At 46.2% G+C, this 60,948-nt stretch overlaps 1 protein-coding gene across 1 annotated transcript; it reads left to right on the top strand.

Moving 5' to 3' along the window:
* Window positions 1–6,498: 6,498 nt before the first annotated feature.
* On the top strand, window positions 6,499–39,066 carry LOC144143139 (lipase lipl-1-like). The gene is made up of 9 exons (XM_077674945.1): window positions 6,499–6,513; window positions 6,613–6,811; window positions 21,457–21,571; window positions 25,130–25,280; window positions 29,471–29,563; window positions 29,676–29,828; window positions 36,044–36,115; window positions 36,429–36,497; window positions 38,712–39,066. The coding sequence occupies exons 1-9, from the start codon at window positions 6,499–6,501 to the stop codon at window positions 38,985–38,987; spliced, it is 1,143 nt and encodes a 380-aa protein (XP_077531071.1). The 3' UTR covers window positions 38,988–39,066.
* The last annotated feature ends 21,882 nt before the right edge of the window (window positions 39,067–60,948 follow it).

Here is a 60,948-nt window from a genome sequence, read left to right as displayed (position 1 = left end):
GGACCTGGGTCTCTCGTGCTGTGCAGGCCACGTCTATCAGATTTCTCCATTCCGGCATGGTCGAAGCAGTTTCAATTTTGCACGGTGACTATGACTCAGTTTTCATGCGAGAGAGGTTTAAGTTTTAATCAACGTTCTCCTAAGACCGGGGCTTTGGTTATTCAAAAAACTGAAGCTTGTTTTCTAATTCATCATTACTGAGACGACGCTAAAGAAATTAAAAATACCTTTTCGATGGAGCTATGATGCTGCCAGTGTAGGCCTTCAATGCTGTGCCAACTACGAGGTGGAATAAAGACTCCTATACAGTTCACCGTTCTCGAAAGCGTCATACGTGGTGTTTCACCGCCAACATTGCTTGGAATTTCACCGCCACGCAGCGGCCACTGACTTCAATAATTGAGCGTAATTTATCTTTCTGGCAGCTTTACGCGATTGTGAGGTTTGTCGCCGGGGTTGTTGAAGCTGTTAGTGCTAATTTCTGCATGTCAAAACCAATGAGCTCGAGGTGAGCTGTTCTCGCGTTTTTGGTTGTGTATGTGTGACTGGTTGTGACTGGTTGTGACGCTTTTTAAAGCAAAGCTTCACCAACGTAGTCGAGCCAACTTTTGCCGTGGCCAGGAATTTGACCTTTATTTGGCAAAAGCCGCGCCGTCACCTTGGAAACGTATCACGTGAGTCGCCGCGCCGAGCTCCGACGCTGCATGCTCGGCGTATGCGCTTGGCCATGGATGAGAGCGATGCCGGGTCGCTGCTTGCCTGAGGCTTTGAGCCGTCGTCAGCAAGCCTCAGGCAAGTCGTCGGCAAGCCTCAAGTCGTCGGCAAGCCGTCGTTGACCACCCCGCGAATATCGCATACCGAGCTGCTTCACTGGAGAGTGCCGGAATGTCAAGCGTCGAAGCTAGCGCCGCAGTGCGGTGGTGGCACTGGCTTAACCGGTCACACCACATTACACCATCACTCGCGGCCACACCACGCGTCTATTCGGAAATTCAATGTTACCTAATGGTGCTCGAATGCCATGAAATTCAGTGAGCTACATATTTTCACCAGCCAGTATGATTAAGCGTTCCTTCAGTAAACAAAGTGTATTTGAAAGAAGTTGTGCAGCGCCACAAACAAGAAGGAAAGACAAGCCGCGGAAGAAGCGGTCAAGAAAGCAACACGCACAGTCGAGCGCGGGGAAGAGATTTGGGCGAGTTAGCCTGCAAAAATTAATTTCTCAGCACTATCCTTCTGGAACCATCGAATTCGAGGACATTGAAGGACAGTTTAGGCTAGGTACGGCAGGATAAAAACCTGTCCCTATCAAACAACATTGCTTGGCGTGACGAGAGGCGAAAAGAACAAACGGGAGATCCGGTTGAACAGGGTAAGACTGCTGGGCGCCGCCAGGTGCTGTGCACAAAACATAAGCAAGCCAAGTTGGTGGAAATATAAATAAACCATTAATAACTCGCTTTTATGCACTTCGCTTGTATGGTCTCATTGGCAATTCGCTGTTTCTGTTTAGAAAAATCTGACAAGACTGGATGACAGTATTCTGTGAAGCACTGTACCGCGAATAAATTCGTAATTTTATTCTCTTCTCGACCTGCAGTGGGGGAGCGATGCGGTGCAAATTGCTGGGCTTCCGGTTTTGTCGCAATGGGAGCGTAATGGCTTCTCATAAACAACACATTCCAAGGCATGCCACACCGTAAGAGTGTACAAGGTTGGGCTTTCGCATCACTCGGTTCGGTGCATCATCTTTTATCTGTATGGAGGGGTGCAGTTGGGCTTACAGACAATAAATCCCGAAAATAGCCCACACAGCTGATCAGAATGGGGACATCCCTGCTGGTCAGTTGTGTGAGGATTCCCGGGAAACGTTAAAGTAAAACGTCGTGCGTTACATAGGATATTTTGCGTGTGGAGATATATAGAAATTCACTCCGCGAAAACACCTACGCATAATCTGAGCTTACACCTACGTGCGTTACTAAATGTGCCGCGAGTGTTTCGACCCCAAGTTTAGCGGTGTACGAACATACCACACCAGCTTGCAATAGTTTACTTCAAGGCTGTTGAAGCATTCATAGATTGATTCAGGGTTTCAACGCGCCGAAAATACCCCTGGGCTGTGAGGCGCGCCCTAGTAGAGAGCGCCGTATAAGTTTGACCAATGGGGGATCTTTAACGTGCTCCGAAATCTCGACAAACGGACGTATTTTAGATGCGAAGCATCTCATGCTCGGGCCTGTGTCCCTCCCACCCTTGTCGTTGTTGCACACCGTCCGCACACCCATTGCACATGCCTGGCCAGGCACCGCTGATGATGATTGTGGCAGGATGCCCCTAGGGATTGGCCAACCAAGGAATCCATCAGGAGATAGCTTCCGTTCAACCACCGTCGTCATCTTCCCGTAGGGGAACCCTGAGTACCACACCCCCCTGTGCATGCTTGGCCAGGCACCGCTGATGATGATTGTGGCAGGATGCCCTTAGGGATTGGATTAGATGCGAAGCATCTCTTGATCGGGGCTGTGTCCCTCCCTCCCTTGTCGTTGTCGTTGTCCACCGTCCGCACACCCATTGCGCATGCCTGGCCAGGCACCGCTGATGATGATTGTGGCGGGATGCCCCTAGAGATTGGCCAACCGAAGAATCCATCACGAGATAGCTTCGCTTTCAACCACCGCCGTCATCTTCACGTAGGGGAACCCTGAGTATTATGCGAGGAATTCCTCCTCTCCTGTCTTACACTCCTCTACTCTCCGGCATTCCTCCTCTCCTCTCCGAAGCTCCTCTCCTCTTCGGGATTGCGCAATGAATGGCAACACCTGCGGCTCCGCGCGCGATAATACGAAGCAGGTTAGGGTTAGAGACGCGACGGTAGCCGCTGCATACTCCGCTGGGGGCGCCACTGTAGCTGCGTGGTATAAATGACGCGCGCGCGCGCTCCACTTCCCTCATTCTCGTCCAGAAACGCCGCGATCGAACTGAAAACTAATGGGAACTTGACTCTGCTTCATTGCTTCACATACCACTTCGCATACTACTTAGGGTTTCCGTGCGGGAAGATGGCGAAATTTTTATTTTTCCCCTTTTGGCCTCCATTTGAAAAGTAACCAGCGTGGGCGGGAGCGAACCCGCGTCCTTGTGCTCATCACAACAAAGCAATAGCCGCTGTAAAATACTCTAACTTAAATGTTTACGTTTGAATAAATAGCAATGTAGTACGTAGCCTCAACTAAAAGCGTTTTGAAAGGACCTATGGTATTAAAAGTATAATAAAAATAGTGAGCGAGTAACGCGTTGTGTTCTGTTCTATAAATTAGGCATACTTTCGTAATAGAGTACTCTGCGCAAATTACATGAGATAACAACCCTCGCTAGCGCGTACCTAATAAATGTTTCAGGAAATTACCCCGCATAAAAGCAAGTGTAAGCGCAAGTAGTACCGGCGCGTGTGGGGATACATAGCCTAGCTGAGTCTCCGGTGTCAAGGCATGTAGCCTTCACCCAAAGGTGAATTTGTGACATGGTCACATTAGGCGTGGGCCCGTCGTGCTCTCCAGAGACACATGTAAGCTGTACAAATGTGACCAACGCTGGAATGTTAATGCGTCCACGAAATCAGAAAAAATAAGTAGAATGGAACGTCGGAAAATAATGTTATTCTGCTCCTGGTGCGTGGCGCTGTCCTACTTATGTTTGTAATAGAGATACGGTTCTGTTAAATCGCTTTTTTATGGAAATTGAGCCTTATTTCTCGACCTTATAACCGATAGTACGCTGAAGCAAGAAAAAAAGTAGTTTGACGCAGTAGACAGGGAATCACGTAATGCTGAGTTAGTAAAGTGAGTGGTAGCTATCCCGTTTTTAAGCACCTCACAAAGGTGTGTTTTTTAAAGCTCGATACGCAATCTTTTTAGATGCGCCTGCATCTCATTCCCTCGCCTTGTCCCTCCATACGGCGTTGTTGTTGTCCGTCCACACCCCTCCCCCATTCTCCTCGCCGCGCGAGCTGCGCTCTCTACCGCTCACCCCCTCTTCTCTCCGATAGCGAACACTCTCTCGCAAGAAACATTGGATTGGATTCGATTGGGTTGGCTTGGCTTGGCTTGGCTTGGATTTGGGTTGGATTGGATTAAAGTGGATTGTGTTGGATTGTGTTGCGTCATAGCCGCGGTCGTTCCAGCACCGGCCAAAGAAATAAAGAATACATCATACGCGTTCCTCAGACGTTTCACGCAATTAGAGAATCAACCCAACAGAAACACCAAGTGAACCCCCAAGATGCGTCGCATCTCCACAGGCTTCCCCTCGCGGGAAGGTGGGGTATTTGGCACCCAACCAGTTAACAGTATATGTGTAGGTATGTGACGCAGGGTGAAAGTGCAGGTTATAGCTGCTGACGTTCCACCACTCGCCCATGTGTCTCCTTCCCTTTTGCGACACTTCTTTTCCTTGTGCTTAGTTGTAGACACGTGCAATTTTACTGGCATCCGCTGTTCACAAGGGCAGCCTTTTACTTCGCGATGGCGTAATTGTCGTAAATGAATGGACGTATTAAACGTATGAAGGAATGAAAAAACAGAACCAGCATAAAACTATTTGGTGGTGGGAGGTGTTTCTGTTGTTTGTTCGCTACGAAATGGTCACATAAAAAGAAGATTTAGGCGTGCATTTGTAGTACAATTCTTGACTTATAACTGCATTTATTTCACGAAGAATAATTCCGGAGCAACCGTATCATCAGGCAACAATTTATTCTGTGTAATCTATTTTGCTCGCACATTCAACAGTGCATCTAGGTGAGCGTGCCTTATGGAAAGAACAAGGGGGCATCGCGTATGTATTTTTCGGCACAGTAATTGGCACAATACAGCGTTCAGCAATAAAGGAATCGCCATCACAATATAGTTGCTTGTATTATTTTATAAAATGGCTCTTGATAGTTTATTGCAGCTACGAAGCGTGCTGCAGCCGGAGCGTTATAAACAGAGCATCGTCAGTGTAGGCTTCCATTTCGCACAAAGAAGAGTTGCGAAGGAGACATTTTTTCAACACGGTTAAGAGATCTCCCCTCGAGCCCGTGTAAATCTGCGGAACGTAATCTCAGCCCGTATCTACTTAGTCGGCTTCACTGCTACGCTTTAGTTTATTGCTTGGGAGACACGTTCGGGGTGGGTGGGAGGGGTTGCGAATAGGAAATGTGTGTATTCAGGTACGCAGATTCCAGCGACTTTTAAAAGCAGAGCTGTTTAGGCCGACCCAAATCCTTTCGGCGCAGACCAAAAACCCCTAGCGCGCGCGAGCACATGCCTCCTGGCGACAGCCCGGCGTCTCCAGGCTTGCGCGGGGTCTTATGCCAAATGGAGACCTCCTGCCTTCGCCGACGTCGTCGTGTAGCGACCGGCGCGCTTTGTGTTCCCCGCGCCGAAGACGATTACGACGAAGCTGTCAAGCCACCCCTTTACAATCCGTTTGGTGAGACGGCCACCGAAGGAGCTGTCGAAGAAGTGGAGGTCTTTCGAGGTGATGGCGCGCTAAAAACGGATTTAGGTATTTGTCGTACACTTCCGTGCCGTCGGTAGACGACGGCGAAAGAGATGACCCGGCGATTGCTACTGAATGAGACACTGTAAATGCTTTAATGGTACAGTGCCGTCCAAAACGGCTTTGCACTGCTGTGGTCCGTCTGCACCCTCTCTCCTGGAATCCGCTGTGAGTGTAGCTAGAAACTGGATCCACCACCGGGTCTGCTGTTTCTACAGCTTTGCACTGCTGGCGTAAGCTGCGCCACTTCATTTATTAATAGCATTCTTGTATTCGGCGAAAGTTGAACTCACGAAGAATTAAAGTCAGACAGACGAGTGTTCTTATTATGTCCACATATAAGTTTCTTCAACCATTAAAGTTGCGGCTGCAGCCGCTATCAAACCGGCAACCTCTGGCTCAGCGCAACGAGTTAGCCACTGAGCAACCGATGACGATAAAGCCGGCTTTTATACGCCATTTGCAAAAAAACGTGACTTCGACTGAGAGAGGGCGGGAGGGAGGGAGGGAGAAAGCTTTAGTGAGCGCTAAAGAGGTTAGCTCCACGAAGGGCGGGGATCGCTACTTAAGATTAGGTAAATATATTGAGGAAAAAAAGAAAAGAATACCCAAAGAAGTACATATGAAAAATGAATAAGAGGGCGAACAAAATGAAATAAATAAGGAGCGTGGAAAAAACATACATCAAGAGAAAATCAGGGCTTCAAAGGTTATACTAGTTCGGCCAATCCAGAGTCAGCGCTACTACTCCATGAACCAAAAAGATGACAAAGTGCTTGGGCCCTTCCTCGTTGCAGTCGGCACAAGTGCTCGTTTCCTCTTTCACGTTCTCTATAATATTGAGGACGGCAGCACAAGAGATGTCCTGAGCTACTGCTTGCACAAGACATATCTTCTCGGACAGGTTTGCACCCCTGCGGGCGTTTGTTGCCCTTAGTAAAAGTGTTGCACACCATGTGGAAGCAGAAGGTACCTTCCCTCTTAGCCAATCTTTTTGTCTATAACGACGCGAATTTCTGGAAGAGAGGGGAATATAAAAATGACTTGCCCCTTCTTGCACGCGCGCAGGCTGGTCTGATGCACAAGAGGGGATACCCAGTTCAAGTGCATCACGTGATCACCGAAGACGACTATATCCTAGAAATCGACCGGATGCCGTTCGGAGTGGACGGTGACACGCCAACACTAAGGACTCCGGTGCTGCTGGTGCATGGAGTCGTCTCATCGGCCGCCGATTTCGTCCTCAACGAGCCGCACCAGAGCCCAGGTATGGAACAAAACGAGCCTCCAGCATTGAGAGAATACATGCTTTATTTTTCTTTTCTTTGGTGCTGATATCAATATTAAGTGAACTCGAGACGTGGAATTTGCCAATAGGAGTTGGAATAATAATGGTGCTTTGAGTTCGTTTGGCAGTATGGGTTTTAACCCACTGTGTGTACGCTCGTAATTTTTTTTTTGGTGGCGCATTACCAATTAGACGAACGTTTGTGGCGATAACGCGTAAAACGTTTTCTATATGGTCTACTATAATCTACGTCGCCTATTGAATGAGAACACCTTTCAGGGCTAAGGAAGCCGTAGATATTCTGCATTTCGCGAGGCTGCGCTTCCGTTTCGACAATAAGCAAAACGATTTATTCAATTTTTTTCAAGCAATAAATCTATGCATGTCATCAACATCATCATCATCCTGTCTACGCCCACTGCACGGAAAAAGTCTCGGCCATGTATCTCCAATTATCCCGGTCCTGAGCCAACTGCGACCAATTTATCCCCTCCAAACTTAATCTCATCTGCAGATCTAACTTTCTTCCGCCCCCTGCCACGTTTTCCTTCTATAGGGATCCACTCTGTTATCCTTAATGACCAACAGTTATCTTGCCTTTGCAATACATACCCTGCCCACGTCCATTTCTTCTTCCTAATTTCTACTACTATGCCCTTAACACGCATTTGTTCCCTGACCCACTCCGCTCTCTTCTTGTCCCTTAATGTTACACCTGTCATCTTTTGTTGCATGGCTCGCTGAGTCATCCTCAATTTAAGTCGAACCAGAGCTCGGCGGAATCACTCATGAGTCCGCTCACGCAGACTCATTTGAACTAAAACTCACACGTGAGTATGAGTTTGAGTCAGCGCGAGGCTTGTGTGGCATTGTGACTTTGAGCTTGAGTGAGTTTGAGCCCGACTGAGTTTGAGTACTCCTGAGTCCGAGTGAGTTCTGAGGCCATTTTGAGTTCTAGTTCATTTTGAGTTTTGAGTACATTTTGAGTTTTAAGTACATTTTGAGTTTGAGTACATTTTGAGTACTGAGTACATTTTGAGTTTGAGTACATTTTGAGTTTTGAGTACATTTTGAGCTTGAGCATAATATGTGTACTGAGTACATTTTGAGTGTTGAGAACATTTTGAGTTTGAGTATATTTTGAATACTGAGTACGTTTTGAGTTTGAGTACATTTAAAGTTTGACTACATTTTGAGTACTCAGTAAAATCTGAGTTCTAGTACATTTTGAGTTCTGAGTAGATTTTGAGTTTGAGTACATTTTGCGTTCTCAGGACATTTTGTGTTTGAGTACATTTTGAGTTCTCAGTACATATGGGTAGCCTAGGAGGCCGCTATAGTTGGCGGTTAAGTATGATGTGTCGCTTTGGGCTGGCAATTCAGGTTAGCTGCGGTACGGCAGCATTCGCGATGCGCATGATCGGTGGTTGGGGAGGTGGGTGGTGGAGGTGATGGGGCGGGGATTTGATTTAGCGGCTGGGCGTGTGAATAATAATCGACTGGTGAGTTCATAAAAAAGGGTTATCGCACCTTTACCTTATAATGGATCCTCTAAGAAGGTGGGAGAGGGGGATGGGAAAGCACACCGCGGCGCTTTCTTGCTGGTTGTTCGCCTGCTCCTGTTAGCGGTTTGATTTGCTAGGGTGAAAAAGGAAGAGGTGAGAGCCGGGGGGAAGAGGCGGCGGCTGTCCCCTCCGCTGTTTCAAATGAGTGGTCAACTCAACTGTCTGGACGACGCCCATTTAGATAGAATAATGACCGCATTATGAGATCGATTGTGTAAAAATTCAAACAGATGTCGCTAAGGCGTGTAATGTATTAGGTTATTTATTAAGTCATAATTATAAATAAATAAATAAATAAGTTAAAGGTCCCGGTTAACGGAATACCGCAAGGTAAATTAAAAAAATGCTTCCTGCATATAGTCATCAGACAGTCGTAATAAGTCATAGGTTGAGTTGATATTCAGAATGATGGCACGAGAACATGTGGGGTATCATATTCAAGGAGTAGATAAGGGGAATCACGTGGGACCAAAATGCGTTATGGATATATTATGACCTAGTCATGGCTAGTCATACATTGGTTTAACATTCAAATTCATAGCGCGAGGGCGTGTGGCGTATGAAATAAAGGTCTAGATGAGGGAAGCATGTGGCACAAATGCAGAAATGCTTCCTGATTATTACCATGACATAGTCATAATGGGTCGTAAATTGGGTTGGAATTCAAACTGACGCCACTAGTGTGTGCGGGGTATCAAATTGAAGGCTACGATGAGGGAAATCACATGGCTCGGCTTCACCTTCACTTGCTGGGAAATACGAGCGAAGCACTGTCGATGAAGTCTCATTCTTTTTGCGAGTATAAAAAGGAATTAGGTACTTAAAAAAAGACTGCAGCTTTTCCGCTGTTGTGCCCACAATAGGGAACGTGCATCCGACAATTGAACAACAATTGCATCCGCTTCAATTGCCGAAGATCACGCTATCTATAATGCCTTCGACTCTGCGCCCACATCGGTGCGTTATTTATCTCCATTTACGATGCGTTCGCAAAGCGGATTTGAAGATGTTCTGCTATGTACGGGGACTCGCAGTGAATAAAAGCTCAATTCACTAGCTTTTTTAACGGGAATGGTACGCTTCTATCTCGCGCGCAGCTCGGCGTCATAAAAAAAGCGAAATAGAGATGCTTTGTTGCCGTTTCCGCTGTTGTCAGATTGGCCGGCAGGAAAGTATTAACAGCACGACCGTTGACACGAAATATTTCGGAACTCTAAAAATGCCAAGGGACACGACAAGTAAAGCGAACGCGACGAGCGTCCGTTACCTGCAGAACGCCTCCGACCACTTCACCGGCTGCCCTCCGATCGACGGCAGCACTGCGGTGCGGCCTCCTACGGGCAGCGCACGACGCTCTCTCATTGCGTTCCGTTTGACTTAACGCAATGACGTAACCAAGACTTAATCAAGGCGTAAGACGCAATGACGTAACCAAGAGTTTGATGGCCACAAAAGCATTGAGAGACTGTGCTGTAACTATGACTACCGAAAATACTTCAAAGCGCACAAATAGACGGGGACAAAGAGGAGGTACACACACACGCCTGTGTCACCAAACAACGGGTGACACTTATATTTTGTGCAATGAGCAGGCAAATTGGCGCTTGTTGAATTTCTCACAGTTGACGCATGCTCATTCAAACGAATGTTTAAACAGCGTCCAGTTTGGCCCAGATACACAGACTTGCATGACAACGGGATTCTGTACAGGACCCCATCGCATATTTGTGCGCTTTGAAGTTTTTCCGATATCATGCACCAACTAGCCCAACTTGCGGTATTGCTTCAGTTCACTATGACTATGACTTGTTATCCACAAGTGGCGTCCAAATGGCGCCCAATTAGCGCCAATTGTTATCCACAAGAGGCGTGATAATCTAACATTGGTCCCGGAGAAAGAACAAGAGAGCAGGAGAAATGAGGCTTCCTCGCGAGACCAGGTAACGTCGTAAGTGCTTGGCCAAGGTTAAGCTAGCGGAATCTCCCGCGGCATAAGAAACTGCGCGGCCGCGCGATCGGCATTCCCCTGCGCAGCCCCTGAGCGAATTTCGGTCGCTATCATTTCGCCCACCAGGTGACGCCAGCCCCTACCTCGCCATCGCAGCTACGAATGTTTCTGTTCCGCGTTCGTTTTCCTTGTTACATTATCCGGTCTCTCGTCCCCGCCCTCCGCAATCCGCGTTTTCGGTTATTATATACCGTAATTACTCGATTCTCAGCGCCTCCGTTTTTCAACGACCGCGATTCCCAAAGCGAGGGGTGCTTAGTGTAGAAAAACATACTTTACATCCTACCCCAGGCCACTTTTTTTTTCGCGGCCGTATCTTGAAGAGACGGGCGCAAGGAATGTTGTTTAAACTGGGCAACGTTTAAAAAAAGGGCAGACAGTGAACCCACCGCTCACCTATGGTACCCAGTTACCCTCACTACCATTCGAGTCCGTTGTACCGCGTGGGCCGCCTCTTTCAGTTTTCCCCCAGCAGGTTGTCTCTGATCCGGTAAAGCGGTTTGTACTGCAAAACGTCACAACTGACTTGGCCACAAGGTCAACTTGGGCCCGGTTCCTTTCGGCCGAAATCCACGTTGCGATGGTTACTTAGAAAAGTGTGTGTTTAGATTTTGCATGCTAACTTTGTACCCAAATTTTTTATCCCGAAAGTAGTAGAGGGCGCTCAGAATCATGCAGCGCTTCGAATCCAAAAATACGGCATATTCTTTCTCCGTGGCAGTGGTTCACCAATTATCCCCGTGATCCTGTGTCCGTTAACTGAAATTACTAGTGGCGAACATATGACCCCCTTGAAACCATGGGAGACCCCGAAGGCTTATGGGTCACCCAAATGTGCTACTTTGGGTGTGCTACCTTGCTCGCAGGACAAAGTTGAGGGGGAGGAAAAGTAGAAGGAAGGGAATTGGAGAGGGTGAGAGTGAGAGAATAGTCTTTAATGATACTGGTGAGGTTAGCCTGGCCAAGGCGCCTAGCTTGCTACACGAGATGTATAAAAAAATGAAATCGATGAAGAAATGATGATAATGACTGTGATGAAGATGACGCGCTCATTAAGAGAGTCCTGTTTAAAGAGTCTGATCAAGTCCTGTGCTTCGCAGGAAAGACAGTAGAGCTTTTGTCGCTCGAGATGCTCGTTTAGAGTTCGTCCAAGGGCCTAGCACGTCACTGAGAGTTAGGCCTCTAGACAGCGGAAGACCCAAGGACACTAAAAGTGACGTTCTGGCGGCTCTATACCGCGTACACTCACATAGCACGTGGTTCAAGTCCTCACGCACGTCACAAAAAGTGCACAAGGGGAAAGCGGCCTGTTTCGTCTTGAATCGAAAGTAATTGGTGTAAGCGACATTTAGCCGCACACGGTGAAGAACCGCTTCGTCATGCTTGGAAAGTCCTTCAGGCATCCTAAAGGTCCCGTGCGGGTCTATGGAGTGAAGCGGCGCGTAATTATGCGGCGCAACAGCCCACGTGGATCGCTGAAATCTCCAGGCAGCCTTGGACGCAAGGGTAGAAGCATCTTTTCTGGAGAACGGTATCGGTATCACTGGCCCGTGCAGATCATGCGCTATCGATGCCGCAGTGTCCGCCTTGACGTTTCCAGTTATACCGCAGTGGGCAGGAATCCACTGAAGCTCTACATGATGGTGTGCATTTAGAGCTTGTAAGTGCAATGCATGGATGTCTAAAACAAGCTGTTCTTTCGGGTACGATTTTAAGCACTGAAGGGCCGCCCGAGATTCCGTGAATATTGCCCACTGACGTGCTGGTTGCTCGATGATGTAGGCGAAAGCAGCCCGCAGAGCGGCAAGTTCGGTGACCATGGATGTCGTCCTGTGGCTAAGCGTTGCGCTGAAGGCGGTACAGGAGGACGGGAACCAGATTCCTATAGCCGATGAGCTAGCTGTCACAGACCCATCTGTGTATAGATGGGTGTGGGCCCTGTATTTTTGGAAGAGCAGTTCAAGGCGAAGAACTTTAAGGCAGGGGTGACGATATCCTGTTTGCGGGTAATGCCGGGCACTCCAGTTGTAATTTGCAGACGCGGGTACATCCAAGGCGGTTGTAGCGACGGAGAAGGGTGCTGGAAATGCAGAGGCAGAAGGTCTCGCACTTCAGTGGCTGAGCTGAGTGCTAATGGGTGACCTTGCTGCCGTGCTGCAAATCTCAGTTTAGCCCGAAGGACCTCCGGCGTGCCAAGAGCAAGTGGTGCCAGTCGTCGACACTCCACCATAGTTCCCACCCTGGGTGTGGTCTTCGGAACTCCAATGCACACCCTCAGGACCTGCGCTTGCATACTTTGCAGGGCTCTGGCATTTCCTTTTGAGGGAGGGAGAAGAACAGGAACGCTGTAGCGTAACAATCCTACGCACATGACGTCATACAGCCGAAGAAGAGACTGGACGTTGCATCCGCCGGCGTTACTAGATTACATGCGGAAAATGTTGACAAAGGACGCAAGCTTGTCTTTTATATAGCGGACGTGTTTTGACCAAGTCAGAGACCTGTCAAATGTCACACCTAAAAACGTATGGTGCGGAACATAGGGGATAGTGCAGCCTGCCACGGTGAGTCCATAATTTGATACACCACGCTTTGTGAAAGCGATGGCAGCGCACTTGCCAGCTGATATATCTAGGCCTCGGGTTCCTAGAAACGCCGCAATGGAATTGATTGCCCGTTGCAGTCTCGCACGCGGTACCCGCCTGTTGCGTCCAGCACTCCATATGCAGATGTCATCCGCGTACAAGGATATTTCCGCTGACTGCGGTAACCACTTCTCTATGCCCATCATAGTGATGTTGAAGAGCGTTGGACTGAGGACACCACCTTGGGGAACACCACGGGTCACTCTGTATAGCGGTGTGTCACCGCTGTCGGCTGACATGTAGATGCATCTATCGGTTAAATAGTCCGAGATCCATGCATACATGCGACCCCCAAGGCCCGAAGACCTCATGGCCGAGCGTATAGCTTCATGGTACACGCAGTCATACGCTGATTTGATATCAAGAAACACAGCGATTGTAATGTTGCGCTGTGTTTTGGCTTGTGTAATGCTGTTAGCAAGGGCTAAGGCATTATCAATGCTACTCCGTCCCTTGCGGAAGCCAGACATCTGTGGCGGGTATGCGTTGCGAGTGGTCAGGTCCCAGTCCAGACGATGGAGCACCATTTTTTCCAAAAGCTTGCCGACGCAGCTCAGGAGGGCAATAGGACGGTAGGACTCGATGGAAGTCGGTATTTTGCCTGGATTCAGTACAGCCACAATACGCCGTGCTTCCATTTTAAATGCAGAGCATTTAAGTAACTCACGATGTCACCCGCGTTGGCGTCCGTAGTCCGCACGCTCACTGCGCATGCGCGTCGAGTCGAGGCGAAAGCGAACACTCTCTCGCGAGGGGCATTGGATTGGATTCGAACACTCTCTCGCGAGGGCATTAGATTGGATTCGATTGGATTGGCTTGGATTGGATTGGCTTGGATTGGCTTGGCTTGGCTTGGATTGGATTTGGATTGGATTCGATTGGATTAAAGTGGATTGTGTTGGATTGTGTTGCGTCATAGCCGCGGCACGTTGCGTCATAGCCGCGGCAGACGCGCTGGGGCCGGCGCATGTGCAGTACTCTCTCTTCCGCGGTTTCCTCTCCTTCGGGCGCGCTGCGCATATATAACCGGTGTGCCGTTCTCCGGCGAAGCAACATCCGCGCTTGGCTCAAACACCTAGGGTCCTCGCCGCTTTACAAGTACGCCAACGTCGTCGACTGGGACCGGCTTACGCAGTCCCTTCAACGTATATAAGCGGCTGAGCGCGCGTTCGGAATTCAGTCAAGGGCGTCTTTGCTTGGCTTTCGCTTGACGTGATGCTTTGCTTGCCTCGAGTAGATGCGACGCATTTACTCGAGTTCCCCCCGTGGGAAGATGCGGGCGGCTTTTAACGAATGAAACTTGTATTTTATCTAATGGCCCCTTTTACTCATAACAAACACGATTGGACCCTCTGACACAAATGAACAAAATGAAGTGTGCTTGCACACATAGAATAAACCTGCATAAGATAGTCCCATTTTTTGCTCTAGGCGGCCAGCTTCGCAAGAACGATTGAAGATGCCTAAAAGGCACTTCTTTCCATTTTCGTCCAAATGGGAAAGGGCTGTGTAGGTGATATTGTCCGGACCAGGTGATGTAGCTTTCTTGACAGACGTCAGCGCAGCGACGAGTGCTGCCATAGAGAACGGTTCATCCATGGGTTATGTTATGGCTAGGGCAAGCGCACTTGTGGGCGACGTGGGTCTTATGTTTGATGTCGGCGAAGAGGTAATTTTTCTACAGAAGGCGTTTGCAGAAATGTTTGAGCGGTGGGGGAGAAAGAGGCTGGAAAGAAAGTGGGGCAGAAAGGATACGGGTAAGAGCGGAAGTTACTTCAACAAAACGTTGCTTGGCGAGTCGGTTCGTGATCACGAAAGAAAGCCTACCGCAGTAACGAAAAGGACGGTGAAAGGACTGGACAGAAGGGTGGAGTATGGCCTATACACGAAATCGCGTTCCCCGCTGGTTCCCGTAAAAGTCAGATAGGAAAGAAAAGATTCGTGGCAATCCCGTGTCTGCAGAGTGATGTCCTCCCCAACCGGACTGCCGCCCCTGCCGCAGCCACACTTGGCGCTGGTGCCAGTTTCGTCGGCTGCGACGCGTTCGATACAGCGTACATCCGAAATATAACACAACACTTAGTCAGCGACGTACCGTAGGCAAGGGGAGAGAGCTGTTGACGTCAGTTTCAGTTGCCCTTCAGCTTGTGCGGAGACAGCTTCGCAGCAGCATGCGTAGTGATTCTGGAACAAGTGGCTACAGTGTGTCTGGTGTAGAGGCTATGGCCCTAACCCCGTCATCGGCAGTATACTTGCCAACGATCGTACCAAAAGGGTTTTGCGTTGTCATCTCATAAGTATATGCTTTATCGTCTGCAACATTCTCCGATAAGGCGAAAGCATTAAGTGTCTCATAAAACACCAAAAAAGATACCATGGTCGTCGTCGCCTGCAGCCACGTTCACCTGTCAGGGAGCACGCACCAGCCTAATTCTTGCACCACTCTGCTTTGGTGCCGGGATTGCGCTTTCGTAAGGGCACTTTGCTGCTCTGGTGGCTCGGGCGCAAATCTGAATCGAATCCTAGTTGTTTTCTCTTCAGAGCGGCGGTCATTTTTGTGGCGTTCGTGCTGACGTTTGTCATGTGTCAGGGCACCCCCTGAGAGGGAATGCATGGAAACTCCCGAAAATGAAAAAAAAAAGAACAAAGAAACGGAAATTTGAACGGCGCACAATGAACGAACCAATGAGCGAACGCCGCGCCGAAACACCGAGCTATAATGATCAAGTATGGCAGCGCAGTGGTCAGCCAATCAGAGAACGCCGCGCAGGAGACCAGTGGCGTGTCGACCATATATGGACATGAAAAGGCAAAGACCCAATGAACCCAATGAGAGTGCGCCGCGTTCAAGCCCAGAGGGGTTAAAAGCCGGGCGCACAAGGAGCAGAGGGAGGCAAGAAACCACGAGGCGGAAGGAGCACGTGAGCTTTAAGGAACGAGCCAGGGGGACGCGGCCAGGCCACCGACTACGCCCACTAAGCCTGGGCGGGAGCGGGCCGACTTCGCATCGGCTGCGGCATCCTAGGCACAACACGAACCTGTGTTTTCGCGGCCCCAGCGGCCGTGGTCGGGCACCTACGGCCAGCGTCCACGCTCCGTCGACCTTCGCTTTGACGGCCCCGAAAGGCTACATTCGTCCGAGACCCACCTGGGACCTCCAGCGGCAGCGGCTACCGGGGAAACGTCAGGAATCGCGGAGCCCACGCTTTCCAAGGAACGACCGAGTGCATCGAACGCCGGCATTGAAGCTAGATGAGGATGTTTAACACCGGCGCGCGGCCACGCAACGAGTGCGACACGTCAGCGCCGACGACACCGCGGTAGGCCAGTCCATTGAAGACGCAGTCGTAGGACACAACAAGGGAGTTGCGGTGAGAAGAATATTGACTGGAATTTGAGGTAATGAGCGCATATGGACTAATTGTGTACAACTTTGTTGTAGAGACTTTGGGTTTTGATTTTATTTTATTTTGGGACGTTTAGTCAAGGTTTTGAGTGTTTAACGGTCGTGTGTAGTTTCTTGAGTGGTTTGCTTTAGGTTTTTCCGGGTGTGCATTAAATGGGTATTCTGTTAAACATGTCAACGGCTTTCAGGCGTCCATCTCCCTTAGCTGCTCGAGACAACCTCACCATCCGTTCACGTGACAATGTAGATGACTACGACCATGGTCTTTTTGTCGCATTTGATGATATACCTAAGGCTTTCTCTTTAAAGGAAGAAAGAGCGGCAAACACGGTGTAGCAGAAACGAAGTCTTATAACCGATACACTTTCGCTTTCAAACAATGGGAGCAAACCTATGTGCCAGAGTAACGTTTTTTTGAACGGCAAAGTACATCAAAACGCGTATGACACTGCGTGCATTCATTGACAAAAGCTATTCGAGGGTCGATGAGATGGAGACGGTGATACGTTCTCAAAAGTAAATTAAAACATTATTTGTGTTACAGGGATAATTGCCAAATGATAATGAGGCAGCATTTCTAGAACATGTCCTGAGATGATATTAGAGGGCCTGTAGGCGCAAGCAGCATCACTATATATTGACTGACATGCTAGGACACCTATCGGCCAGAATGCTATACAGGTAAACCAGGGGCGTTATTCTCGTAACTGTCCCTTTTGAAAACGTCCCTTTTGCATCCCTTTCATCGTGACGTACTTCCGGTTAAGAAGTGGATGTTGGCAGCATGGAGCAAGGTTAGCAGTAGGTTTGCCGCGCTTGAGTTGCGTCACTTCCGGTTGTTGGCTTTTAGCCAATCAGAGCTCGCCAAAAGGGACACTTTTGAAAGGGACCCAAAAGGGACAAAACTCGAGAATACCGCCCCAGGATGTAACAAACCTCTATGTAATGAATTCCTGGATTTAACAAAAGTTTTTCAATTCCTCATTTCCACCTTCGTTGACGCCCATGTGTTTGCAACCACTAAGAACCGAAGGAGGTGCGACGTTTAACCCGGATGTAACGAATTCGCTACGCTAATGAGGCAAGGTTTCTTGTCCTTTTTCTGAAAAATCGGCTGGCGAAATGCACTAATTTAGCGAATTTCGCCCGCACCGCAATCTTTCGTGCGCTTCCACGCGTGAGTGCGGTGTCGGTTAGGTGCTAGACCTGCCCGTCTGCGTGTGGTCGCGTGTGTCCCCTGATATCTGTGGTATGGGCTCGTGGATGATTTCTGCTGCCTGAATACGAAAAGATTGATCTTTTCAAGACAAGCTCGCAATTCTAAATTCCTTCTCCGCCGGCGAGAAAGAAGAACGTCACCGCCGGTGCAGTGTCCCAGCTGCCATCCTTTCAACAATTTTGACTTTAGAAAAGAGCATGAAGTTTGTGAAAAGGTGCCCTTTCAGAACAAGTTTGGTTCTTCAAACGCGTTAAGGTGTGCCGAAAAGTGTCAAAAAGCAAAAGTGGCACTTAGTTAGGTTTGCGAATTCGGGGGCTGTGTAGTAGCAGCAAGAGCAAATTACCACGAATACGTTGGCGCTACAGCTCTTGTCAGCTCCGACTTGGGGATTCACAACGACTCCTCAATAACGAATCCTCACAGACAGTGAAGGAAGTAACCTAGCAATCACTGCGTCGTCCGTTATCATCTATTAATCCCCAACCGACGCAGCAAACTACCGTGTCTCTTTCCGTAATCTTCACCAACATTCGCAGTTTCATTTCGAAACGCGAAATCGTATCTAATCTTGTTTCATCAACCAGTAGCAACTTCCTTTTATTAACGGAAACATGGCTTAATAGTGACGTAAGCGATCAGGAAGTTCTCGCTGATTTGCCAAATTTTCAGATCTTCCGTAAGGACCGGGATGGCAGGATAGGAGTAGGGGTGCTCATTGCTGTTAGCCAGGGCCTACCAGCAACTTTGGTGAATCTTTCGTCTGACTTGGAAATAATATGGATAAAATATCAAGGTGTACCACAATCAGTTTTAATTGGCGTGTGCTACAGGCCCCCACATAGGAATCCTGACTCTTCTCCGGCAAGCTTAATTCTGTGCTAAATGAACTTTCAACAAAGTACCCTAATGCCCATATTATCTTGTTTGGCGACTTTAAGTTCCCGAATATTGACTGGCCTAATCTAACTGTTAACGGAGGACTACAGAGCGAGGCGAGCGAATTTCATAATGTTTGTCTAAGTTTCAACCTAGCTCAAGTTGTCATCAAACCAACCCGCGTAACCCAAGACTGTGAAAACATATTAGACCTAATACTAACCAGTGTTCCTGAAGGCATAACAGCTATTTCCTACTTGTCAGGAATAAGTGACCATAAAGTAATTCAAGCCGAAATTTTAATAACTCTTCCAAAACAACGAACCGCCAAAAAAACCATACGACTGTATGATAAAGGAAACTACACGGCTATAAATAACGAATTAAACAATTTTCTTTCAATATTTAAAGACAATTTTCATTATCGGTCGGTGCATGATAACTGGAAGTTATTTAAGCATAAATGTGATACACTGGTCGAAACATTCATCCCATAGCTCAGTTTACGTGCCAGTTCCCAAAAACCATGGTTTACGAAAACGCTCAAAAGATTAGAAAATAAGAAAAAACGCCTGTTTCGCCCCGCCAAGCAGCAGAATATTGAAAACGCATGGTTAAAATATTATGCTGCTGAAAAAGCTTACCTCACGGCAATACGAAAGGGTAAGCATTCCTTTCTTCACACTGACGTACCGAAATTGCTTTCTTGTAACCCTAGGAAATTTTGGCAGGTCATAAATCCCAACCACTCGTGCACTATTACTTTTACTAATGAAGCAGGTGACGTGGCCACTGACTCGGAATGTGCCGATCTGTTTAATAGAGCCTTCACATCTGTTTTTAGCAAAGAAACTGACGTTCCACCCCAGCCACAGCCTACTGTAGTCAGTACTGCCATGCCGGCAATCCTTTTTGCTGAACCCGGAGTTTTGGCAATCATTGATAAACTTAAATTATCTTCATCATCAGGTATCGAAAACATAAATTCGAAATTTCTAAAGAACACTCAACACATCAGTGCAATATTTTTGTGCCTACTTCACTCGCAGTCTCTTTCCACGGGTCAGCTTCCTGCAGATTGGAAACACGGAAATATCACCCCGGTATTCAAATCAGGTATTAGAGAGTCACCCCTCAATTATCGACCCATTTCATTAACCAGCATCCCATGCAAAATCATCGAACATGTCATCTACACCCGGATCATGGACTTCCTAGGTTCAAATAACTTTTTCAATTCCGCGCAGCATGGTTTTCGCAAAGGTTTCTCGTGCGAGACTCAACTGGCCATGTTTTCGCACGACTTGCATATTAACTTGGATTCTAACGTCCAGACTTATGCCATCTTTCTGGACTTCGCGAAAGCGTTTGATAAAGTACCCCATAAGCGCCTTCTGTTGAAATTTTCCCTGTTAAACCTACACCCCGACGTGCTAAATTGAATCCGTGAATTTTTAGGTAACCGCACTCAAGCTGTCTTTGTTAACAATGCTACCTCTACTTCCCTTCCGGTAACATCCGGTGTCCCCAAGGGGTCAGTTTTGGGTCCGCTTTTATTCCTTATATTTATTAACGATCTCCCAACTCACGTATCCTGTAAAATCCGAATGTTTGCCGATGATTGTGTTATTTACCACACTGTTTGTAACGCTTCTGATCAATAAGCCCTACAAAGTGATCTTAACAATGTAAAACAATGGTGCGAAGATTGGCTAAAGGAACTTAACCCTCACAAATGGAAAGCCGTATCCTTCACCGGCCGCCGATCTCCACTTGTTTTTCCTTATGCTATCAGTAATGTTCCAGTTGAAACAGTTAATTCATTTAAATATCTGGGGGTCACATTCTGCAACGATCTTTCACGGGGTTTGCATATCACGAAAGTGATATCATCGGCAAATAAAACATTGGGATTCTTGCGACGTCATCTACGTAACGCACCTAGCAATGTAAAATTATTAGCGTACAAAAGCCATGTCAGAAATAAACATGAATATGCTTCCCCAATCTGGAGCCCGCAACAAGCCTATCTTGAAGACACCCTTGAATCTAACACCGTGCCGCTAGGTTTATCCATAGTTCTTACTCCCATGACGTCAGTGTATCTTCACTAAAGGCAGAAATTCAACAACCCCTCCTTTCCCTTCACCGCCGTATCGCCAGTCTTTCGTTATTTCATAAGTTTTTTTCACAGCTCGATGCGCATGTCACTTTATTTTGTTCCCCCAAATCACATCTCTCAACGAACTGGTCATCCCCTTCAAATCACATGCCCACGTGCACGCACCGTTACTTTTTTGACATCATTTTCCCCTCGCACAAGAGTTGCCTGGAATGGCCTTTCAGGCGACATTCCTGCCATTACTTGTACTTCTACTTTCACAAGCACTATCACTAATCATCTTTCACCTTAGGAAAAACGATTGTTTTCTGCTCAGTGTTTATGTACCCCCCCCCTTATGTAATACCCCGCAAGGGGTCTTTAAGGAAATAAAATGAAATGAAATGAAATGAAATGAAATGACTTGATTCTACGAGCGCGGAGAGACGCAGAAGAGTCTGAGCCCCTCGAAGCAGTGCATCACCCCAGGACAATCGCGACACCTCATTTTTTTAACATAAACGTTTCTCTCTCTCTGTCTCAATCTTACTTAGAATGTTAGCACGGTATCAAACAGGGTTGAATGAGTGACACGTATTTGCGATTTTCCCCTATCTGGAGCGATTACAAGTTTGCCAAAGTTGCGTCCAGACAATCCTTTCAACTGGCGGAGGCACTCAAGAATTAAAATTCGGGCATTATAATCACTCAATGTTGAATTATGATGCAATCAACGGCTACCTATGCACACCGTTAACCAGGCATAGAAAGCGCATGGTGAGTGCTCGGTCCCACAATTTGCAGGCTTCCTCCTCGCAGACAGAGGCTTTGACGTGTGGCTGGTGAACTGCCGGGGGACGCCCTACTCCAACTACCACCGAACCTTGACAACCAAGGACCCGGAATTCTGGGAATGGAGGTAAGATATCATTATCACCTACTTGCGGAGCTCGCATGCAAAACTCCATCATTTTTTGTATGTCCGCAAAATACGTACGTGAGCAGAGTAGTATGGCAACGAAGAAAGCACGCACAAAGCACCAGCCACAGCCCATGACTACATCGCCACATTTCATTGGCAGGTACTTTTAACGCGTAGCAGGGCATCGTGGACCAGAAACGTTCGCGCCGTCGGTGGCGTTTACCGGGAGCGAAAAAATCTACCACTCCTTCCTAAAGAAACTTCAGAAAAGCGCGAACGCTAAACGTGCATCTAACTTTCTTGAAGGTAGCGCACTTAAACCACGGACACTAGGGAAGAAACGACAAACCACAGCGCTGCTCAGTTCTGCCCTAGTGTCCGTGTTTTAAGTGCGCTACCTTCAAGATGTCCCATATGCAATACCAACTAGCCCAGTTGTCACTTCTTCTACATCTAACTTTCGCCCAAAGTGTGTCCAATCATTCGCCAAACTTTCAAAGACCCATATATCAAACGACGAACATGGGACTATTTTTTGCAAACTAAGTGAACACATCTACTATAGGTTTAAATGTATACCGATACGTGGTTTATGAGACAAAGGTATCCTATTCTACTCCTTCATGATCGAAGCGTGTATTGTTATGTCTAGGACCGTTCCTTTTTCGCGATTATCAAGTATCCGTTTTGACAAAATGGAAGTCTTGTTTCATGCATGCGCCCCGTGTCTAGACATGCTATCAGAGCTTGCAGGTCGACCAACCGGTCTATGGGGAAATGCATTTTTTGTCAGGACGCCATAGGTCTAGAACGCTTTTGCGGTAAACTCCTCAAGTGAAACCCATAAGTAAGTTGCTTTCGTAAGTTGCTGTCGAAACAGATGGAGCTTGTACTCACACGTTGTAGCGGCACTCTGCGCATACCTCTCTGTTTTCGGTCATGCGGGAAATCATAACTTCGTATAACTTTCGTGTGGGTCAAGATAGCGCGCCACGGCGTGCTGCGTCAACTACCTTGTACAATAATGGGGTCGGTTATCCTGCCAACGTGGCGTAACCTGACGTCGCCGACTTCGACACCACTGCCCGGCAGGCGGCATACGTCGTATTTAAAGTGGCCTTAATATGCCGTAGCAGCCACTTGCTTCTGATACGAGTGTGAAGGATCTGCTGTCGCATACGTGTTCCCTGAGCTCTACTGAGCGTTCCTCCTCACTGAGTGCCACAGCGCGACGTGTTCCATGCCTAAGAGCGTTGCGTAATCGCTTTCCAATTTTTTTGGTGTGTGTGATGCGTGCCGCCCTACGCACAATAACCTTGTCGGCAAATATTTTCGGTTTCTGGCAAAGGCGACGCGATTCCGTTAGTGAAAATCTGTACTGATACAGCAGCCGGGCAAGTATCCTCGTACATACATCCTAAATTAGCAAGAGCCTCTTCCGTCAGAAAGTGGGTAATGGCTGCATCCAGCAAAAGCATGGTCGCTTACCGAAGTACACCGACAATTGCCCTCAGCAGTTTTATATCTGCCTTTACGACGTGGCGTTCTAAAGTTGGAAGTGAAGCATTCCGACCATTCCTTTCAACACGTTACAGGTATACACGGCGCGGAAGTCGCACTGTGGTCGCACTGTGAGAAGTCGCACTCACGCGAATAGAGGTCTCGACGAACATCTACAATCCCGAGGTGGTCTAGGGATGTCGAAGCCTAAGCTGGAATAAATTAAATCTGGATTTGAGTGTATTGCTTAGTCTCACATCACCATACTACATTATATTCCCCAACACTCGACCGGGGGTTGGGTGGCAGAAACGACAGTACATCGCGGAACTATTGACGCAGAAACCTGCGTCAAGGTGGAAAACGTTTAAACCATTTGCGTAATACGATGAATAAATGAATAAATGTGCAATATGTATGTATATAAGTACATATAGCGTGACGACGCAGACCGAGGGACTCCAGCAATGCCCTACGAAGCGCGTGCTTCTGTTCGCTTTAAACATGTGGAAAGTTTCTATTTCTTCCCGCGAAAATGACGAGCGCCTAATTTATTCCCACCTTGGCGCTTTACCTGCCTCCTTTTCCTTATTGTTGATTCTACGAGCCTCTAATTTTCAATTCCTATAAGGTAAACGCAACCCGAGGACCTGGGTTCTGTCATTCTTGGTGTGAAATACCAAATAGTAATAATTGGACCATGAGACAAAATGTTTGTCCTAATAACCTTTTCTTACATTACAGTAATGTTGAAACGCATGTTCCAGAAATAAAGACAATAGGGTAACCATTCCCCACTCCGTAGATACCCTCTTCCAGCGTCTTTATGACATGGCGACATCTTGTCGCATTATTTTGCCGACCAAAGCCACCACTACGAAATATGACGGGGCGATTGTAGAGGCCTTTTGTAGCGGTTGTCGCATCACTTGAACGCTAACAAGAACTTGAACACATTACTGTTTTAATGTTCCATTTATGACGTCCCGGTTGGCACCGTGCTTTCAGCATTTCTCGCGTTTTTTAGGCTGAAAAAAAGGCTTCGGGGCCTCAATTGACGCGACTGACCTGCCAAAGGTTTGTATTTGTCAATAAGACAAGGTTGTATTTTGTCTTATTGCCCTCTACAGAACAGAGCGAACGCGACAAAAGAATTCTCTGCGCAAGAACTATGGTTAAACGCAGAGAATAAATATTCACTCTCCAGACAAGACGAACGAAAGAGATGATTCTTGTAAGATTAGCGTTACGTGGAAACATGTAATCACACTGAAATGCCAAAACGTGATAAAAGATATCGAATAGTGCATTGGTAGTGCTTTATTTTTATTTCAGTGCCTTGTAGGAAAGATATTGATCCCCATATATCGTATTTCTTAGACGAACACTCGACTACTTGCTAAATTATATGGATGTTACGACCGTAACGTTAAAAATGTGGGTTTGTGCTTCAAAGTACACGTTTGCAACCTTTTGGGCAAGAATTTCAAGCCCTACGCGTCAGATTACATACAAGGAGCATGGGTGTGGCTATTTACTCGATGCCATTATAATGATTCTTTCAATCCCCCATCAGTATTGAGTTAGTTCTGCTCATTTTGCTGGTGTACAGGGCTTTTGTTCCTCTTCAATTGAGATTTTGGGGATCTAACGCGCCAAACTATCAAACAGGCTATGAGGTGTGCTGTAGCAGACGGCTGAGAATCAAATTGGACTACATGGGGATCTTAATTGTGGGCGGAAATCTCGTTGTCCCTCTTTGAGGAGGTAAGTGCATATAGTTGACTGACAGTCGGAGAATTCCGGGTTTTTCAGGTGTACGGTAATAAGAGATTGAACATGTGGGATGTAGCCTCAAAGTAGTGCATATCACGCCTGGGTTTATGTCATTATCCCCCACTTATGCGGCGAGACGATGTCGACGTTTGCAAAACAATAACGCTTGTGCCATTTTTCGTAATACTGTTACCCAATAAAAACCTTTTTTTAACTACCGGCCCAACAAACCGGAGACTGCTTATTTTAAAGTGCTGCTGCTTGAATTTTTGTTTTCAGCTTCGACGAAATCGGCCGATACGATCTGGCCGCCACCATCGACTACATAACTCACGCGACCGGATTTCTCAACATTACTCTGGTTACATGGTCGCAAGGATTCACGGAGACACTGGTACTTCTCTCTACCAGGCCTGAGTACAACGCGAAGGTTTGTGCCCGCAGCCACTACTCGTTCACAAGAAAGTCAGTACTCAATTTTCTCCTGATGCTTCAGTTCGCATACTTTTTCGAAATGAGTGCCACGGCGAAAGCATGGGTACCCCGCGATTATCAATTGTTAATGTTTCTCTAATTTGGATGCGGCTAACCGGATGGTCGCCCTCAATCGCGGTGGCTGGGTACTATAAAATTGTCTCAGTCACTCAAATGAGTTGAATCTCAACGGCGAGTTTCTCTGAAACATTTCAGTACTTTTACGACAGTTAACCTATTACTTCGGTCTGCAAAGTTTCACTGCAGTTAAGGTCACACCTCTTAGCAGCACCGCATCAGTATTAGGGAATATGTGCTTTGCGTACGTCGCATTCCTATTAAGAAAAATACCTGTCGCGTAGCCTAGATCCTCTTTCCTTAAAAGGGGCATGTCACGCCACCGTGGGCATGCTTCCGCAGACGGCACAAGGGCGTGCGCCTAGCCGACGGGAGCGGCACCGGTGAGGAGGGTGACTCTTTGTTCAGAGGGGGACAAAATTTAACCACTTCCTCAGCGCGTTTCCTATCACGTGACCGCACGTCACGCTGCCGAGCGCAAACCCTGAGTACCCACGGCAACACAAGTGCGCGCGTCGCCTCCTCGCGGGCGCCGCTGGGATCGGTAGCGGTTGTCCAGGACGATTTCGGCATCGTTGGGGAAACCGTCCTCTTGGCCTAATATTTCTCGTCCATCTGACCGCTCTTCTTCCATTACCATCGCGCCTCCTGTAATTTTTCAATGCGAAATCGGTCAGCCACGGGTTGCCTATATACTCGGTGACAACTTAAGAACGGCACCGGAAGTTGCCGCTGTGCCTTATCACCGTAGCTGGATGTTTCTCCACGCGGCGCAGGTAGGGCGTTACTGGGAATATTTTGAACATGGCGTGAGCCGTTCCCGTGATTTTTCGAACTTTATATTCTTATAAACGACTCGAGTGACGACAAACAAACTGCGTGAGACAAGGCAGATGATATCACGCATTCATAGCAAACCCCTTTCAAAACGCGCGCGCACTGACGTCACGGGTCCGGCGCTTTGGCGGAGTGATACACTACATGAGGTGGTGCCGTTCTTGAGTTGTAACCGAGTATACGCCCTTTCCTCCTACTGTCCCCCCATCGCTAGCCTTCCCAGCGGTCAAATCAAGTGTGCAGTTCTCTTGGGGCGACGCGTGGTAGAGAACGGCAACGTACGCAAAAAGGCCGCCGTCGCGGTGCTGAGGTTTCTATCGCTTGCTGGAGCACCACTACTTCGGTGGTCTGGAGCATCGGTTGCCTTGGCAACCAGGGGCTCTCGTAGTCAGACATAGTCGAATGATCCCTGTTAGGCTTGGGGCCCCACCTTGCGATATGTGGACGAAACGGGCGTCCCCATCCCGCCCACTGTTGAGCGGGCGATGCGTTTGGCATTCAAAAATAATGGGTGCGATGCCATTACTTTTGGTGCCTCGACTCTCTTATCTGATTTGCGGCTGATTGCGGATGCGGCGAAGCCGCTGGTCTAAGCTGATTGCTGGCATGTGGCGGCTGTTGCCGAAGCGCCGAGTCATTTTACCGCCCATCAGCGGCAGTGGGAAACGTAATGGAATGCCTCAACAGCGCACCCAAAAAGCGACCTTTGCGATGAAGCTAACGCTTTTGTCCAACTCCCAACGAATACCCGCGAAGGACGTCCCTGATTCCAGTGGCGGCGCTCGTAAAAGGTTTTTAATTGATTGATTGATTTTATATAGGGTTTAACGCGCCGACGCAACGCAGGCGATGAGGCGCGCCGTAGTGGAGGGCTCCGGATTAATTTTGACCACCTGGGGATCTTTAACGTGCGCCGAAATCTCGTACACACGGGCGTTTTTGCTTTTCGCCTGCATCAGAAAAGCGGCCGCCGCGGCCGGGAATCGAACCCGCGACCTCGTGCTCACCAGCGCAACGCCTTAGGCTCGTAAAAGGCCGCCGCCCGCGCAACTGCTGGCTGCCCTCATGCTTACGTGCGGAGGCGTCACGTGCGGCCACATATGGCGCGGGGAGGGACGTGGATAACTTTTCTCCTTCGTTCGAACGCCTCCAACACCAATTCACTTCTCGGTCTTGCATGCATTAATATGTGGTAGTTAACCTTTTACGTGCAACTTGACAATAAGCGACTGTTCTAACCTTGACCACATGAAAACAGGTAGTTGCCCACCGCTTTTTCTTCTTCAGTCGTATCTGCTTGTTCATGCAAGCAGGTGGCAGTAATAATGGGTGACGAATAGCTGCGGTGCCTTGAAAAACTCAGCACAAGGAAGACGCAAACGACAGCAAAAAGGTTCACAAATGCAACCGAAGTGAGGTCTACACACAGAGTGCAGCGTGCGTGGTAAAAATATTTTCTAAATTCGGGTATTGTGAGTGCTGAAACTGCAAGGGATATTATCCGCACAGTAGTGGAGGGCTACGTATTACACATACCCCCTGAAGATCTCTACGATAAACCGAAATCTTCGCGCACAGGCTCTTCATTTTTTCGCCTGCACCACAAAAAAGCACCCCGCTGTCGGGATCGACAGCGGGGTGCTTTCCGTGGGCTCACCAGCTCAACTATTAGCCACTCAGGCACAGCAGAGTGTCGAGTGCTCGCTGAAGTAAATGAATCGACAAACGCTTCGTAACCAATGTGGCTGTACGCCCTAGACCCTTGTAATTTATTTTTTCTGGAATTTTAGGGTTAGTAATGGGAATGGCGCTTCTTTAATTTGGCGTGTTACTTGCTTTTTAACTGTTATTTCTCAGGTGCCACACAATCTGTTTAGTAGTAGCCATGACAAAAAACTTGTGCTCTTCGTTGGAGGCTTCAACGACATCATTCAGCCATAGCGGTTTATTTCAAATGTGTCTGCACGACGCAAACAAGACGGAGTGCGAACATTAGTTCTGCCCTCCTTCGTTAACGTGAAAGCAATAAATTGCCCATTGAGGAAAAAAATACAGGAACAATTCTATTCTGTATATGTGGTTGACGTCACAGTAAATTCATGCTGAACAACCGATAGCCGCAAATGAAAAGCCGATTTCCCAGTATGACGCGACGATGTAGTAAATGTGCTTTAGAATGTGCAGTGGCAAGAAAGTGAACAATTTGTGCTGTAATACAACTATAGTGGACACAAAACTTCTCACTACTGAGTACAAACCAAACAAAGACTGAAAACCACAAACCAATTCGTAGCAACAGACAAAACCATCCCAGTTAACGGAACTCAATACCCAATCTACCCCAACCCAAACCCTGTTCCACCCAAACCGACCCCCTCCATCCATTGGCAGAGCCTGAGCTGATTTGGAAGAAAAACATTGCACACACACACGCGCGCGCACGTGCGCACTCGCACACGCACGCACACGCACGCACACGCACATGCACCAGGTAAATAATCAGCAGTCATCATATGAAGAATGAACTAGTAACATACACATCCACTTTTGCTGGCGGGTCTGCTGTCACGCCATAGTTCTCCGCAACTTTAAAATCACCCGCTCATCTCCCGGTATGCAGCGCGCACTATCAACGGCTGCGTACACGCCAACGGCGCGGAGGTAAACAGAGACACGAGTCTGCAGCGCGCCCATTTCCAATTATCCGCTCATCTCTCGGCATGCAGTGCAGCGTAGCAACGGTGGAGTCTGTGGCAACAACGCTCCGCAGGGATCACCTGCAATAATTTGCATATGAGTACGGTATCAGAATTGTGTATTCGGATAGGCATCGGCGTTTATAACGCCAGAAACCAACGTTCGGTTCCGACCGCGGCAGAAAGTTTTTTTTCTGCAGTGCTTGTTTTTTTTTTCTCTTTTTTAGAACGCCATCATGGCCTCCTATGAATATAGTGAGTCAATACAGGCTCCTTTTCAAAAGGCTGGAAAAGTCTCGGCGCTCTCTGTTTTTAGCCCCGTTACACACCAGCCGCAGTAGCGCATGGTGACATCATCTCTCTGTGTATTGTAATTACCACAGTCATAGAGCCTGAGGCAACTACTGAACGCATTTACTCGCTTTAGAAAGTGAACAGACTCCTTCGTATCAGCCAACAAAGCAATTTGCTTGATCAAATTAAACATTCACTGATGCGTATCTGACTAGTGAGACCATTTCTCCTTCTGTTGCAGGTAAATCTGGTTGTCGGCTATGCTCCAGTAGCAAACATCACACACATTAAAACACCACTCACCATTTTGGACCCTTTTGCCGAGCTCCTTGCGGTGAGTTTATGGTCCATACTTGCAAATGTTTTGTACGCTTGTGAATGCTACTGCTTGGTCACATCTGGCGTAACGAGAACGTAATCCGGCATTTTATTGTCTACGCTCGCAGGGCTTCTTCCGCCATTTCACCATGGGAGGATTCCTGACATCGACAACCTTCACCCAGTTCCTTCTAAATTCGCTCTGCAACAACATTTTTCGCGGTGCCTGCTTTTTGCCAGTAGATATTGCTGTTGGTGCCAGTAAAGAGCAGTTGAATGAGGTAACAAATAAGTTGCAGGTTTGTGGAACTAAACATGAGGGTTTTCAGTGCTATTATTTTTATATTTTTATTCATTTCCATATACTGCCAATCCCAATTAAGGATTATGGCAGGAAGGGCACATACATTGTGAGATGAAAAGATTTATACAGAGGGTACTCACGTCACAAATGAAATATTACATGAACGATTGAGACAAAACTGACAGCAATACATTTTATGACTACATCACTACCATACCAATTATAACTACATCAATACCACAGGACATCAATACCAACTAGTACTGAAAAAAGAATAGTGAGCACTTCAAACAGTGGACAAATCTGAGTTCGTCATCCCAAACACAATAAATAACATTCGAGCAGGGATGAAAAAGTTTCCAATGATAGAATGTTTGTTATACTGATTGGCAAATTCCACACCGTAATTGCTAGCTGAAAAAAAATATTTCACACAGTCAGAAGCCACTGATATTCTTTCAGTGTTTGTGAATGCTTTTGTCGTGTTGGCCTTGCTTCGTGTGTGACATGTACTTTGAACTGTCTATGCTCAGCTGTTCCTGAACTAATTGATACAGGAATTTCTGACGTGCCAGTTTGGCGCGGTTTTTCATTGTTAAGAACCTGCTTTTTTAAACGTTGTGTGGGTGCGTCTGTTATTCTATACTTGGTACATACAGACAAATCCTATCGCTTTTCGTTGCATTCGTCCTAGGCCATTTATGCGATTGTTAATGATTGTCATAATGAGATTATTAGATTGTCATTTATGAGACTGCTGTTAAACGAGATTTTTTAGATCATATCAGCTTCATTGAGCGCGTAAACGGATGTAAAAACAGAAGTGAGTTGAGAAATAAAACGCTCGGAATAAAACTCCAATAATTTCGCAATGAGAACACAAGAACACAATAACGAGCGAAATAAAAAAATGTGATTCTTGAATGTACGTTCTCGCTAACCTTTTTAATAACTATAATCCGCCTTCACCTAACAGTTTTGGAGTTGCCATTTACGGCTCATCCTATTGTTGGAAGATTCTCACACTTGTTAGATTTTAGAGCAATAAACGAAGCTGAAGAAACACAAAGGTCGTCACAAATAGTGATTGGCTATTGTCATACGTGACGACGTTACTAATATTTCATAAGGCACAATTGAACGATGAAATTGTCGTCGTAATAATTAATTGACATCCGCAATGATGATCTAACGATGTTATAGCTCAGTGACCGCCAAGCATGTACATAAAACTCCTTAGAGAACGGAGAAGAAAAAAGAATAAAATTTCAGCAAAGGTAATTACGATGACTTCGGCTTTGTGCTTAGTACCTCATGTTGTGACAATGAGAGCCGAAAAGTTTTTAACTATCCTGAAATAAGCAGGATTGTTAGGCCGCTCTCCGAAATTTTAAAGTAAAGTAAATGAGCGCAACGTACCTGTGTAACCATATCGGGTGACGCAGATGAGAACGTAAGAGCCCTGTGCGAAATATTTCCTCGTCATATCGCTAACCGCACCGAGGCCAGTTGTCGCAACCACGCCCAACCACTGAACTCTATGTGCTATAGGGCATTTCGCTGCGGCTTGTAGGATGACTAGACGAACAAACTTGTATGTGAAATGCCGAAAAATGCAGTTTTATGAGATTGTAAATTAAAATTACAAAGAAAGAAACGAGTCTAGCGTCCTTGTGGTCATACGCGCACGGTGCCCAAAGCCACGCAGTGTTTGAGATAAAAGAAACTGCTGTTAACAGAGCTAACCCTTACTGGTGCCGGTCTTCGAAAAATCTATTGCGCCGTGTTCCGGATGCCAGCTCTATAGGCGCCGTCCGCCTAGCGTTACCTAGTGGTTGGGTAGTTATGTTTTGTCTATGTGCTAATGTCACGCTAGGTTTTAAATGTCCGCTACCACTTAGCCCCTTACTGGCCTCCCGCACTTTGAGATATTGACACAAGAGAATGGCCGGTACTGCGCTAGTCTGGCGCGCTGACCTTAGCCAACCTACACCTGTGTTATGATCTGGCACGCGTACGTTTAGATAATGATGGACCTACCATTGGTAGTCTATCTCCCTGGGTGAGCGTTCCTTTGGTATAACGAATGCTACTACTTTTAAACGCACTTTTTATTGAAGGAAGCAAATGCTTAATGTTCCAATTAGTTCTCTTTGTTTTTGAAATAACGAATAGTTGTTTGAACTTCTAAATGGGTTTAATAATTTGCTTGAAGAGAAGGCTCTTTATCGTAAAAGGAGAGAGGTTTGCCGGCATTTACAGACGCCTACATGCTTCTCTGCTGTGGGTTGGGGATGGGGGAAGAAAAGGCCCAAGAAAGAGCTGGGCAGAAAAGAAAAAGAAAAAAAAAAGCTGTCGTGTACTTGGCGCGCTAACGGACTTACATGCATATTTTGTTCTGTGCTTGGGCCACATAATTCACGATTTTGAAGGTTAAGCCGAAACTGGCAGTCGCATTGAAAAACTAATACGTGGAATATTTCTCTCTCGATATCTTATTTCAGGAAAGTTTAATTTCTCCAGTCCAGGCTAACACGCTCGTTTGTAGTTTTGCGCTAGTTGCGATCTTTCCAGAAGCAAGAAAGATAATTTACATAGAAGCAGCGCTGAGTGCACCTCTATACGATATTTTTTCGTATGTCAAGTGCGCAGCGATAGAAAAGCTTTGTTTTGTAATTTTATTTTAGGTTTTTTGATAGCAACTTGTTTACGTTCCCCTTAATGAAGCTCTACGTGCAGGGTAAGCTGAATTTTAACCCAGAGAGCCTGTAAATTATCTTCAAGGACAATTAAATATAGCCGCGAGTGTGTTTCAGTTAACTTTTAGGGCAAAAAGTTGTTGCTTTCTTCCTATTCCAAAAAGTGGCAAAACGATCCTTTCGCATGGGTGTGGATTAAGGAACTCCTCTACAGAATTTACTAGTAACATTTTAGTATTGAAGGAAGCGAAAAAGAGAAAATGGAAATTTGCAATCCATATAAAGACTGCCTTGTCTGAGAACAGTGATACCACAACTATCACAAACTTCAAACAATTGCCATAAAAACAAATTGAGCAATGGCGACTCTCCAGCAATTTATCTAAGACGTTAGATAACCTTGTTTCTGTGATTGTTCTATGACTGGGTGATTGTACTGGGGCCTCTAATTCTGATGGATGGTAATAATTGAATCATAACGCGCAGGAAGTGTAGCAGAATAACGACTCAAGGAAGGCCGGGCTATGGCTGCCCAAACAGGGATGATGAATTTATTCGCACGAGTACTTAATACAGGCAGATGATGAAAAGTACCGCATACCGTGCGGGAATTTTAACAACTAACACAGACATAAGTAGGTGTTTAGTGATGGCCCACATTATGTGATACCTGCCCGTGTGGCGTGCGTCTAGGAAAAAATGTGAAGTTTGCCAACATTGACCGCACTTTTTCTGCTAAAAAGCATTACACAATCTTCCCGTGGGGAACCCTGATGAGGATGCGAAACATCATGGGGGGTTTCGTGTGGTTCCATTGTGTTGCCGTTATGTTGAGTGATCTGGTGTTTAGGAGCACCAGAGTGGATTCCGCGTCCGTGTACACACGGGTGGGAAAGGCACGCAAGTACTGTTGTGTGACGGTGAGAGGGCGGTGGTTCTCGAGGCGCCGAAACTCGTCCATCATGTTCTTGTCGATGTTGTCGTCTCTGTGGTAGAATCGGTAGTCTCCGTCAGAGTTGGTGAGGTAAAGGTTGTTGACGTTGGTGCACCGGCTGAGAGCAACGTATACGTCCTCCTCTTCGCAGTTTTGTCTTCTTTTTCTTCTTCTTCAGCAGTTCCCCTACAAGAAGATGACGACGGTGGTTGAACGCGAAAGTATCTTGTGATGAATTATTTAATTGGCCAATCCCCAGGGGCATCCTGCCACAATCACCATCAGCGGTGCCTGGCCAGGCATACGCAGTGGGGGTGCGGACGGCGGACAACAACGACAACGACAAGGGAGGGAGGGACACAGCCCCGCGCAAGAGGTGCTCCGCATCTAAAAATGTTTTATATTCCTGGAATGCAGCTGCGTCAGCAACCGCAGCGTGGTTTTTTTTCAAACTGAACAATAGTGTATTTTCTTTTCGTGGCCTTTTCAAAACTATCTTCTGTCGAGTTCTGCTCCAGGGCAATCAAATCTCCTCTGCAACCTGATATTAATTTGAGATGGAGGTCGTTGACTTGTAGCGATACCTGTCTAGCTCCTTTTTAAGCTTGATGTTACGCTTTGTTCTATTTAAAATGCAATACTCAAACTTTGAAAAGTTCGTTCTTCGGAAGGAAGTCACAAGAGTACTTGCTCGAAGTGTTTCTATTGTTCATTACTGTTAGGACCTTTGCTCCTTAGTACAGAAGTGGCTGTAGGGGAACCTAAGGCATTTTTTTTTCAATTTTCCCGCTTTCGTGCAAGCCTTGTAAGAATTTACAAATTTACTATGTCAAGAATGGGCGGGAATTCCAGAGATGCGCAAGCAAGCAATTATATAGGTTTGACATCACCTCAAAATAGACTCGCTTTCTCGGCCTAACTTCACAATGACTCTCGCCGTCGACGTAAGCTTTGCTAAGCTCACATCTACAGAAATTTAGCACCAATACCTCTCTTCCATTTCTACTCTGATTCATCATTCATCCTCTTCTCTACGCTACTTCTCGTGGACATGTAGAACATAACAAATAATTATGCGATAATGCACACTTAACCCGAAGCTTTATTTACAGAACTAATGGGCTTCTAGCGTGTGAAATGAGCATTAAGGGAGCATTTGCAGAGTGGTGACATTTACGAGAAATTACACGCAGGAACAAGGTAGATGCAGCAGAAACAACGTAAATTGCAAATTCCAAACAATTTTCCTTAGAATTCCATAGGTGAGGCGGTAGTTCTTACTTGCAAACATTCTGGTGAGTGAAAAGCAATGCAGCAACTAGCGTTACTAAAAACGTTGTTAACAGTATATATTGTTTGGAAGAAACATATATACTACGAAAACATGGAAAGGTATAAAGTGTACGGGATCTAAACGGCGTGGCCAAGGCTGACGGGGCATTTCTATAGGACGTCTACATGCCCCACAAGTGAAAAAAGAACTGGCATACTATGAAAAGGTAAACAAAGAGTGGAGTATACGCGCTAACCTAAGACATCACCGCACCGTCATCTTTACTCAACCTCAAACATGAAGACGTCGCAGGTTCGAAGGGCCCAAAGAGTGGGAGGCGTCGCGATCAACGCGACGTTGCAGTAGCAAAATTAGTGTCTGATGGCACTGCTAACAAAACACAATGATATTCATGTGCCCATTGAACGCTTTTCGTGAGGTGGAGGTGGCTTTGATTTGATGTGCGGAGCATCTCATGCTCGGGGCTGTGCCCCTCCCTTCCTTGTCGTCCGCCCTCCACAATCTACTGCGCATGCGCGTTTCTTCAGCCCCGTCAACGTTTGGGCTGACGTCAGCGGAGTCCACTATAAAAAGAAATAGTTAGGCGGCGCCCGGTTTCAATCCTAGGACTCTCTAGCCGCAACCGGAGGTACGTGGCGCTCTTCCCACTGCGCTACAAACTGAGATGGCAGCATGTGCTACGAACGCGCCTTATGTCCTTCACTCATTCAAACTACGTCAAGAAGCTACTGATACAACGAATGAAGCTGAAAGTCAACGGAAACGACGAACTGAAAACTAATGCGAACTTCAGTCGACCCCATGGCTGCTTCGTATACTACTCAGGGTTCCCCTACGGGAAGATGGTGTAATTTTTCCCCAATGACACCCATTGAAGAACAGAGTGCAGAACGCTTTCGGTGTGTATGCAAGCTATCAGAACATCAGGATTAATATATTCTTGTGTCGCATTTTGGAATAAATTTCCCCTTAAGGGCACTGTTTGTTCCCACAGGGCCTTAAATCAGCGTGCAAAATAAATTACAGTTGGGCGGTGGGTTACTAATGACTATGGCAGCGGGAGATAAAGTAACTGCTGGTAAGAGGGGCGAAGTGATAAGGAATGAGTCTTTGCTGACAGCCCGCTAAATTACCTGTCCAGCAAACTCAATCTTTCACCCGAAATAAATCAATGTTAGTGTAAACATGCTTTAAAGAGAAACACATGACCGCATACACAAACTTGCGTGTGTGGTCCTTAACCCTCGCATTCTCCATTCATACAGACTCGGATACCTGTGTACCTGGCACACATGCCGTCTGGAACATCCATACGTAACATCATTCACTATACCCAGGTAAGCTCATTACTGTTTGACATCGGCATAGCTGGCACTCTTAGCGTTTCTTGGAGTTTCTTTTGCATCAGGTGGCTAAATGAACAAAAGCACGCTCTTTGTGGCACCTACGCCTGCCTTGAGTGAAGGGTCTCCTGGACGGGTGAGACTTGCAACTATAATTGAACTACCAATAATACAATACTGATATAGTCTGGTCGTAAGAAGGTTTTGTCCTCGTCCCACCTGAAAAAAAAAAGAATCGATTTTACGATGCCTAGCACAAAGCGCCAAGGCGACTGGTACCCAAGATCACACCTTACTTTTTTTTCAGATGTACAGGGCGCAAAACTTTATCATGTACAACTACGGCTTTGAAGAAAACTTTTTACGATACGGTCAGGTAAGAGCTTTTATTTATTCGCACCATACGGCTAAGAGATGTTACTTATTTCTAAAGTTACAATTTTAAATATCTTCTCTTTCTTTTACGGCAATAAAACATGGCAAGTATTGCAGAAGCTTGTGCCCGTTACGTCTGCCACAAAGCTTATGGTATTGTACAAAATCATTTTCCTTCTGCACTATCCCTCCTCAGCAATAAGATCCACTTTGTACCGCACAATGCCTCTTACACTGGCTCCTAAAGATCGCACAGTGTGAGTGAGGGCCATGAACGTTAAGCCTTTCACATTCCTTGAATAATGTTAACAATGAAAATGGCAACGACATAAGTAGCCTAAACCGTGTTGAGAAATCGAAGTCCGAAAGATATCTGCCCTGCTGCCGCCAGAATTTGAATTTTTACTGCATCAAAGAGGGGATAATCGAGACTCCACTTTGACTCTTTTACTGCAATTCATTAGCAATGCCATGAATGGGACCCCTAAAGTGTAAAAAACAAGTTGTTCTACAGCAGTTTATTCGAAAATTCTGAATTTAAGTACACTACTGACAGGCGCTGCACTTGCATATGAACTAAGAAAACGCCATAAACGTGAAGACGTGTATCGTCGCCAAAACACTTTCCCGCAGAGATATTTCCATCACAAATCGTGATCCGTAAAATGGGATTCGACACGCTTGCATGGGTGTTCATCTGAAAGAAACATCCAGGGAAGGACGTGTGGAGGTGAATTAACTGTAAGCCGAATAGTTTTGCTGAGAACAATACATACCTCAGCAATCCAATGGAGCGAATTATGATGCCGCACACCAAGCAGCAGGATATGTTTGTTTCGGTTTCCTCGAAATGTTTTGTTTGTGGTACAAGCATAGTCTAACGATGCATGCGGACGACGACGATAGCCAACGGAAACTACAAGCACACATAGTGTATACAAGAGCCCGCTGCAAAAGTCGATTATCAGAGAGTTTTAGAATAGCGGCTAGTGTACGCTGCACTACCGGCGGTGGATACCGGGACCCGATTAGGCATGTTAAATTTAAAGAACGAGTTATCCAGCCTCTAGTGCCACTTAAAGATCGCAACGTTGTTGGTATATGTTTGTTTGTGGCTCGTGCATAACGCAGGTGTTGTACGCTGATAAAGACGATATCTTAGTTATCAGTCTCTTAGTCCCGACGATATCTTAGTTATTTTTATCAGTTAATGAACCGACCCTATTTTTTGTTTTTAAAATTTTCAAGTATCGATGGCGTGTTTAAATAGCATGAACCATGAAAATGAAGAAAGCAGGGGATGCAGCTTTCAGAACGTTGTCCAGTTTGTTATGACGCCAAAACAAAACCCCTCTCCCTGCATATGCCCGGTATATATGTGCACTGTTAAGGTGAAGAACAGGTTAAAGTGAACGGGTTTCAAAACGTGTACTTAAAATATGTAGACAACCCACGTCACATACAAACGAACCTCTTCCGCTTCCGCTTCTAGCTTTCCAAAGAATTCCCACTGTGGGCAGCATCATCGTCTTTTCGTCGGTACGCTGGAACATGTTCAAAATGCTTTAGGCGATGTTCTATCCCTATTAATATATTGCGGCTGATACGCACAGAAACAATAGCATCAGTAGTGTTATTATCATGTATATTTTTGTTAAGGGGAAGGCAAACAATTTTTGTGGAGCGCATATCCTCTAGCTAATAAGAAATACAGTGTTTCATAGTGTGACCCAACCACAAAATATTTTTAAATAAAATGTGGGATATCATTTTAATTTGGCACTAAACTTTCTAAAGTCTTAAAAGTGTCGTGATGTAGCCTCTACGTGTGACACTACCCTTATTGTACGAACAGCTGCAGCGGTTTCAATTCTCGATTCAAAGACTGCACAAAGCAATACCTGCATTTCTGTATTGTTAAGGCTGATGACCATTCTTAAATACCTGCGTTATTCTTACGTACACCTAAAAGTACGTTGCTCTGCTGCTCGTTGCCATGGTTGCGAGCTTTTCTTTCTGCGCCGTATGTAAGGCTGGTAGATTGAACAATTCTACTTTGGAGCGTTCTAGGCGCTGCGACGAAACGTGCTTCGTTTAAAAGTGCTCGAATTGACGCCTGTGGATTTGTGATAGACAGCCTGCACCGCACAAAAAACGGTTGCTGCCCGTTTAACGTAAGATCAGGAATCATTGAATTTCTCATGGTTTTTTGCAGGGGGAACCCGTGGCATATCCCTTGGAGAACGTGTTCGCACCGATCGCACTGTTCACTGCCGCTTCTGACCGCTTTGCGAATCCGACTGATGTCATGCACCTAAGATCTCGGATCCAGGAAGCCATCGTCTTCGAATATCAGCTGCCTCAGGACTCTTTCATGCACTTGGACTTCGTCATTGGCTGTGACGCCACGCTCATGCTTCACGAGCCAATGATAGCGCTCGTCCAGGGATTCAACGAGCCATTACCGTGGCCTGTGGATTTGCGCAGATGATATGAAACCTTGCCAGATTTTTACAGCGAGAGCTATACAACGCTACGTCTTTCAACGTCATACATCGCGTCGAAAGTGAAGTTCGGCGGCCATCGTGAAAGATACGTCTTTCTCCAAGCTTCGTCGCTCAAGCAGGGCTGTCTGTGCCCGTGCTTTAGCCCAAATATATCAAGGGTTCTAGGCGAGGTTTAACGGCTACTTTGCCGGCGCATGGTCTCTCGGTCCCGCCATCGATGGTGAGCAGACTGGGCTGTCTGCGTGTTCCCTTCAGTGCAAGCGAAAGAATGAATCTATTCATATAGTATATAGATAGAAGACAGCAAGCGAAATCGCAAGAAAAGGGAGACCTTCAAGGAACACTGTGGGCACAGCTTCTGCTTTCAGTAGTGGTAACTTCGTTTAGAAGTGCTAAACCAGGGCATTTTTCCAAACCAATTGTGGCTATGTGGTGTGAAGCAATCAATTTGCCGCTAATTTGGTGTAAATCACGCTTTACACGCTTGTAGCCACACGTAAATTATTCTTTTGCGCAGTTTGGTTCCGCCATCGAAACAAATGTTTTAGCTGGCGACTGAAAATAGCCCTAAATGTTTTAAAAACCTCAAAATCTTATCAATAAGAAAGATGCACGTGAAGTATACGCCCTGGGCTGTAAAATAATAGGTGCGTAATTGTTATTGTTGTAATAAACCACTTCATGAACGCCCTTCTGGATCAAGTTCAGAACAACTTTTCCTATGGGTTAATATATACCCGTAGGGCCCATGCTAAGTCCTCAGCAGTGCAAAAAAAGCCCTGCAGTCAGATTTTTAAGAATGGGTACAGTATACGCCAAAACGATGAATGGGGTTTACAAAAGTATTCATTGCGGCGTATATTGTTATCAAGATGGCATTTATGTAAATAAACGCTAACGTATTCTATTTCAGAGCGATTACACTGTTTACACAGTGCCACATTTCACAGTATAGAACAAAGTATTACTCATGTGTGTGTGCGCAAGCGTTGACGTTGTTTTTATTTTTTGAAGGTATTGTACTTGTTCACTGTTGATGACATAAATGGTTTTGTTCCCAAATCTTCCTGTTCGGTTTATAGGCTTCAGAATGCAGCACAAATGCCCTATGAGGTTACTCGGTGCCTGATGTTGCGGTAAACATGCTTTCCGCTGCAGCCGGGAGATGCCAACTTTTTGTCAAGGAGCGCACATCATCTGAATGTTCTATTGCGCTATATTTCACTCCCATTAGGCGAGCTGCGGCCGGAGATGCTCCTCGGGCTGTAGTGACATCACGCCGCGAGGTCTCAAGAATTAAAGGGAGAGGGTGTGAGCTTTTTTGACATCCACCAGCATTCCCAGTGTGTTTGCCAGGTGAGTTGAGGGAGTAACGTTTGAATGCGCCTGAATGCGTTCAAAATGTATGTGGGGACGCGGGGAAATTTCCGTCTTTTCATCGTACAAAGAACTTAAGATATGCAGTTATGCGTTTTCATTGCTGAAAGAAATTTCGCCACCTAAGGAGGCAGTGTGTCTTCAGTGACAAAATAAAGACATATGACGTTTTTTTATCGCGGGAAATATTTTTGGTGTTAAAAGCCGCCGCATTAGGGAGCTTCAGTACTGACGAATGTTTAGACACTCTTAAAATGCTTCCTGAAACGCTCATTGAAATGGTTACGTTAGGCGCATTCGAGCGTTAAGCCTTCGCTAATTGAGAAGCACTAGAATTCATGGGGAATCCTGGCGACTGTCGGAAGAACTGACCGCCTCTCTCTTTAGCACTGGAATGTCTCGCCGTACGGTGCACTAGCGCCTGAGGTGCATCTGCTGCCACCGCTCACGTATTGCCAATCTGCTTAAGCGCGATAGTACGCAGCAACGCCTTCAATGACGGCATGGACCGACATCGGGATGGTGGCGCGATGTTCCTCAAAGGGGACATGCAGACAAAACAAGTTTGGTTCATTCGAAAGATTGCCTCGTTAGAATCCTACTGACACCCCATTTAACTGACACTTCGCTCAAATAAGCTATTTGAATAAGAAAAAAAATGCCGCGTATCTGCTCCTTTTGTTGCAAATGTGGACAAAAGATGGTAGTCGTTGTCGACATTTGCCAAGTAAATGCCTCCCTCCACTTTAACAATCACCTCTCATGCTGTTACTCTTGTGTCGATCTCCTCCCAAGGTAAGCACGCTAAAAGTGTGCTCAGAAGAATTTAAATTTGCCGCGTTCTCTTGCTCCAGGCTGGGTGCATCGATGCAAGCGCTGCCATACGTCCAAGACGCGCGTTAATCGAGGTGCCATACTTCAGAGTTTATAGAACCACGTTGTTATTGTTGTTGTTGTTTCTCTTCTAGTGGCACGTACCCACGTGGGGGATTGTCAAAGAAACGGGGTGGCTTTTTGGGACTAAAACGCCCACCTCATAGCCCTATATAATCAGCCTGTAGAAATTGGTGCCTTACTCCACGTGCGTTCCAAGCAGAACGTGGAAACTATCTAATGTAACTTTTCGTAACTGTTTCCATTTGATTTCTTAAAATGCCGCCTGAAGCTATAGTGGCGCGGGTGACAGCAGGCGACAGTATTGAGTTTTTTTTTCGGCAGTGGATGTAGTATTTCATTTCGCAAAAATCAAGCATCCGTAATTTTTTTATAACGAAACACTAAATATCTCGTGCGTATCAATTTTCTGTCTTATATTCGCGTAGTGTCCTGCTATTGTTCAACAATGTTGACAAGTATGAACATATAAACCGGACTTAGACGTTTAGATTTGGCGGTTAGTATATAACTCTATTTCGTAGACTTCGTTTCACTCTGGCCGGGTGGCTGAATTGTGTCACAGACAGACAGACAGACAGACAGACAGACAGACAGACAGACAGACAGACAGACAGACAGACAGCAGACAGACAGACAGACAGACAGACAGACAGACAGACAGACAGACAAACCAAAAACTCCTGGGTCTAAGTAGCCCAAGAAAGACTATCTTTATAAAAAAGGGAATGGACACGCGACCTACCAGCTTATTTCTCGCAACAGAACCAATGAGGTCGTATGCCCAGCTGTGCGATTGGCTGAGGCCGGGAAACGCTAACGAAAATTAGGGAGGGCTTATAACCTCGCCGAGTGAGCTTTTTGTGCTTAAATCTAAAGCCTATTCATTTTATAGCAGTAATAATGGTGCGGTAAACGATGAAAGTTTCTAAAATACACGTAAGCATAGAAGTATGTGCACTGCTGTTGGTGCTGGGCGCACTGTGCTTCTTTTTAGCTGCACGGCTCTCCACCGCTGTGGAGTTGCCTTATACGATACAGGGCGATTTGCTTAAGTAACTTTCAAATAAATTCAATGCAATTGATGGTTCTTTGTAGCGCTACAAAATATATGCAAAAACTGTTTGGATCCATAGTTAGTGGCTAGTAAGGGGTCCAATACAAAATTGCAAAAATTGCAGACAACAGATGTTAGTACAAGTGGTTGATAGTAAACGCAAAAAACGTTAAGAGGCACTCTAAACTCTTGTTAGAGTACAGAGTTCATGAACGATTACAATTATATAAGCCAATAAAATAAACGAGAGCACGTTGAATTTTCACCAGCAATATGCAACGGCAAATGCGTATTTACTATAGTGTCGCTAATACCACAATCATATCAGGTCACTCAGGTTAGAATGAATACATATTATCAAATGGAAGAATCACATAAAATGCAATAGGTTATTGCATAGCTTAAGAGGTATCACAATATTAATGGGGGTATAAGTACGGGAGTATGTACAAATAATAACTGCAAGCATGAATTCATTGGGCGTCCTTCATTTTAAGGTACTGCGTTTTATTGGAGCTAAAAAATTGTTAGCAACTTGTACGTCATGCGGCAGGCTGTTCCAGATCTGTACATCAGTAAATTCTAACATTTGTTCACCGCAAATGTTCCTTTTTACAGCTAAGGGAAAATTTCCAAACGTATGGACCCGTGTTCCGCGTGCAGGAGTATTAAATGTAGACGCACCAAATAGAAGGTTGTTTTTGATTATGTTGTGGATGCAGTCAGCAGTTTTTTTTCTCACGAAGGAGATCAATAGTAAGACGTGTAGTTCAGTAAACAGCGCCTTACTGGGTCGAGAGCAGCAAGAAAACGTAATTAGTCTAGGAGCCCATTCCTGCGCTCGTCTCAGGTGCTCTAGGTAAGTATTGTATGTCCCGCCCCTCGAGTCGATGCAATACGTCACATGAGCGTGCACTAACGTGAAGTATAGGACCCGCAGAACATCCATGTTAAAATATTCACGTAGCTGAATTAGAGCAGAGCAGCGAGGTGAAATGTTCACGCAAACCGCTTCGACCTGATGTTCCCACTGTATATGCGTGTCTAGGGTGACACCGAAGTAGCTAAAAAGGTTGGTTGAGTCAAGCTGCGCTTCGCAAATAGGTAATCTGACATCAGCAAAATCTAGAAATCTGGTTCGTGAATGGGAAAGTACATACATAGTTTTCTTCGTATTGACGGTGGATTTGTTCCTCAGATACCAGTCTGGGATTTTTTCAGGTCAGCCTTGAATGGACAAGCTATCTCCCATACCTCTCAACCTCGCATATTCGGTCTCAATATCCCACAAGACGGTTCCGGGTCACCAACAGTCTTACCACGACAACGCACAGTAACCCAGCTAACACACCTCCTATATCAAGTCGCACGAAGACGACACGGCCTTAAAGAACATGGCACCACGAGACTCATCCAAGCACTTCTAACAAGTCGCATTACGTATGGCACCATACCTACTACTCAAAACTGCATAAATCAAGAGGCTTGACACTCTACTCCATCAAACCTACAAGACAGTGCTCGGCCTTCCTTCTACTACAGCAGCCGAGACATTACTCCAATTAGGCCTCCACTCTACATGACATAACCAATCGAAGCCCACAAGGTCACGCAACTCCGTAGGCTCTCCCTTACACTCACTAGCCGGTACCTACGAACCATACTCGGATATTCAGCTCAAGCTCGACATCACCGAAGGGAACGAATCCCTCTCCCAATCCGCCAGCAATTGGGCATTGCTCCGATACCACGCAATATGCACCCAGAGTACCACACCACCCGCCGTCAAGCCAGAGCTCACCACCATGCGACTGCATACGTCCAACAAACCCCCGCAAGGTACGTAGATGCCACGGCATACAACCCTCAAGGTTTTGTTGCCAGCGTCACCAATCACCAGCGACGAGAACTCACCGCCGTTTCGATGCGCACCTCCCAACCCACCACAGCAGACGTTGCCATTGCCCTAGCGTTACAAACCACAGAAGGGCATATCACGGTCCTCATAGACTCTCAATCGGCCCGCCGCATCTACCTTACCGACCGTATCTCTCATCAAGCCCTATGAATTCTACGTCAGAATCCCCATGTGCCCCTCGCACGCATCGCACGCAGGCCACATGGGATTAAAAGGCAATGAAGCGGCACATGTCGCGGCCCGTTAACATGTACTCCGGTGCGTTGCCGACTGCCCTAATAACTCCCTCCCCTTCGCCCCACCCTAACCTTCTCTCCTCCTCTCCTCACGTATGCCGACATCCTCGCCCAGCATAGCCTAGAACGACGGAAATTCCCACCGCCTCACCACACTCTCTCGAGAAGCGACGCAGTTACACTACGCACGCTAAACACAAACACCTTCCCCCACAATACGCTGTATCACGCAATGTTCCCTACCCAAGACCCAGCCACATGTCAGTTTTGTCCACCCACGGGAACTCTCTACCACATTACCATAGAATGCTCCAACACCCCAACCGAACCGCCGCTCCCCAACGTTACCACACAGCAATGTGTGGAGCTGCAGGCCAGCTCCGACACCTGTATCCAGCGCATGCTGGTAAGAGGGCTACGCGAGCGGATCACCTCCAAGGTATCCTGCACTGAGGACGCCTCTCATCGGGCGGGAGCCCTAACATCGCGCTGGCTGTCTTGAATAAAGTTTATTCAATCCATCAATCTATAAGCGTTTGCGATGCTTTCGAGTTCGGTAGTATGATTGGCAGTAATTATAATGCCAGTGTCACCAGCCTGCATGAGGGACAGTTTGCTGAGGTCAATATCTGAGCCAAGTCGTTCACGTAAAGAAATAAAACAACCGACTAGGAGTAGAGCCATGTGGTACTCCTGTTCGCAAGTACTGCATGAATGACGAAACATTTTTAATTGAAACAACTAGTTGACGATTTGTAAGATAGCTAACAAAAAATAAAGCGCCCTATGAGGGAAAACGTTATTTTTAACTTGTTTAGCAAGATGTCATGGTTAACCGTATCAAAGGACTTTTTAAATCTAGAAAGGGGACAGCAGCTAGCTTGTTGTTGTCTACCACACTGCTGATAGACTGGGTGAGTGTAATGACGGCTGAGCTAGTGAAATGTTGTGGATAAAATCCATTGTGCTGTGAGCAAATAATATTATATTTTTCTGGGAAATTGTGAATGCGTTTAGAGAGAAGTCTTTCAAATATGTTATTAATAACGCTTAGAACAAAAATACGTCTGTAGCTGGAAGGGTGAGAAGTATCACCATCCTTAAATCCCGGTGTAACTCAGGCAATCCTTAAGAAAGGTGGGTATGTGTATTCAAACAAAGAATCGTTTGAATACAGATACGGCACAAGATGGGGCCTATGATATCCCTATTTTCCTTGATTAATTTTCCGGAAATATTGTCCCAATGAACTGCTTTCTTTGTGGAAAACAGCGCAACAACCGACAATATTTTCGTTGACTTCGATTTTGTGAAGGGCGAAATAGTTAACAACTGGCAGCAGAGGAACACTGTCCAAAATTTGCGACGGGAAGCTTCATGGATAGGTCAGGACCGATATTAGTAAAAAAAGTATTATATTCGTTAACGGTTTTTAAGTAAGAATAGGCTGATGGGGGAGCATTTGTTTTATTTCTCGTGACCTTGTTAACCACTTGCCGATTTTTTTTTCTGATTCCCTGGGGCATTCTGCATGGGGCGAGTAAGATATTTTTCTTTTCTGGCTCTCATTAGAGACACTCATTTTTTACGCGTGCATTTAAACTGGAAGAGGAAATCTTCATTTCCCTTATGATGCAGCAACTTATGATACCAATGCTCCTTTTTTTTTGGTATCCTTAGAATTACTTCGATCATCCTGGGTCAAAGTGGTTTATACCGCTGCGACGATGCTATATTTCGGCTACTGCAGTCAATAGGCTCATTTAGAGTACTAATCAGTTTCGAGAGGTCCGTATTTACGTCCTCATGACAGATACCCTCCGGTCTGACGGTCTGATTGACAACAGCTTGTTAGGGAATATTTCGTAATTTATATTGGTTCTGTGAGTCAGCATAAGCGTTTTTACCACATGAAATATGTTACCCCTTATGAAGATTGGCAAGTGGTCCAAAATTGGTGTTGGGTAGACGCTTGCGTTTATACCTGTATCAATGTTTGTCAGCGCATGGTCGATTAATGTAGCCGAAGACGTGTTTATACGTGTCAGGGCGGTGATCAGGTTGCGAAAGTTGTATGATCGAAGAATGTGTGTGTTATCCATGAAAGAATTGGAAGCTATATCAATGTGCAAAAAAAAACAAGTTTATCGGAGCGAACTTGTGCTCCCCTAACAACTCAACAATACACAGTCGGTGAAGCAGCAGTCAACAAAGCGACGTGCGCAGGCCAGAGTCGGTGAATCGAATGCCGCGGCGTCTGTTCTGCGGTCATTTATCTTCCGTCGCGGGTGTTTCTCGAACTGTAGAATTACATCGAGAACACTGTAGTTAAAAGAAGACTACTATTCTAGGCTAGTGGCGTTAGGGCGAAGCATCCTTCCTATGAAATGAGTAATCTGTGTGGCAAAAGAAAGAAGGAATGAAACATGCGTTTCACTCAAGGCACAGACAACACAGCCTCGGCGCAGCCGGGCGATAAAATAAAAAACAAAAATCCAATGCATGGTTTTGCGGCAATATCTTCGACGATTATCACGCACATTTTGCTGGTCCTAGTTAAAGAAGGCATGATTATTTCCATTTCATCGACAAACCCGGGAAGGCTTGAATTCGGAGGCCGGTAGACAACGCCAACTACGGGCTCACATTTGAGTTTCAGACATAACTCTTCAAGTGCCAGCGAGCAACAAGAAACTGCTGATAAGATAGTGTATTTTAGACTATCTTTAACAGACAATAAAACACCACCACTACGAAACTGCGAGTCCTGTGACTCTGTCCTGTAACCAGGAATTGTTATATTTTCGTGTTCTCTGAACCATGCTTCAGTTGCCGCTATGATTTCAAGCGACTCGCCCAGCTTAACAATAAAAGAAAGTAGGGAGTTCAGGGTGTTATTTATGCTGCGAACGTTGCCGTGAAGAACACTGCGAAGAACATCGAGGTGGAAAGGTAGCTGGAGGAGCGCGTCAGCGTGGTGCAATCCTGCTCCGGAGACTTGGCTCTGGACCGGCTCGGCCGCCGAATGACGCGCTTCACTCGTGTACGAACCCGGACACGGCCACACGTTTTTACGTTTATGGCCCTACCCGTGAAATGTCACGACTGTTATTCCAAAAGCTATGCGACTGCCGCAGCAACACCACTGTCATAGTAGCGCGTCTTGAAAAATGCCAATGCAAATTTCCAAAGCTGCAAGGTGATCACGTTTCCACAACGTCAAGCTCCGGAATATCTGCAGCTGTGTGCGCCGCGGGGATATTTTAAACCCACAAGTTTTTACCACTTCCTGGTATTTTTGTTGTACTTGACATCATTACCGTCGTTAATAGAACCGGGTAAAATCTTTCCCTGGAATACTATGGCAGTGCCAATGCAAGCTCTTCTGAAGCAGGAAACCTTGTTTCTTTTAACTCATGTCGACTCTAAATTCCCTCCGTGACTTTAAGGAGAATGACAAGCCCCACCAGTGTAGAATCGCGACAATGGTGTGATCTATATCGACAACGTTGGGATCTATCGCTCCCCAAGCCGACGTATGCCCGTGAGTAACAGAAATCAACATGCCTCTGCTGTAGCAAAGGCATGTTTGGCAGGCACGTAGCCATTGCAGGTAATCTTTCCACGATCAGCTGCCGGTCAGGTACAGAGGTGAGTTACCCGCTGCTGGACATTTCCCGGTGCCCCGCAGTGCAAAGCAGTGCAAAGTACGGTACAAAACAGGCTGAAGCTTCACTTTTGTATTCAGGCTCTACGAAGGAGTCGAGTCTTTGTCGACCTTTTGCTTTGGAGCCCTCAGCGCGTCTGCTCCGCCCACTCTCTTCCCGCACTCCCACGGCGGATCCTCTCCTCCTGCTACGGCGCCTAAGCAGGGCCATAACTTTGGGCTGACCTTTTGTTCCGCGCCCTCAGCAGGTTCATTCCAAAGAAAACAGCTCCCACGGGAACAAACGGCTTACCGTCCTCAAGTCGTTGCGGATGTCCGTTTTCAAGCAGACATCAAAGGGGCGGCAAGCAGGATGAGTTTTTGACTGCCCGCAGCTTTCGTCGTCCCCAAAGGAAACAAAGGTCACTCTCGCTTCTTCTGGTATCAACGCCTGAGCTCTTCACATTCGCTCACATTTTTGTCATAAAAATGGTACATTTTCTTAGAACGCTGGAAGTATGCGTTTGTTCTCATTATTCGTTTTCCCAGTCGTTTTCCTACACTTTCCTACCCCTTTCCTACTTTCCCACAGGTTTTCTCATACTTTCCTACGTCATTTCCCCCCAGCTGGTGGCTAAAGGATGGCGCGAACTGAAAGGAAGGAAGGCAAAACCTAAAGGAAGGCAAACTGGTACGCATCAGTGTTGAGGATACTTTTCAGATCAAGACCGCCGACTGTACCGCTTCGATCCCTCCCTGCTTTACCGGTGTTTTGGAACACTATCCCCACGAACCCTGAAAATTGCTCTGTGACAACGCAGGCTGAGGTGACAAAATTTCAAAGGCTGTAAACTAGATCCTATCATGATTGCTGCCGTATTACTTTCATGTCACCTATTTCTGCCCCTTCGGCCTGCAAATCGTTCCTTCTTGCAGTTCAGTGTAGATCTCGCGGTAAGGAGTGGAAAACACGCCGTCGCAGTGCCCTAATGTCTGCCTAATCTACGTGAAACCGGCGGCCCAATGGGGTAGTTGCAGCCAAAAAACTGGCTCAGACTAGGTATGAAGTCCGGAATGGCTTGTTAAGCCGAGGTTTACCTGTTCTAGGAGTTCCCTTACTGGACGGTGCTCAATACCAACGCTCACTTTGAATAGAAGTGTAATATCTGTCACTCTCATCCAGCTTCCGAGGTGGGACCTTATGGTCGGATCCAGAAAGCGGTCCGCGTAATTGGAGAAGCCGCGCAGCAGTGATGTTACGGATACGCTGATGGAGGTGGTGGTCATGATGTTTATTACCGAATTGATCTAGCCTTCCGTGATGTGGCTGCAATTGCTCCCCTGATCAACACGTTCTTGCCGCCATGCACCGAAATTCACAAGGAATCACTTGATCAGCATCTTTTTGCCGTTAAGAGCGGGAAATCATCACAGGTCACTGAGGCGTGTGTCCATTAAAAAACCCAGTATCAGGCGCAAAATGTCTTTCCTGGTGATTCAATGGCCTGTAGGAAAAATTATATCATCTAAAGAGGCAGAGAGCGCCTTTCCTTCGAAGCCCTTTACACGAAGCTAACCTCTCCGTCGCATGCTTGCGGCAGTCCATAAGAAAACGTTCGATGTCACCTTTTACACAACACGCTGCGCACCCAGGTGAGGACATAAGGTTCAGCTTATGAAGCTACACCGGTCGCCTAAGATATCTGAAGTATTCTTTAATAATTGTTTTTGCAATTCGATGTTCATCTGGAGCCGCTTTCAGAAAACGAGTAAAAGATGCCGCTTCACGGGTCAACTCTTCCGCGGCTTCGCTTCCAAGCACTTCAAGCTTGGAAGGAACCCACTGGAAGCGAACGCTAATCCCGTTTTCATTTAGCTGACACAAAGTGCACAGCACTAGTTTTCTTGTGTAGTCGTACAATTGACATCGATTGTAGGCCGAGATACCGTTCTCGGGTACAGTGTTATGGCCGATAACAATCAAATTACCTCTGACATTTTTTTAGACGTGCCGATTTACGGATGCTGCCAGACGTAGGTTCTAAAAAATATAGGTATCATAGAAGCCCAGCAGCACTCTTCTGATGATATTAAGAAAATTACCTTCCATGGTTCATGAAGAAGCTCATCATTGTTCCCGATTGCTGATATTCCCACGCGACACTCGACAGCATCAGGGAATTTTGTCGAAAGCCATAAAAGTGAGTAGGTCACAAGACCATACCGCATCTTACCGGTGCTGTATACCCCACGGTCTGGTGAAACAGAGCATTGAAATCTGTAATAATGATTGAGGAATTAGCGGCTTCAGTGTCAAAAAAAGGCCGTGTTTCGGAGGCTGAAATATATATAGCTTCACACAACGGAGACATAATATGAAGATTTGGCGCCGTTTCCACGGGAATGCGAGACTATTCTTGTCGTCGTTGGAGGTGAGCGTGAAGTGGTCCGAGCATACATAGCTATTTTTGGTGAAAGGCTGGAAAGCAAATAGGTGGCTGTTATAATTCATACCTACCTTGGTTATTCCAGAGTATTTAGTCATAATGGCGTCGTGTTATGCAGTCATCGTAGAAAATATAGCAGTCTTACGTTTTACCGGCACGCCAACCAGATCCTCGAAAGTGTAGAACAGGCTAACTACCATACCCAAAGCAACTGCAAGAGGGAAGGTAAGAATCCACGGCTTTCTAAAAGCAACACGTCGAAATCGCTACTTCAGAGTACACGCCTAGAAGTACAGTGGCTCAGTAGCCTACCATCAGAGAAATATAACTCATAATGCACATAGTGCGCCTACACTGTTGCTGCTCCACATCACTCTTCTTACACTGAGTGAAAATTTACTCGGTGTAAAAACACGTGTGTAAATGCATCTTATGGCTGGTATTTTCTCTTGGTGTGTGGCTGTTTTGTCGTTTGATTGCCGCGTTTAAGAGGCGGGATTTGCTCTCTTAGACAAAAAAGTCACTTAAAACTTTTATAATGTACAACTGTCGAGGTGCGATCAAGATTGCGTAGCGCTCGAAGTTACAAATTCATTAGAGATCAAGTGTTTTATTGATAAATATTCCACACGGCGTTAAATTTATTTATTCGTGTTTCACCTGCTTTCAGTAAGGGTGTCCTCATGCACAGATGAAATATTTCGCAGATGGCGCTACATTCTCTTGTGTTTGTTTGGTAACTGCGGCAATTTTATCGAAAGAAAATGTTTAAAGTATGAACATTTATGCATTGAAAAAACATTTTTAATAATTTGACATGTGCAGGAATTGCTGCTGGTCTGTCCTTCAAAACTAATTTTGTGTACAGCAGAAATGCTCTCAGACAGTTCGTGGACTTCTCTGCCATCACCGGCGCGACGTTGGGGAATGATTTTGATGCTTCTTTCCTGCCAAGTAGGCAAAATTGTAAGTAACAAAAACACCCACCTTTTATTAAACGGGGCCAATTCAGCTAGCAAAACTAAGCAGTAGTGTAGAGTCCTGATGAAGGAAATGTGCTTAAAATGTCGTAAAGGCCGCCCGTAAAAGCCACAAAATGTTTTTCGGTCCGATCTTGTCATGCGTAAACACTGCCCAATGCAGTGCGATTATTTTACATGCACATTTGAGCGGTTGTCGGCCGGTAGTTACGTATCTTTCTGGGCAAAACGACTTGATATATTTTAGTGCCGTAACGAATTAGGCTTTGTTCTATGGCGTACAAGCGATCGCTGTCCAGAAACTCTGTGATGTAAGTGCAGCGAGCGTTTTTTTATGCTTGCGTAGCATCCGTTAACTATCCCGTTAAATACCGTGCCATGGCCGAATTCGGTAAAATGGTGTTTTCGAAAATGCGGACGGAGGTAAAGACTGCTCAAAGAATAGATGACATGCGGCACTCATTAAATGTATGCGAGATAAAAATTGATGTTTCTGTGCAGGGTGAAAAATTCCTCAGCCCAAGGTAAGGAGCTACACTGATGGACCAGGAAGAGTACGATATATTGTACGCCACGGAAAGTTGGCCATATAATAGATAAGCAAAAACTCAGCGCGATGAAGCTGCTGCACTGGCTTTGGGTGGTTTGTAGAGAGGCTGGTGGGAGAATAGTATTGTAGATCGCTAGTATTCTTCGCCTATCATCCAGCGTTTTCAGAGGGGCGCGTAGGGGGCAAGTGTGTGTGTTTCTCAGACGCCTTAACTATTGAAAAGACCCATATGTTCAGTTTTGTGTGCCCTTAGCATTCGTGTACAAGCGTTTAGCAACGAAGTGGGTACCGGATCATGTGTGGGACTTTTTGCTGAATTACGTTCGTTCCAGGTGCCCCCGCAGTTTACGTAAATTCATTGCGCTTGCACTAGTCAAATAGAATTTCAAAGTAATGCGTGAACCATCTGGCGTGTTTTAGCACTCTGCGAAAGCAGGTTGCCAAAACTATTTAAGTCGTGTGTTGGCTGTGTCACCGCAATTTTTCCGCGGTTGCGTAAATAGGAGATTTTTCCCGTGTTTCACGCTTTTGGCGATTCCTGTCGTGCAATGGCTGTGTCTCAGAAAGCCTTCATAAATTATGATTCACCCTCCCACACTGTTTTATAGTGCGGCAGGTCATTTAGTACATGAGTAAAAAATAAATATAAAAACACACAAGTGTGGCTAACAATTATGCACTCAGGCGTTCAATGCTCTCGACGATTATAAACTGCACAGGGTATGTGACAATTGACCAGCCTCCAAGGATGTAACACATTAGAAACAGTGGTGAGTGTAACTGAGGCTGTCCAAAGCCGATACTTGAGCAGTATTGTAATCACAGTTTATGCGTTTTGTTTTGTTACCCTACTTTGTTTGAATTGTCATGCGCCTCAATTAAAGCAGGTAATTTTCAGCAACAAGAAGACGCGAAGGCGCAAGTGTCACAAAAGCAGAGAAGAGGAAAGACGCCTTCGGAGATATATGTACAAATTTGGGGGGGCGCTGGTTTCCTAAAACGGAGTAGAGCCGTTTAATCACACCGGACGAGCTCCAGATGAAGTGAAATGGCGGTTAGTGCCGGGGCTTTTACATGCGGTATCACAAAAGCGCCCCCGCTTTCTGCGGGATAACGTGTCTGAGAAGCAACGTGTTCACTGTTTCTTCTGATTTCTGATTATCTGCACCGTTGCCCACTTAACCAGCTTTGCAACAACTTCAGATATAAATAAACAAGAGCAATCATTGTGCTAGGTACAGCAGCAGCTGCCTCCAGAAAAAGGGCACGCCCACGATTCACAGATAAGACCAGTACAGAGAGGGGAGTAGCATATGTATAGCCGAGTTTCGGTGTGGGCGACTTGGTAGCACCATGTTATTGTTCTGAATTCCCTCTATTCTCTCCATCATTTCGGACTAGTTTCAAAGAAAGGACTCGCCAGTACTTCGACTGATACCAGTAGTCCAAATGACGCTCGTATGAGTTGGCAAGCGTGAGAAGAATCAGCAACAGCAATGTATAGCCAGCTGCAGTACGTGGACATTATACACTTCAGCACTTCCCACTCTTTGGTGACCAAAATCACAGGGCGAACCAATATTTCTCTGCTTCCTTAATATGGGTATGGGCATCTTGCAGAAATTTCCGCACAGTGAGGCAATATACGATGCCACTTCACCAAAAATATTCACACCATGTCAAGAATGACAGAATAAAGAAAGTATATTTTCAAAAGTAATAGATTCAGGTTTTAACCTATTTGAAAATTAAGAAGGAAAAGAAAACGGACTTTTTACTTAACAGTAACCTACAAAAACCGATTTATGCCTGTTTCTAATACTTCAGAAGTATACCTACTTTCAGAAGACAAGAAATTGGGCAATTTCGCCTAAACGCAGTGTGTCAGTTGAACTTGGCAGATGAAGATGACAAAGATAACGCCATTTGCTCTAGCGTGTGCTTGATTTTTGGAGATTTAGGCAAATACTTTGTGTAGTGACTCAACCTGCTTCGGTATGCAAACGGCCACATCCTCCCCGCCTACGCTCACCGGCATCGGCGCACTGCTACAGCAGGTGCAGCTTGCGACTCCAACAACCGCAAAGACGCCAACGTTGGCCGAACCCGCCCAACCAGTGCCAAAACCCAAGAAACAACCCAAAAAGAATGAAAAGCGTCCCCAACGGAAAAAGATTAAATTCCCTCCGGAAGACAATGAAGACGCCAAGAAGAAGGCACTCAAGGTAAGCGTCTTACAAGGCCACAATCTAGCGAACCATGCGATGGCGCTGAAGCTCAGCCATGCTAGAGCGGCTAAAGTTCCATCCTACGGCTTTCGAAGGTTAACAGCAAAGCCTTTCTTGGTCGAGGCTTCTGAGGTATCAAAAGTGGTAACACCGTCGCACCGATGTGGAGAGGCTATAGCTTAACTAGGGAATAGCGAGCGCGGTGCACCCGTGGAGCAAATGAACAGCGTTCATGAACGAGGTGTTTGTAACGGCAAAGATTTTCTGAACTAATAAATCTTATAGGAATACTTCTTCTTGTCAACGTTGTCGAACCAAAAGGAAGCGTTAAGCTTATAAGTTAGGCAAGACATCAATGTATCAGCAATGTTTCCATTATTCTTACCTTAAGAATACTATGTGGTTGCCTGATTCTTGCAATAGCTCATAAAAATACACCTCGAAAAAACAAAAAATTCTGGTGGCGCCATTTCGTGTCAACGTTCACAGTTAAAAAGTAACAAGAGGTTCCTGTAGATGGCGCGGCCAGTCAAGCGCGGCAAAGATGAACTGCCGCGAAAGCGAATGAATCTGCTGACTTTGAAAAGTTCCGTGAAGCTTAGCCTGGCGATTAGGCAACAAGGCAACTTCCTTTCCAACATCAGGGTTCGCGACATGAAGTTAGTGAATTCAATCAAAAAGAGCGCTCAAGACGGGACAGAAACAAAGAGGCTACACACACCGCGCTGACTACCAACAAAGGGTTTACTTGCCTCTCAGAAATTTAAGTGGAGCACGAGGTCGCGGGTTGGATTCCCGGCCGCGGCGGCCGCTTTTCTGATGGAGGCGAAAAGCAAAAACGCCTGTGTGAACGAGATTTCGGCGCACGTTAAAGATCCCCAGGTGGTCAAAATTAATCCGGAGCCCTCCACTACGGCGCGCCTCAACGCCTGCGCTGCGTCGGCGCGTTAAACCGTACAATCAATCAAGAAATATAAGCGAAAAGGTGGAAAGAATACAGAAACAGGAAAGATTACAAAAAAAACGTTAAAAGTATCGACAAGAAAAGCATCTTTGCGTTATCATATTACTAGTTCGATCATTTCGCTTAGTCCTCAATAAACGCTATCTCCTTTGGCGACAAGGCAACAGAAAGGGTGCTTACGCAATCAGTGCCACTTTTATAAATCATGTAGACTTCCAGCAGCTCACGCGTGCGCTGATTTCCGTAGTGCTTTATCACTTTACACTGCTCGAATTCAGGAGTGCACTTGCAGGACGACACCTGCGAGGGGAGCCAGCCACCAGAGTTTGCTTTGACACTGGACGCGTGCTCCATATGCCGTACGTTTAGGCACCGCCCAGTTTGGCCTACATACTGGGGGCCACAATTCAACTGAATGGAGTAAACCACACCTGCCGTGCACTTGGTGGAGGGTCGTACGTGGTTTATGTCACAATCTCTACAGGAAGGCGAACCATCTTTACCATCTCGGATCCCAACAAACTTAGCAAGATGTGTGCGCGAGTTAATGGTGGTTCGCCTTCCCGTACAAATTGTGACATAACCCACGTGCGACCCTCCACTAAGTACAGGGCCAGCGTGGTTTACTCCATTCTGTTGAATTGTGGTCCCCAATATGTAGGCCAGACTGGGCGGTGGCTGAACGTACGGCTTATGGAGCACGCGTCCAGTGTCAAAACAAAATCTGGTGGCTGGCTCCCCTCGCACGTGTCGTCCTGCAAGTGCACTCCTGAATTTGAGCAGTGTAAAGTGATAAAGCACTACGGAAATCAGCGCACGCGTGAGCTGCTGGAAGCCTACACGATTTATAAAAGTGGCACTGATTGCGTAAGCATCCCTTCTGTTGCCTGTCTTCAAAGGAGATAGCGTTTATTGAGGACTAAGCGAAATGATCGAACTAGTAATATGATAACGCGAAGATGCTGTTGCTGGTCGATAAGTTTAACGTTTGTTGTAGTCTTTCGTGTTTATGTATTCTTCCCACCCTTATGTTGGTGTAAATGTTTCGTTTATATTGCTGACAGGCAAACAAACACATTGTTGGTAGTCGGTGCTGTGTGTGTAGCCTCCTTTCTCTTCCGTCTTGAGCGCTGGTTTTGTTTGAAGTATGAACCAACAAGCCCAAACACTTGATTGATTGATTGATTGTAAGGTTTAACGCGCCGACGCAACGCAGGCGATTAGGCGCGCCATAGTGGAGGGCTCCGGATTAATTTTGACCACCTGGGGATCTTGAACGTGCGCCGAAATCTCGTACACACGGGCGTTTTTGCTTTTCGCCTCCATCAGAAAAGCGACCGCCGCGGCCGGGAATCGAACCCGCGACCTCGTGCTCAGCAGCAAAGCCCAAACACTTCCAGTGCTTAAGTTAGTAAAGCTGGGATAACTTTTTTGTGAGACTCAGCTGGCACAGAGTGGAGCGTCGGCCATTGTGGGCAGAGGAACAAGCTTCGCTTCTTGATTTCAAGGGTTGCGGTTCGAATCCATCTCCTGGTTCCATGATTTCTTTACATCTTTGGTTCTATAGTCGATATCATGGCGTTTTTACGTTTAAAGGGGCCATAAAGATGAAATTCAACTGAGTTTAATCTGAAAAACTAGACTTTTCAGATAACTAAGCTCAATACGGGCCACTAAAGACATATACAAACCTTAGAAGAGCAGAAAATTATAGAAAACTAAAAACAGAGACATCAGTGTTAATTACCTGTTAGCGTTCAATTTACAGTGAAAGGAACCTAGAAGCCGCGCTACTATAGCCCAGTATAGTTCAGCCCAGTTCAGTAAACCCCCCTCCCTCCAATTACACAAGCGATATTTGTGAAGTCTTAAATACATTGACAGAAAATAGCAGGGGAGTCACCCTTATTTCTGTTTTTATTCTTTGGAATGTGTTCTTGAAGCTTGCTGCACCATTGCTATGATTGCTATCTACACATAGATGTCATTTTACCTGACCACATTTGTATTCTGTCCTCATAGCCCCTTAAATGAGTGCTTCGTATTCGTTAGATTGCCTAGGTCACGTTATGTTAAGTTACGTTAGATTTTATTGAACGAGGACTCGGGAAACACGCTATATTAAGTGCAGAGCACTTTATGGGGTTAGTTGGCGTATTCATGGGAGGTTGTGGCCATTACTACACCAGGGTGGCCAATCCTGCTCTGGTGAGGGAGTGCATTACCGGCAATGGTCGCCGGGGTCAGGCCGCACCCGAAGCCCCTTTGTGCAATTCCATCAATACGCGTATTTTTTTTTTAATCCGGTGGGAATTGTCCGGCACCGGGATTCGAACCACGGTCCTTCTGCACGCGAGACGGGTGTTCTACCTCTACGCCATCGCTGCACAGCAGACCTCTTGAAGGATGGCGGAGAAATTGTCCTTGAAAAACTGGCAAACCTGTATACGCAATGCCTAATGACCGCAATGGTACCGGAATCTTGGAAGAACGCGAACATCATCCTAATTCATAAGAAAGGCGACATGAAGGACTTGAAAAATTACCGGCCGATCAGCTTACTGTCAGTCGTCTACAAGGTATTTACCAAGGTAATCGCTAACCGAATTTCTGCAACCTTAGATTTCAGTCAACCTAAAGAACAAGCAGGGTTCCGTAAAGGTTATTCAACAATGGACCATATTCACACGATCAATCAAGTGATAGAGAAGTGCGCTGAGTATACTGAACCCCTATATATAGCCTTCATAGATTATGAGAAAGCATTTGACTCGGTCGAAACCCTAGCAGTCATTCAGGCATTACGGGACCAGGGGGTAGATGAGCATTATGTAACAATACTAGAGGATATCTACAATGGGTCTACAGCTACGATCATCCTCCATAGGGAGAGCAGTAAAATACCTATAAGAAAGGGTGTCAGACAAGGAGACACAATCTCTCCAATGCTATTCACAGCATGTTTACAAGAAGTATTCAGAACGTTGGATTGGGAACAGGTGGGTGTAAGGGTTAATGGAGAATACCTCAGTAACCTCAGATTTGCTGATGACGTTGCCTTGCTAAGTAACTCGGGGGACGAATTGCAAAGCATGCTTTCCGCACTGGGCGAACAGAGTAGAACCGTGGGACTGAAAATTAATATGCAGAAAACTAAAGTAATGATCAATAACCTCGGGACAGCACAGCGGTTTGACATAGGTGGCGAGGCAGTGGAAGTGGTAAGCGAATATATCTACTTAGGCCAAGTTGTGACCCCAGATCCAAACCATGAGGCAGAGATAATTAGAAGGATCAGAATGGGGTGGGGTGCATATGGCAGACATTCTCAGATAATGAATAGCGGCCTACCATTGTCGCTGAAGAAGAAAGTGTATGACAGCTGCATCTTACCGGTACTCACCTACGGGGCAGAAACTTGGAGGCTCACTAAGAGGGTTCAACTTAAATTGAGAACAACTCAGCGGGCAATGGAGCGGAAAATGATAGGTGTAACATTAAGGGACAGGAAGAGAGCGGAGTGGGTCAGGGAGCAAACTGGTGTTAAAGACATATTAGTAGAAATTAAGAAGAAGAAATTGACGTGGGCAGGACATGTAATGCGAAGGCAAGATAACCGCTGGTCATTAAGGGTAACAGAGTGGATCCCTAGAGAAGGCAAGCGTTGCAGGGGGCAGCAGAAAGTTAGATGGGCAGATGAGATAAAGAAGTTTGCGGGGATAAATTGGTCACAGTTGGCACAGGACCGAGGCAATTGGAGAATAATGGGAGAGGCCTTTGCCCTGCAGTGGGCGTAGATAGGCTGGTGATGATGATGATGATGACTTTATGGGGTCGCATTGTCGTCGTAGCTCACTAACGGTCGATGTCAAGCAACCGACGGAATCAGGCAGCGCAGCGAGATAACGGACCCCAGTGGAGCCTGGTGTACCGCCATCGGGGAGTCACGCTGAGGCTTCGAAAACCACGTGGTTTAAATAGCCATAACACTTCGAACCTCGTGAACTGCTGGCGCTGGTCATACATCTCGCCTTTGTTTAGCGCAAACAAACATGCAGGTAGATTTCAGGCAAAATCTGTGTATATAACCGGCCGCCCCCGCGTTTATTTAGTTAGGAACGCGCGTTGGGTTGGTTTTTACGACAGTAAGTGAAAAAAAGCGCCCACGCCAAAAGATGGTGTTTTCAAAATGATGCAGAAAGGTTCTAGCCACTCTTGAAAAAAATGGCGCGTTCGAAATGCCGAAGAAACGCTCCAGCGGTGCAAGAAAAACATGGCGCGTTCGAAATGATGCAGAAAGGATTTACACACGCAAGAAAAAATGGCGCGTTCGAAATGACGGACAAAAACTCCAGCGGCGCAAGAAACAAAAATTACGGGTTTGAAGTGACGCAAAACAGCTCCAGCATACGCACTTAAAGCGAGCACAAAAAGAGCCCAACTCCCTCTGGCAGAGTTTCCGGCACGGGGCGCGCGAGCACTGCGAAGGCAGGAAATTTGAATTGCATTAGACAAACCTCCGTTTCATTTATCAAGAGAGGAGTGGGAAAGAGCGGCGAAGAGCGTGATTGGTGGTAGCAGTGAAAGGATAACAGGGCCACCACCCGTTATGGGGAATCACTGCTCTGCACTTCTGACAGATTTCACATTAGGTGGAACGGCTTTATAATTTGTCCAGAATATTAGTAAACATCGCCTCTTTGAAGTGCTATAGTATCGCCGCACGTCAGTCTATACATAACCGTCAATAATTATTGATTGCGTTCTCCAGCGTACATTAAATGCTTTTTTAGATAAATCGTGTGTGCGGCAATGCCACTACAATGCAAGGTGGGGTCATCATGTTTACCTTACCAAACTAAGTTTGTAGTTGCAATAAGGCATCGTACGCAGCGGAATCACTGCTACTAAATTTTCTACCAGTTCCTTACCGTTATGTATAAGAAATCTCTCTAAAATAATATTAACTTCAAGTATTAACGCCTACCTAGAACGTATCCTAAAGCAACACATCTACTGCTTGCGGACACTCCTGAGCACTACCGATAAGGAACTCAGGCTGTAGTCTTCCTTCAGGATCCCTCTCGCTTTGACTCAGCCGTTAGCCTCCGCCTTAGCGCTGTGGAAACTGTTTATAAAGTGACCTATCAAGACACCTTAACCTAGGTAGCGCACAGTAATGAGAGGAGCCGCACATACTCTTATATGCAGGCATTCATTTCCGATTGATAGCTTCTTTACACTCTTCGGCAACTTTCTTTTTGTGTCAGTACCTGTATCGCAATGAGAGTGCCTGCAGTTGTTCCTTTTGGAACTATAATCTGAAGCATTGCTTCGCCCTTAACGAGGGTACCAAAGGCTGAGGAAGACCGTGTGAAAAAAGAACCGCGAAATTATTACGGTTTTCAAGTGTTGATACTGTGTGGCGTCGATGTTGTCAATAACCGCGTTTTGTTATGAATGTACTGCAATGTTGTGTCGCACTCTGAGAGGTCCCTCTTAGCTGAAATAACAGAAGACTTAGCACCCTGCATGGGAGTGCACATTAGTTTTAAAGAAGAGTCAAGAAATTTTCTATACTTTTTGAGAGCGGCGATTACGTGTTCTGCTGGTATTTTTACGTTAACCACGTCTATTAAAAACCAATA

This window comes from Haemaphysalis longicornis, unplaced genomic scaffold (genome assembly GCF_048455015.1).
Source record: "Haemaphysalis longicornis isolate Haplotype H1 unplaced genomic scaffold, Haemaphysalis longicornis Haplotype H1 scaffold_6, whole genome shotgun sequence".
Classification (NCBI taxonomy): Eukaryota; Metazoa; Arthropoda; class Arachnida; order Ixodida; family Ixodidae; genus Haemaphysalis; species Haemaphysalis longicornis.
Note: the sequence above shows the minus strand (reverse complement) of the source record. Positions and strands in the feature narration are given on the sequence as shown.

What these genes read in the sequence shown, in the direction of transcription:
- LOC144143139 (XM_077674945.1), top strand. An exon ending in CCGGAATTCTGGGAATGGAG is followed by an intron (nt 21,572 to 25,129) that starts GTAAGATATCAT and finishes TTTTGTTTTCAG; the next exon opens with CTTCGACGAAATCGGCCGAT. An exon ending in ACATCATTCACTATACCCAG is followed by an intron (nt 36,116 to 36,428) that starts GTAAGCTCATTA and finishes CTTTTTTTTCAG; the next exon opens with ATGTACAGGGCGCAAAACTT.